Source organism: Salvelinus sp. IW2-2015, linkage group LG7 (genome assembly GCF_002910315.2).
Source record: "Salvelinus sp. IW2-2015 linkage group LG7, ASM291031v2, whole genome shotgun sequence".
NCBI lineage: Eukaryota > Metazoa > Chordata > Actinopteri > Salmoniformes > Salmonidae > Salvelinus > Salvelinus sp. IW2-2015.
The window spans coordinates 23,815,971-23,885,390 of record NC_036847.1 but is presented as its reverse complement, the minus strand read 5'-3'; the positions used below and the strand labels follow the sequence as shown (position 1 = coordinate 23,885,390).

The 69,420-nt window shown below is 42.0% G+C and overlaps 7 protein-coding genes and 1 long non-coding RNA gene across 21 annotated transcripts in view; 5 read left to right on the top strand and 3 right to left on the bottom strand.

Moving 5' to 3' along the window:
* Nucleotides 1-11,338, top strand: part of LOC111966642 (protein-serine O-palmitoleoyltransferase porcupine-like) — a 15,066-nt gene extending 3,728 nt beyond the window's left edge. For 3 of the 5 annotated variants that reach the window (XM_023991485.2, XM_023991484.2, XM_070444551.1), the window contains 11 exons: nt 1,373-1,554; nt 1,663-1,793; nt 2,021-2,041; nt 2,305-2,319; nt 4,521-4,646; nt 6,549-6,649; nt 6,878-6,954; nt 7,034-7,097; nt 7,362-7,447; nt 10,221-10,334; nt 10,476-11,338. In XM_023991485.2, the coding sequence (XP_023847253.1) occupies nt 1,373-1,554; nt 1,663-1,793; nt 2,021-2,041; nt 2,305-2,319; nt 4,521-4,646; nt 6,549-6,649; nt 6,878-6,954; nt 7,034-7,097; nt 7,362-7,447; nt 10,221-10,334; nt 10,476-10,577 (1,019 nt within the window). In that variant the 3' untranslated portion in view covers nt 10,578-11,338. The remainder of the gene's footprint in view (nt 1-1,372; nt 1,555-1,662; nt 1,794-2,020; nt 2,042-2,304; nt 2,320-4,520; nt 4,647-6,548; nt 6,650-6,877; nt 6,955-7,033; nt 7,098-7,361; nt 7,448-10,220; nt 10,335-10,475) is intronic. The other 2 variants (XM_070444552.1, XM_070444553.1) reach the window with 2 other exon arrangements.
* Nucleotides 11,339-12,504: 1,166 nt separating this feature from the next.
* On the bottom strand, nt 12,505-14,065 carry LOC111966643 (uncharacterized). Its single transcript, XR_002877669.2, has 4 exons — nt 13,963-14,065; nt 13,356-13,387; nt 13,204-13,273; nt 12,505-12,940 (listed from the first exon to the last, which is right to left on the bottom strand). It is a non-coding gene; the product is annotated as an uncharacterized lncRNA (long non-coding RNA).
* A 715-nt stretch (nt 14,066-14,780) lies between these two features.
* Nucleotides 14,781-20,312, top strand: wdr13 (WD repeat domain 13). Of its 3 annotated transcripts, none has more exons than XM_023991482.2 (10): nt 14,781-14,866; nt 15,326-15,420; nt 15,768-15,999; nt 16,345-16,454; nt 16,620-16,750; nt 16,848-17,155; nt 17,369-17,549; nt 17,693-17,834; nt 18,876-18,994; nt 19,751-20,312. In XM_023991482.2, the coding sequence occupies exons 2-10, from the start codon at nt 15,380-15,382 to the stop codon at nt 19,933-19,935; spliced, it is 1,449 nt and encodes a 482-aa protein (XP_023847250.1). In that variant the 5' UTR covers nt 14,781-14,866; nt 15,326-15,379; the 3' UTR covers nt 19,936-20,312. The 3 variants fall into 3 exon arrangements, with proteins under 3 accessions (XP_023847250.1, XP_023847247.1, XP_023847251.1); XM_023991479.2 differs by lacking the exon at nt 14,781-14,866 and adding an exon at nt 14,874-15,015; XM_023991483.2 differs by lacking the exons at nt 14,781-14,866; nt 15,326-15,420; nt 15,768-15,999 and adding an exon at nt 15,530-15,566.
* A 766-nt stretch (nt 20,313-21,078) lies between these two features.
* Nucleotides 21,079-28,093, top strand: LOC111966640 (histone-lysine N-methyltransferase SUV39H1). 5 transcript variants are annotated; one of them, XM_023991478.2, is made up of 7 exons: nt 21,079-21,145; nt 21,566-21,753; nt 22,126-22,458; nt 24,147-24,473; nt 24,671-24,817; nt 24,961-25,090; nt 27,039-28,093. In XM_023991478.2, the coding sequence occupies exons 1-7, from the start codon at nt 21,127-21,129 to the stop codon at nt 27,053-27,055; spliced, it is 1,161 nt and encodes a 386-aa protein (XP_023847246.1). In that variant the 5' UTR covers nt 21,079-21,126; the 3' UTR covers nt 27,056-28,093. The 5 variants fall into 5 exon arrangements, with proteins under 5 accessions (XP_023847246.1, XP_023847243.1, XP_023847242.1 ...); XM_023991475.2 differs by lacking the exon at nt 27,039-28,093 and adding an exon at nt 25,328-26,999 and having other exon boundaries at nt 21,566-21,718; XM_023991474.2 differs by lacking the exon at nt 27,039-28,093 and adding an exon at nt 25,328-26,999.
* On the bottom strand, nt 27,823-32,440 carry LOC111966639 (probable G-protein coupled receptor 173). 2 transcript variants are annotated; one of them, XM_023991472.2, is made up of 2 exons: nt 31,683-32,440; nt 27,823-31,417 (listed from the first exon to the last, which is right to left on the bottom strand). In XM_023991472.2, the coding sequence occupies exon 2, from the start codon at nt 30,172-30,174 to the stop codon at nt 28,966-28,968; it is 1,209 nt and encodes a 402-aa protein (XP_023847240.1). In that variant the 5' UTR covers nt 30,175-31,417; nt 31,683-32,440; the 3' UTR covers nt 27,823-28,965. The 2 variants fall into 2 exon arrangements, with proteins under 2 accessions (XP_023847240.1, XP_023847241.1); XM_023991473.2 differs by having other exon boundaries at nt 27,823-30,392.
* A 3,086-nt stretch (nt 32,441-35,526) lies between these two features.
* Nucleotides 35,527-53,611, bottom strand: si:ch211-167b20.8 (serine-rich adhesin for platelets). The gene is made up of 4 exons (XM_023991470.2): nt 52,475-53,611; nt 46,315-46,361; nt 45,979-46,064; nt 35,527-37,938 (listed from the first exon to the last, which is right to left on the bottom strand). Exons 1-4 carry the CDS (start codon nt 53,320-53,322, stop codon nt 36,103-36,105), a joined length of 2,817 nt encoding a protein of 938 aa, XP_023847238.1. The 5' UTR covers nt 53,323-53,611; the 3' UTR covers nt 35,527-36,102.
* A 2,622-nt stretch (nt 53,612-56,233) lies between these two features.
* Nucleotides 56,234-60,070, top strand: LOC111966636 (protein SET). 3 transcript variants are annotated; one of them, XM_023991467.2, is made up of 8 exons: nt 56,234-57,651; nt 57,755-57,832; nt 57,932-58,043; nt 58,214-58,368; nt 58,571-58,647; nt 58,876-59,039; nt 59,209-59,259; nt 59,741-60,070. In XM_023991467.2, exons 1-8 carry the CDS (start codon nt 56,677-56,679, stop codon nt 59,905-59,907), a joined length of 1,779 nt encoding a protein of 592 aa, XP_023847235.1. In that variant the 5' UTR covers nt 56,234-56,676; the 3' UTR covers nt 59,908-60,070. The 3 variants fall into 3 exon arrangements, with proteins under 3 accessions (XP_023847235.1, XP_023847236.1, XP_023847237.1); XM_023991468.2 differs by lacking the exon at nt 59,209-59,259; XM_023991469.2 differs by lacking the exon at nt 59,741-60,070 and having other exon boundaries at nt 59,176-59,260.
* A 6,265-nt stretch (nt 60,071-66,335) lies between these two features.
* LOC111966634 (semaphorin-3F-like) overlaps nt 66,336-69,420 on the top strand; it is a 29,769-nt gene continuing 26,684 nt past the window's right edge. The window contains exons 1-2 of the mRNA XM_023991464.2: nt 66,336-66,716; nt 67,957-68,078. Coding sequence (XP_023847232.1) covers nt 67,976-68,078 — 103 coding nt within the window. The 5' untranslated portion in view covers nt 66,336-66,716; nt 67,957-67,975. The remainder of the gene's footprint in view (nt 66,717-67,956; nt 68,079-69,420) is intronic.

Here is a 69,420-nt window from a genome sequence, read left to right as displayed (position 1 = left end):
AGGGCATTGAATGGCCACTCCAATACCTTGACTTTGTTGTCCTTAAGCCATTTTGCCTCAACTTTGGAAGTATGCTTGGGGTCATTGTCCATTTGGAAGACCCATTTGCGACCAAGCTTTAACTTCCTGACTGATGTTTTGAGATGTTGCTTCAATATATCCACATAATTTTCCTTCCTCCTGATGCCATCTATTTTGTGAAGTGCCCCAGTCCCTCCTGCAGCAAAGCACCCCCACAACATGATGCTGCCACCCCTGTGCTTCACAGGAGGGATGGTGTTCTTCGGCTTGCAAGCATCCCCCTTTTTCCTCCAAACATAACGATGGTCATTATGGCCAAACAATTCTATTATATCAGACCAGAGGACATTTCTCCAAAAAGTATGATCTTTGTCCCCATGTGCAGTTGCAAATCGTGGTCTGGCTTTTTTTATGGCGGTTTTGTAGCAGTGGCTTCTTCCTTGCTGAGCGGCCTTTCAGGTTATGTCGATATAGGACTTGTTTTACTGTGGATATAGATACTTTTGTACCTGTTTCCTGCAGCATCTTCACAAGGTCCTTTGCTGTTGTTCTGGGATTGATTTGCACTTTCGCACCAAAGTACGTTCATCTCTAGGAGACAGAACGTGTCTCCTTCCTGAGCGGTATGACGGCTGCGTGGTTCCATGGTGTTTATACTTGCGTACTATTGTTTGTACAGATGAACGTGGTACCTTCAGGCGTTTGGAAATTGCTACAACCAGACTTGTAGATGTCTACAATTTTTTTTCTGAGGTCTTGGCTGATTTCTTTAGATTTTCTCATGATGTCAATCAGAGGCACTGCGTTTGAAGGTAGGATTTGAAATACATCCACAGGTACATCTCCAATTGACTCAGGCTAATTGACATCATTTATCAGAAGCTTCTAAAGCCATGACACAATTTTCTGGAATTTTCCAAGCTGTTTAAAGGCACAGTCAATTTAGTGTATGTAAACTTCTGACCCACTGGAATTGTGATACAGTGAAATAATATGTCTGTAAACAATTGTTGGAAAAATGACTTCTGTCATGCACAAAGTAGATGTTCTAACCGACTTGCCAAAACTATTGTTTGTTAACAAGAAATTTGTGGAGTGGTTGAAACACTATTTAAAACTAGTTTATGTAAACTTCCGACTTCAACTGTGTTTTTTCATAGTTTTTATGTCTTCACTATTGTTCTACAATGTATAAAATAGTAAAAATAAAGAAAAACCCTTGAATTAGTAGGTGTGTCTAAACTTGACTGGTACTGTGTATCCCCCAAAACCCTGTGAAAGATTCATTAACAGGTTACAACTATGTATATGTGATGAATATTTCAAGTCTCACTGAGTTCTGTGTCTGCAGGTTCCCAGATGGTGGTTGCCATGAAGGCCATCTCTCTAGCCTTTGACCTGGATCGAGGCGTGGTGGCTAATGTGCCTTCTCCTGTGGAGTTCATGGGCTATATCTACTTTGTTGGGACTATCATATTTGGGCCCTGGATCAGCTTTAACAGCTACAGAGAGGCTATAGAGGGCCGCAAACTGGTAAGTTCAGTGTTAAGTCCTGTCTAGAGCAGAGGGATACGGAAGGAGATAGATGAAGGATATTGAGAGAGAGGGATGGTATTTAGATGTTCTCCTCGTCTTCCTCAGAGTTTCTCCTGGATATGGAAAGTGTGTGTCAGCTGGGTGAAGAGCCAGCTGTGTCTGATCACCTCTAACTGTGTTGCTCCCTACCTCTTCCCTTACTTCATCCCCATCTACGGAGACAAGCTGCTACGCAAGTAAGTGGATGACCTAACCTCTTATTGCTGTTGTAATGATTTACTGTAGGTCATAGAAAGCATCCACAGACATTGATGTTTGATCGATCAAAAACAAGTGGAACGTAAATGTTTTTTGTAGGAAAGATGTTTGAGTAATGTTTTTCTGTAGTGTAATGCGCACTCTTATTTGTTTCTTTTTCTCCCTTTAAATAAATGTTCTTACTTTGCCTTGGCTCTGTCCCCAGCAAAACAAAACGGAAGATCAGGTAATTATTTATCAGATTTTATGACAATACAATATCCTCCATCTGTCTCTGTAATTTATTTTATGTTGCATGTCCATTTCTAACTCACCAGCTCTTCCACCTTCCTGACACCTGCACGTCTGTATCCCCATCATTCCTACAACCGCGTCTCTCTGTCCTGTCCACTCATGCCATGAGACTTAAGAGTGAGTGTGTATCAGTTAAATGTATAAAATAAATGGTGATAACTGATTAACATTTTCCTTCAATTGTTTGCTGCGCAGAGGTTCTGTGGCAAGGTATGTTTAATGCCATTTATATTACAATGGAAAATTGTATTGTTAGGTCCAATGCAGTAGTTTTAATCTCAATATTAAATAATTTCTGCTTAACAATTAAGTACCTTACTATGATTGTTTTCAATTAAATGTTCAAAAAGAAACTTAGCAAAGAGCATTTTCTCAAGCAAGAAAAAAATAATAAAAACTTAAGTTGGAAAAGTGCAGTGTGAAGGTGCGACAGTGGGAAAGAAGTGCTCGTATGCACCTCTGCTCACATCAATTGCGTTTGGTTGGGGAATCTGGTGGGAGAACAAGTAAACATTTGGGGAGGGGAAAACTGAAAACTAGCTGTTATTGGCAGAAAGGTTGGGAACACTCTTTCTTATTAGTCTATTTACCACATCACCAGGCAGGCCAAAACTACATCCCACCAAAACAGGCTGAAATTTCAGGCAGTCTTTTCAAACAGCTCTTACACTAATAGGGCATGATTTAAATATTTAAAACAATTTCACAGTATTATTCCAACCTCATAGTGTGGAAATATACACTGCTCAAAAAAATAAAGGGAACACTAAAATAACACATCCTAGATCTGAATGAATGAAATATTCTTATTAAATATGTTTTTCTTTACATAGTTGAATGTGCTGACAATAAAATCACACAAAAATTATCAATGGAAATCAAATGTATCAACCCATGGAGGTCTGGATTTGGAGTCACACTCAAAATTAAAGTGGAAAACCACACTACAGGCTGATCCAACTTTTGATGTAATGTCCTTAAAACAAGTCAAAATGAGGCTCAGTAGTGTGTGTGGCCTCCACGTGCCTGTATGACCTCCCTACAACGCCTGGGCATGCTCCTGATGAGGTGGCGGATGGTCTCCTGAGGGATCTCCTCCCAGACCTGGACTAAAGCATCCGCCAACTCCTGGACAGTCTGTGGTGCAACGTGGCGTTGGTGGATGGAGCGAGACATGATGTCCCAGATGTGCTCAATTGGATTCAGGTCTGGGGAACGGGCGGGCCAGTCCATAGCATCAATGCCTTCCTCTTGCAGGAACTGCTGACACACTCCAGCCACATGAGGTCTAGCATTGTCTTGCATTAGGAGGAACCCAGGGCCAACCGCACCAGCATATGGTCTCACAAGGGGTCTGAAGATCTCATCTCGGTACCTAATAGCAGTCAGGCTACCTCTGGCGAGCACATGGAGGGCTGTGCGGCCCCCAAAGAAATGCCACCCCACACCATGACTGACCCACCGCCAAACCGGTCATGCTGGAGGATGTTGCAGGCAGCAGAACGTTTTCCACGGCGTCTCCAGACTCTGTAACGTCTGTCACGTGCTCAGTGTGAACCTGCTTTCATCTGTGAAGAGCACAGGGCGCCAGTGGCGAATTTGCCAATCTTGGTGTTCTCTGGCAAATGCCAAACGTCCTGCACGGTGTTGGGCTGTAAGCACAACCCCCACCTCTGGACGTCGGGCCCTCATACCACCCTCATGGAGTCTGTTTCTGACCGTTTGAGCAGACACATGCACATTTGTGGCCTGCTGGAGGTCATTTTGCAGGGCTCTGGCAGTGCACCTCCTGCTCCTCCTTGCACAAAGGCGGAGGTAGCGGTCCTGCTGCTGGGTTGTTGCCCTCCTACGGCCTCCTCCACGTCTCCTGATGTACTGGCCTGTCTCCTGGTAGCGCCTCCATGCTCTGGACACTACGCTGACAGACACAGCAAACCTTCTTGCCACAGCTCGCATTGATGTGTAATCCTGGATGAGCTGCACTACCTGAGCCACTTGTGTGGGTTGTAGACTCCGTCTCATGCTACCACTAGAGTGAAAGCACCGCCAGCATTCAAAAGTGACCAAAACATCAGCCAGGAAGCATAGGAACTGAGAAGTGGTCTGTGGTCACCACCTGCAGAACCACTCCTTTATTGGGGGTATCTTGCTAATTGCCTATAATTTCCACCTGTTGTCTATTCCATTTGCACAACAGCATGTGAAATTTATTGTCAATCAGTGTTGCTTCCTAAGTGGACAGTTTGATTTCACAGAAGTGTGATTGACTTGGAGTTACATTGTGTTGTTTAAGTGTTCCCTTTATTTTTTTGAGCAGTGTATATACAGCACAGGAAAATAATGTAAGTGGGATTTGAGGCTTTTATTTTGACAGGTGTCTTCTAATCTAACCTTCTTCCATTGACCTCTAGGTGGCTCCTGGCCTATGAGAATGCACTCTCATTCCACTTCAGCAACTACTTTGTGGGTTACCTGAGTGAGACCACCACCACTCTGGCTGGAGCAGGCTTTACTGAGGAGAAAGACAACCTCAAATGGTCAGGGCATTAAAGCGTCATGGTGACTAAGCTTGGCATAGACTTGCCATAAGTTACAGTGCATTCGGAAAGTATTCAGACCCTTTGACTTTTTCCACATTTTGTTACGTTAGTCTTATTCTCAAAAGGATCAAATAGTTTTTTCCCCTCATTAATCTACACACAATGCCCCATAATGACTGTTAGGTTCTAATTCTCAGAGAAAAAACTCAACGGACACTATGAAAGATTAACCAAGTTTATTCTTCCCAGAGGATTAATACAGCTACATTAGACAAACACATTTTCACACAAGCACTGATATTTAACACTTCCGCCTAGGCTGAGTCTCCTCCTACACATCTATACAAACATTGTATCTTTTCTGCTAGCCAGGACACTAAGTGATACGGGCCATAAACTTTTATTTCTCCCTTAACGTGGCCTGATCTCACCCCCCCCACTCAATATTTCAATAGGATACCTGATATAATGTAAACGTTATACATTACCCTCTCCCTCAGTGACATGAATAAGTATATTTCATATTCTCAGAACCCAACGTGACTAAGCAAAAACAGGTTTAGATTTTTTTTGCACATGTATATATCGAAGAGAAAAAAAAGTATTCAGACCCTTTACTCAGTACTTTTTTGAAGCACTGTTGGCTGCAATTACAGCCTTAAGTCTTGGGTACGACGCTACAAGCTTGGCACACCTGTATTTGGGGAGTTTCTCCCATTCTTCTCTGCAGATCCTCTCAAGCTCTCAGGTTGGATGGGGAGCGTCGCTGCACAGATATTTTCAGGTCTCTCCAGAGATGTTCGATCAGGTTCAAGTCCGGGCTCTGGCTGGGCTACTCAAGGACATTCAGAGACTTGTCCCGTAGCCACTCCATTGTCTTGGCTGTGTGCTTAGGGTCGTTGTCCTGTATGAAGGTGAACGTCGCCCCAGTGTGAGGTCCTGAGCGCTCAGGAGCAGGTTTTCATCAAAGATCTCTCTGTACGTTACTCCGTTCATCTTTCGCTCAATCCTGACTAGTCTCCCGGTCCCTGCGGGCTGAAAACATCCCCACAGCATGATGCTGCCACCCATGCTTCACCGTAGCGATGGTGCCAGGTTTCCTCTAGATGTGACGCATGGCTTTCAGGCCAAAGACTTCAATCTTGGTTTCATCAGACGTGAGTCTTGTTTCTCACTGTCAGAGTCCTTTAGGTGCCTATTGGCAAACTCCAAGCGGGCTGTCATGTACCTTTTTACTGAGGAGTAGCTTCTGTCTGGCCACTCTACCGTAAAGGCCTGATTGGTGGAGTGCTGCAGAGATGGTTGTCCTTCTGGAAGGTTCTCCCATCTCCCCAGAGCAACTCTGGAGCTCTGTCAAAGTGACCATCGGGTTCTTGGTCACCTCCCTGACCATGGCCCTTCTCCCCCGATTGCTCAGTTTGGCCGGGTGGCCAGCTCTAGGAAGAATCTTGGTGGTTCCAAACTTCTTCCCTTTAAGAATGATGGAGGCCACTGTGTTCTTGGGGACCTTCAATGCTGCAGAAATGTTTTGGTACCCTTCCCCACATCTGTGCCTCGACACAATCCTATCTTAGAGCTCTACGGACAATTCCATCAACCTCGTGGCTTGGTTTTTGCTCTGACATGCACTGTCAACTATGGGACCTTATATAGACAGGGGTGTGTGCCTTTCCAAATCATATACAATCAATTTCAAGTTGTAGAAACATCTGAAGGATGATCAATGGAAACAAGATGCACCTGAGCTCAGTTTTGAGTCTCAGAGCAAAAGGACTGAATACTTGTGTAAATTAGGATCTGTTTTTCCCGAATGCACTGTAAATATCTTATTTGGCCCCCTCCTAGTTCTCTTTCCCCCTTCAAACAGCCCAACTGAAATGCATGTGTTTTATTCTCCAGGGATATGACGGTTGCTAGGCCCCTGCATGTGGAGTTTCCCAGGTCTATGGTGGAGGTGGCCACCTCATGGAATCTGCCCATGTCCAGATGGCTCAACACCTGTAAGCTTTCTGTGAAATGGGACAAATTTACATCATTGTTACTCTGCCTATAAAGACCTTACTTTGAACCAAATACACAAGATTAATACAACTGTTATTATTATTTTTTTACTTTTCAGTTGCCTCTACAATTTAAATGTAAAGCAGTGAAAATCCCAACTCAATTACTCCATTTGAACCAGAATACAAACTTGATTCCCATTAAACTGTTTCTGTCTGATCACCCAGATGTTTTTACCAGTGCTCGCAACCTTGGAACCTTTTCAGCCATCCTAGTAACATACACAGCCAGTGCACTTCTACATGTGAGTATGCACAAGCAGGTGTGGGTGTGAGTGCAGGTGTGTAAGAGATTTTCTTACCATTGTCTCCTTTGGCCTTTAGGGTCTCAGCTTCCACCTGGGTGCAGTGCTACTGTCTCTCGGGTTCATCACGTATATTGAGCATGGTAAGTCCATAAAAGAAATAGCCTGCTATTCAAAAGTAACCCTTTGCTAATTTTATTTAAGCTCCACGTTACCTTTCAGTGAAAACACTATTTACATCTGGAGAATAACTTTAGGTGACATATAGAGTTTGTTTATTACTAATGAAAAATCAATTAACTTGGCTTTGTGGCACAAAGCACGGCAAATGCTGAGTAGGTATGAATCATTGTGAATTATATTTGATCTGCCTGAGACTAATTTTATTGGATTTTCCTCTGTTCCAGTTTTGCGGAAGAGATTGGCAGCCATTTTTAATGCGTGTATTCTGTCAAAGAAATGCCAGCCAAACTGTTCTCACACGAACAATAAGGTATGGTTTAAATATTTTATTTGTGTGATATTTATGCATAACGGAATTTTCATATGTAAAGTCTAAAAGATTTGTCAATATTGTCCCCATGCAAGTGGTCCATACAACGTTTCACAATATCTCTTATACTTAAAGGAAAAATCTACCCAAATCCATTCAGTACTATAATTTACAGTGTTAAATAACACTAATATGTGAGAACAATATTWTTTTGTGAACAAATGTTTCATTTTGACGTTATAAGGTTGGTAGAAACATGGAAAATCGTTGTGGAAATCTGTTGTAGCTCAAGTCGACTACAAAATCCACAATGCAATGCTCTAATGGCTGGCTAGCTAGCAAACGTAGCAACACACAATAATACCAAAGACAATATTAGCATGTAACCTGGCTAGTTAGCTGTTAAATTGGCTAAACAAACTGCACTATCAATTTAGGCGTCTACAATGTCACCATATTCAACCTGCAGATCGATGTGCCTCACAGAGTGGACTCTAACATTCGCAACGGCAGATATACTTTTGAGGAGACGTTGCCCATGCTACGTCAATGGGCCGTGCGGTGCATTCTGGGACAAGGAGTTCTCTCCTGCAAGGAGTAAATAGGAGTATTGGGCGCCAGTTCAAAACCCAACATTAGCACGAATTCCATCAACAAGAAGTAACACATTACAAATATTTCCCGAGATGTGAGATGATTCACTTGCTATCCGTGATATCGCGTAACTTTGGGATCGTGACATTATGTACTTTCGAGGAAAATCCGCACCTTTCTCAACATATACACTGACTTTGAGAAGGGATTGCATGACGATTAGCTTAGCAACCGCCTGATGCAGCATGAAAACGTGAACAGACTGTCAACCAATCGCGCTGGGTGGGGTGTTATACATTYCTTCATTCATCGGATTCCTACCTCCTTTCTATAATATCTCTGGCAATGGCACCATGTAATACACCCTGAACTAAATAGGAAAAATGTGCTAGACCCTACATTAAATTACATATTTCTCGAGGTAGGAATATCGCAAAAATATGATCAATGGTTCATTCAAAAGAAGACATCCTCCTGACATCGGCCAGTATTGAAATATGACATATATGATAGATGTTTTCGCAATCTAAAAGTTGTATTCCTATTAATTAACTTCTTACGGCTGAAATCCCGTTAACGGGATCGATATGACAACAACCAGTGGAAGTGCAGGGCCCCAAATTCAAACGACAGAAATCTCATAATTACAATTCCTCAAACATACAAGTATTATACACCATTTTAAAGATGAACTTGTTGTTAATCCCACCACAGTGTCCGATTTTCAAAGGCTTTACGACGAAAGCATACCATGCGATTATGTTAGGTCAGCACCTAGTCACAGAAAAACACAGCCATTTTTCCAGCCAAAGAGAGGAGTCACAAAAAGCAGAAATAGAGAAAATGAATCACTAACCTTTGTTCTTCATCAGATGACACTCATAGGACTTCATGTTACACAATACATGTATGTTTTGTTCTATAAAGTTCATATTTATATCCAAAAATCGCAGTTTACATTGGCGCGTTATGTTCAGTAATGTTTTGCTTCCAAAACATCCTGTGATTTTGCAGAGAGCCACATCAATTTACAGAAATACTCATAATAAACATTGATAAAAGATACAAGTGTTATGCATGGAAMTTTAGATAAACTTCTCCTTAATGCAACCGCTGTGTCAGATTTCAAAAAAGCTTTACGGAAAAAGCACACCATGCAATAATCTGAGTACAGCGCTCAGAGACCAAAACAAGCCATACAGATACCCGCCATGTTGTGGAGTCAACAGAAGTCAGAAATAGCATTATAAATATTCAATGACCTTTGATGATCTTCATCAGAATGCACTCCCAGGAATCCCAGTTCCACAATAAATGTTTGTTTTGTTCGATAAAGTCCATAATTTATGTCCAAATACCTCCTTTTTGTTTGCGCGTTTAGTTCACAAATCCAAATTCACGAGGCGCAGGCCAGACAAAAAGTAAAAMAATTCCATTACAGTTCGTAGAAACATGTCAAACGATGTATAGAATCAATCTTTAGGATGTTTTTATCATAAATCTTCAATAATGTTTAAACCGGAGAATTCCTTTGTCTTTAGAAAGGAACGCAGCTACCACGGGCGCGCGCCTGACTGAGCTCATGGCATTCTGCCAGACCTCTTCCTCAATCAGCTCTTATTCTCTCCTCCACAGTAGAAGCCTGAAACAAGGTTCTAAAGACTGTTGACATCTAGTGGAAGCCTTAGGAAGTGCAATATGACCACATAGACACTATATTGGATAGGCAAAGACTTGAAAACCTACAAACCTCAGATTTCCCACTTCCTGGTTGGATTTTTTCTCAGGTTTTTGCCTGCCATATGAGTTCTGTTATACTCACAGACATCATTCAAACACTTTTAGAAACTTCAGAGTGTTTTCTATCCAAATCTACTARTAATTTGCATATCTTAGCTTCTGGGCCTGAGGAGCAGGCAGTTTACTCTGGGCACCTTATTCATCCAAGCTACTCAATACTGCCCCCAGCCATAAGAAGTTAACTTCCAGTATAGTGAGAGCGACTCTATCACGGTGCAGCTGGATTTCTGCCTGCTTGAACGCCAATAAAAATGACCCAGGGAACTCAAAGATGCACAAAAACATAACATTCAAAATGGGTGAACCTTTCCTTTAATCGATGCCAAAAAATCACCAATAACAATGTTTGCAATCTCTTCTGCTCCTCCCATCCACACAGGTCCTGTGGGTGTACATCATTAACGTAGCCTTCAGCACCCTGGCTGTCTTCCACCTGGCATACCTGGGCTCTCTGTTCAACTCCAGTGTTGACTACATGGATGATGATGAGGAGGTAACTATTTACTGAATGGTGTCAGTCTCTAAGATGTTCAAATACATACATGACTCTGAGTCATCGTCAGATCTTTTAGAACGAAGCATTATGGTTGAGTTAGGCATTTCAAACCCATGTCTACGTTCTCTCCCTTTACAGAGTGACGTGGCCAACCACACCATTCAGAAGTGGTCGGAGCTGAGCTGGGCCAGCCACTGGGTGACATTTGGCTGCTGGGTGCTCTACCGCATCATCCTCTAAATGTGTGTCTGTGTGAGAGTGAGAGAGCGAGCTGGGGATAGAGACGGTGAGAGAAATGACTCACCCCTATGTACAGTATATGAACTATTTTACTCAAGACCAACATGCAATGCTCAGGACACCGCCTAAGAGATTGGGCTATCTACTTACTGTAACCTGCTGGTGATAAACTATTTTTGATACTCTTCAAATAATGCCCCACTCTTCCTTAATCGCATAATTTTGTTTTTAATCACATTTTGTTTGAGCTGCTGCATTTGTCCCTTGTGGAAAGACTGATCAGTATCTGCTGTCTGACATCTCACTGTGATTCTCAATCAATACCCATCCTGTCAGCATGGCAGTGGTCATTCATTCACTCTTTTATGGACTGCTAAAAACCCGTTCACTAGTTTTCAGAAGTGATTCCAGAATATGCCATTTAAGTGTTGTTTTCCTGTTCCTCTATTAGACTGCTATATATTTTTCTATTACAACCTAATTAGTTATTACATCTGTAGAGTATGTAAAACCCAGGTTTGAGATTAGGAAAGTGTCTTTCTGTTTGTATGACAGCACAACAAAAAAATTATAAGGCAGCAACTTTCCTTTGTGGATTTTAGTAGAAATAATATAAGTTTTTCATGTTTTTTTTATTTATGGAAATAATCATGTCAATTGGTGCCAAATTTTAGCCAGTTTTTCCATTGTCCTGTTAATAACTATGTAACTGTGATATATTTTACAAATTATTGTAGTTGTCAAGAAAGAATACGAAAGTCTTTACGTGGTCAGTCAGAGTTCTTCGTGTTGCTGTAAAGCGGATTATGAAAATACATAATACATGCATCGAAAACAGGAAGTTAAGATGACGTTTGAAGTTGCATCAGTAACTAAAGGCTTTGGTCATTTTCTATATCCTGCTCTTTTWAAAAAAAACATGTTTTTAAGGAAATTAATTATTTCTAATGGAATGCATACTGCACATAAACTGAATCGTACTGCTGCTGGTTATCCCACACATCCCATTCCTTACCAACAGATTCTACAGTACCTGTTATGTTTACGTAGATCTGTCCACGAGAGATGACATATACCATCATTTAGTAGGCTTTCCCTTAGAATACAAGGTTCAACTCATTTGCCATGCAATGCACAAGAAAATATTTTTATAGCTAAACCAAGATAGACCACAGCCTGTTTCCAATGTGAACAAATGAGTCATAGTGGGCAGAACAAGCAAGGAGGTAGGCAGAGCCAAGCGTGAGCTAGCGAAATCCTATTGGCCTGTTCTAGCATGCATCTGCACATTTTTGGTTAGGGAATGCGTACTCTGAAGTGTGCGTGTGCAATAACTCAATTCGCCTTTGCACACCTAAACAAAGCCATTTTTTAAAATTTTACTTTGATAAACGGGAAAGTCTACAAAACTTAGTCCACTTTGTTCATAACTGATTTATAGTTTTGGGAGCAGAACTGTATTGAGATCAAATGTTTAATTTGCAGAATGGCCATCTCCTCCCACTGCTGGCCACTGGGCTTCCTCTCACTACCATATTTGGTAGTGAGTGGAAACGCCAAACGGATGCTTTACCTTTACATCTGGTGAAATATCTGTCTCATTGTTCTATCTGTGGCACAAGTGCACAGCCTTAGCACACCACCTTTCACCACTGTCCTAGTGAAATATTAATCCCAAGGGTTTGTTTTGTCAAACTTTTACCTACAGTATATGTGTGAAGCTACTGAGGGAGATATGTGATACTTTTTAATACATTTTGTATCAAACCTGAATCGCTATTTATCTTTGGTTCAAGTTTATGTGAAGTACTATTCACTGTTAAAGGAAGTTACCTTGAGTAAAGAATTTCTGCCAAGCAGACATCTTCTTACGTAGCATTCAATAACATATCTTGTGTGAACATGTAACAACAATAAACTGCTGGACTGTTTTAGGAAATAATAGTTTATTTGCTTATTTACAAGAATGGTTTGGACTGTTACAGTTGATCAAAATAAGGAACTTTGGGTGGGAAGAGAGGGAACGATTGGGTAGATGGTTTCAGTTTCTGGGGAAGCTCAGAGCATTGGCTGGGTTTGACCTTGTGACCATCCTTTTCCAAGCTTCCTACAATCCAGAGCAGACTGAGGGGTGGGAAGAAAGGGCATACACAGTGGATCATCATGGAAATGTGGGTCACTTTCTGCCCTTGTGAGAAGAGGTGAGCGTAGTTGTGTAGCGATGGCCTGTCTGCAGGTCCAAGGGCGGTTCTTCAGCCTTGTCTACCCTGAGGACCCCCATGCTTGTGATGGCAGGATCCCAGCAGAGTCTCCAGAGCCATCTTTAATACCTGGAAATTATTGCTTCTCTCCCTTCGGCTGTCCTAAGAGGGGACGGAACACAGAAAGATACCTTCAATGCAGACACACAACATGCAAAGTAGACAAGAGACCTTGCTTCTCACATACTGTAGCATTGCGTGGGAAGAAATAGCCAACTGTAATTGACTTAGTCCAGCTCTCAATCATTTGGAGAGCAAGGACTGGATTGAGTTGACTTAAACCTAGAAAATGACAACTCGTATACATGAGGCTGTTTAAGACCATCATCCTCCTACCCTCAATCCTAGATTACTCTAATGCTTACCTCCTTGCTTTTTGTTATCATCTCCTTTCTGATCAGCTTTCTTCGGTAGCTCCTTAGGACTCTGAGGTTGCTGAGGAGATTCATTGGGGGGAAATAACTTAGACAAACTTGAATGTTTTAATCTACAATGAATGAGAAGTTCTTGTTCTTACCTTGGGAGCTGATTTCTTGTCAGATTTGTTGCCTACAAACAATGGAATGTTTTATTAGTCTTTAAAAATAACTCCCCATGATCCAGGAAAAGGGATGGTGCATTTTATTTTCCACCTTAATTGGATGGGCTCGTGGTAATGGCATTAAATACAGTTTAAATACATTAAACAGTTTCCCCTCAGCCTCCACTAATGTTCATATAGTAAATATATAGTCAACTAGAGGAGACTGGGCACAAATAACAAACTATTTTACCTTTATTTAACTAGGCAAGTCAGTTAAGAACAAATTCTTAGGGTGCACAACCCTATGGGCTTCCCAATCACAGCCAGATGTGATGCAGCCTGGATTTGAACCAGCACTAAGATACAGTGTCTTAGACCACTGTGCCACTAGGGAGCCCAACTAGATGGATAGTCCCAAATTCAGCTTTTAGCTAAATATAACTTTAAAAACACTGTATAGCATAGGCATAAATTCACTACATTACACACTACCTTGAGAAAAGCATTTATATATGAGAATATTTTTTATATATAAAAAATAGGCTATAATAAAATAAATATAGGCTAACCAAATCATAAAATGTTACTTTACAAATAATACCTTTTGTTCCTGGCATTTTGGCTGCGCTCCAAAGTCTGTGTCTTTTACAAAACTCAGTGCTTATGTGGCGTCCAACTCGCTCATTTATGGCTCCGGCTCCTGAATGGTCCCGTCACCAGGGCCCTTTCGGGAAAAAGTGCGGCGAACAAGCAAAGAGCCCCGTCAGCTGCGCGAGAGGGACACAGTCCTTCTGGCCTTTGCTGAGCACAGGCGAAACGTCTGAACGTGCGACCCAAACTCATAATCCCATCATTGTATGGACAATGCGCTGTAGATCTCATTGTTCTCAAGTTCAAGAACAAGAAAGAGTTTTCATCATAGACTATATATGTGTGTGTGTATACGGGCGTGCATGTGCGCGTGCGTGAATTGTGTAAAGTATGAGTTTGCATAATCTCTCTTGCCTATCTTGCAAGACGTTTTCAAAGCTGATGATTGCCTTGATATATTGTTTTATTTCCAAATGTGATTTCTAAAAGTTTCTAAATGTTGCAACTACATTCAAACCAGGCAGTTGATGTCCTCAACCATGTTTCGTTAAATTATTAATATGAGTGGACATTGGCTAGGCTGTTTCCAACTGGACCAACAGAGCGTCATTACATTGCAACATTTCATTGTCGTTGTTTATCATTATCAGGGACAGTGTATTTCTTTAGGAATASGCCATAGTTGCCATAGTTTCCTGGCTCATCAAAGACTGTAGAAACTCTGCGTACATCTTTGGTGTACGTACATATTATTTGATTTGTAAATCATATTGATTAGGTTTGCACATAAAGCTGCATCAAACATATGTCGGACAAGTCAGCGTAGCTGCGCACGTGGGCGGGATCAATAGTGTCACATGATTTGACAGTTCGACCATTGACATCGATGGCAAAAAGCTAAGGAAGGAAGGAAGGTGAGCTGTTGCTGACGTTTTCTTCGACGTCTTTATTTACACACGTAATGGAAAATGACGTGGTTTGAATTGCATTTAGAGAATTAAACAAAATCAGTTTAAGTAATATTTGAGGGCTGGGCGTCCAATTATCAGACATGGCTAGCAAGGTAGCGAGCTAACGCCGTTTGCTTTCTCACTGTCAAAGCTAGCAGGCTCCATCTCTGATGATGGCGTCTGTTGCTAGCTAGCTGACTATGACTTAGTAACTAGCTACCCTCTGAACACATTACACTGCCCAATGCAGGCTTTCTTTGCCACTGTCTTTGAGACATTAATCTCTTGATTAATGTCGATATAGCTGGCAGTGTTCTGTATCAGCCAATAACTCGACTGTCTGGACTCTGGAGGCTAAAATTATTAGCCATCGCGTAGCCTACTCGTCTACCATTAATAGTTATGTTGTTTATGTGTTTATAGATAGCTGACATCTGCCCTGGCCGTGGCTTCCCCTCTACCTTGACTGTTTGTGGAATGGCTGCAGTTTGGCAGCAGGTGTTGGCAGTGGACGCAAGGTAAGTCTCATTCAATAAACTGGTGGCATGGCATTGCCTGATGGCCTCACAGTATTGATACAAATACGTTTACTGATACACATCTTGCATTGATTGCTGTCTAGGGCTAGCCTGGATAAACCAGACTGACCGCTGCTGAAACAATGGTGAGTGCAGAAGTCAGTCTGGTTAAACCAGGCTAGCCAAGCACCTTGATTGTATTTTAACTGCTGTTTGTATTAGTGAAAAGTGATACTTGGATAATGAATGACTCCATGTTATATTGAGCCTATACAGCAGTCTGCCGTGCAGGCAAAAAAATCTAAGGAACTGTTTGTCTCTCTCACTTCCCCCGATCCCTTCCACAGGTACAATGCATACCGCACGCCTACGTTCCCACAGTTCCGCACGCAATACATCCGGCGGCGCAGCCAGCTACTCAGGGAAAACGCCAAGTGTGGCTTTGAGCCGGGGCTGCGCAGGCATTACCTGAGGCTGCGCAGCCAGCTGCTGGCCCTGCGCTACGGGCCCCTGTCTGAGCAGAGCAGCTTCAGGGCCAGCAGTGTGCGCAGCTCCCGCACCACACTGGACCGCATGGAGGTTAGACTCAGACTGAGAGCAAGGAGCAGAGGGAAAGAGAGAGACAGACAGACAAAGACAATAGGCTACTGTCAATACACATTAGGTCAGTTGAGATGGTTGGAGGGAGGCAGACAGATGGTGTAACTGACACTAATAAGGATGCGTAGTAGGCACACTAAACTGACCACTTTAGTTGGGAGGAATAGATCGATTTCAAAGAGAGGTGGTGAGTTCATATAGGCCTACTTTTGTCTCTGGCTAAGATCATTTGTTTTTTATATGGACTGCAAGTCCCTCACTTACACTCACTACTTATGGTTTTCTATCTCCCTATTTCTCCTCTCCTTCCCTCTTTCTTGACAGGATTTTGAGGAGGACCCCCGTGCTCAGGGGGCTCGTGGTCACCGTCGATCTGTGAGCAGAGGCTCCTACCAGCTACAGGCCCAGATGAACAGGGCAGTCTATGATGAGAGGTAACCCCAGCAACCCCTCACTCAACCCTACTGACCCCATTCATATTTTTGTCTCTGCTTTTGAAACACTGCATTGTTTTTTATCTTTATTAGCACAGAATTTCCTTGAGTGATGGTCCGATTTGTAATAAATTATTCTCCCTGATTGGAAATGTGGGTGTGGAGGACCCCAGGTGCCTTGGTTCCAACCTCTGTGGCAGAAGCTAGCCGTGCCATGGCTGGGGACACCACTCTGAGCGAGAACTATGCTTTTGCCGGCATGCACCACATATTCGACCAACATGTGGACTCTGCAGGTGAGTGGAAAGTACAGTATGTGATGGCAAGATCAGTGCAAGGAGTGAGTATTTCTGTGTCTTATTCTCATGTTTTGTTGGGTTCCCTCCTTTCTAGTTCCACGGCTGCAGTTTGCTAACGATGACAAGCACCTCCTAGCCTGCTGCTCATTGGACGGCACCCTGTCCATCATGATCCTGTCCCCGTCCCCGCCCAGTGTGAAGGTCGTTCTGAAGGGTCATGCAGGTCCCGTCACCGACTTTGCTTGGTCCCTTAGCAATGATGTCATCGTGTCGACATCAAAGGATGGAACACTGCGTATTTGGAACACGGAGGATGGGAGGTGTATCCGTGAGGTCAGAGACCCAGAAGCTAGCGAACTGCTTTGCTGCACCTTCCAGCCTATGAATAACAACCTCACAGTGGTGAGTCATAGTAGAAGCTCAGACAAAGTTACTAACTCATACCCACACAATATCCACACTAGCATATCACTTAGAATACATGGCCAAGGSCAATACATTGCTTTATTCTAAGTGGTATGCTACCTGTCCCTACAGTGACCAAACTCTCTTCCTTACGGCTTTCCTGACCTTTACCAATGCTTACCCTGACTTCTGTTCTGTCCTGCCCTGCAGGTAGGGAACAGTAAGCACCTCCTGCAGGTGGTGAACATCTCCACTGGGAAGAAGGTGAAGGGGGGTTCCAGTAAGCTGACGGGACGGGTACTCTCTATGTCCTTTGATGCCCCTGGGAGGATCCTGTGGGCCGGGGACGACAGGGGAAGCGTCTTCTCCTTCCTGTTTGACATGGCCACAGGTATACTGAGGAAAAACATGCCTACTTCTTATGAATATTTCATAATAATGAATTGTATTAAAGAAACCCAAAGTGCTAGGCCAGAAGTATGGGACAGACAAGTGTTGTGTGTGTGTGTGACAACTCTGAATTTCAACTCACAGGGAAGCTGACCAAAGCCAAGCGGCTTGTGGTGAGTGAGGGCAGCCCAATCTGCAGCATATCTGCCCGCTCCTGGATCAGCAGAGAAGCTCGAGACCCCTCCCTGCTGATCAACGCCTGTGTCAACAAACTGCTACTCTACAGGTTTGTCAGAGAGAGCCAGAGAGCTACTCCTGCTCCATTAGCTCCATAATGCTCAAAATGCTTATACATATACTGAACAAAAATATGTAAATGCCACATGCAACAATTTCAACGATTTTACTGAGTAACAGTTCATATAAGGAAATCAGTCAATTGAAATGATTTCATTAGGTCCCAATTTATGGATTTCACATGAATGGGCAGGGGCACAGCCATGGATGGGCCTGAGAGGGCATAGGCCCACCCACTTGGGAGCCAGGCCCACCCACTGGGGAGCAAGGCCCAGACAATCACAATGAGTTTTCTCCACAAAAGGGCTTTATTACAGACATAAATAATCCTCAGTTTCATCAGCAGTCCGGGTAGCTGATCAGACGATCCCGCAGGTGAAAAAGACGGATGTGGAGGTCCTGGGCAGGTGTGGTTACACGTGTTGTGAGGCTGGTTGGATGTACTGCAAAATTCTCTAAAACAAAGTTGGAGACGCTTATGGTATTGAAATTAACATTAAATTCTCTGGCAACAGCTCTGTTGGACATTACTGCGGTCAGCATGCCAATTGCATGCTCCCTCAACTTGAGACACCTGTGGCTTTGTGTTGTGACAAAACTGCACATTTTAGAGTGGCCTTTTATTGTCACCCAGCACAAGGTGCACTTGTGTAATGATCATGCTGTTTAATCAGCTTCTTGATATGCCACATCTGTCAGGTGGATGGATTATCTTGGCAGAAATGCTCACTAACAGGGATGTAAACACATTTCTGCAYAAAATTTGAGAGTAATAAGCTTTCTGTGCGTATGGAACATGTCTGGGATATTTGATTTCAGTTCATAAAACATGTGACCAACAATTTACATGTTGCGTTTATATTTTTGTTCAGTATAGCTTGATTAACTACTGTGTCGTGCCCTGGAATGTGTGTATGTTATATCATTCATGTACTGTGTGCTGTTGATTGAGCAAGGAAAGCATGATCCACTCTGCACATTGCATGCTGAGTTGAGATTGACTGGTTCTCTGTTCCTCTCATCTTTATAGAGTGGTGGATAATGAAGGCACTCTGCAGCTTAAGAGGAGCTTCCCCATCAAGCATGGCTCCCAGCCCCTTCACAGCATCTTCTGCCCTCTCATGTCCTTCAGACAGGGTGCCTGTGTTGGTATGAGCCCTACAGCCTTACTCTGACTTTCACTCTATCTGCTATAAATGGGATAAATAAAAGTGCACCACACTTAAGAACATTGATTGTGTACTGGTTGCCAGTACATCAACTCACTGAAGCATAGTGTAGTTACTGTATGTACCCATCTTCACTCAGTTATAGCAGGTCATAACAATCAGTTATAACCAATGTTCCCTCTAATGTTTTTTGGCATGAGTAAATTTCAGTGATTGGGAGTCCGATAGGGAGACGCACAATTGGCCCAGTGTTACTGCTGGACTGCTTTTTGTAGCGCTGAGTGGAAATAGGAAGAACATATAATTTTAGGGCTTATAAAAGTGTTGAATACAAACTTCAACATGAACTCACACACAAAAACAGCAGCTCTTTGCTGTATTTGTTGACCGTATCTCACTAATCATGGCTTTTTAACGTTTTGAAATCTCACAGTATCAACTTTGCTGTAGCTTTATTTTATGCCTGCTACATTACTGCAGACATGATAATCTGAAACATCCGATTGGCCAGCGGTAGGCCTATAGTGCACTTGATTTGCTCTCTGGGTCCGCCTGGAAGGCAGAGTTTGTACCTTCAGACACATGACATGGTTCAAAATGGCAAGTTTGCCTACCCTATGTGCAGTTTAGAGGGAACTTTGGTTATAACAGATTGGTTTTCACAAGTATTCTCTGTCTTGTCCTTCTTCCCTATTTTTCTCTTCCTTTTCCACCCCTTTTCTCCACTCTATCCCAGTGACTGGCAGTGAGGATGCCTGTGTCTACTTTTTCGATGTGGAGCGCAACACTAAGGCCATAGTCAACAAGCTGCAGGGTCACGGTGGCCCAGTGCTGGATGTCAGCTTCAACTGTGACGAGAGCTTACTGGCTTCTGCAGACTCCACTGGCATGGTCATCATCTGGAGGCGGGAGCAGAAGTGACCAACCACCAAAAGCTTCTTTCCATGCACTACAACAACAAAAAAGCAACTACCACTGACTTTGAACCATCCAATCACTAGAATGCTAAATACAAGGGGCAGGGAAGGGGTATCTGTGTTTTTAAGGCTGGGATTTAGTGGTTACTGTGAGTGCGGTCCCCGCGAATGCAGAAATATAGCCAACAAAGTGCGATCCAATTGAATCCCTGCCTAGGTTTTCAACGTAAAAGGGAGCACTGCTCCTCACTGAGGATCCTGAGAGGTTTGCATGTGTAAAGAGTAGGACCTGTAATAGCGCTAACTACTTATTGTAAAGCATTAATATAGCAAAATGGAATATACAGTAGTATTAAATGACAGCCTTGTTCCTCTAAAGTTGCCCATTTTCCTTCAATCATTCCCATGTTTATTGTTCTACTGTGATGTGCATGGCATTGTATCAATAACCCATCATATAAATCAGTACTGACATATTCGAATAACTACTGTGTGTATATATATAAAAAAAAAAATACTTGATGGGAACTCAAAGAACACATTGTTGTGCGTTTGTGAGAATTTGTGTGTTTATGGTGGTGTCATTTTAAAGTCATGGTTGCAAAGAACTATAATATATTTATAATATGCACATACTGAATAAAGTAGCCACTGTACATCTCACAGAGTTTAGTGTTAGTGTTACAATAGAGCTATCCAGCATGTAGTTGATAAAAAAGGAAATGAGTTACCTCTGGATCATTCAACCATTACAATGGGGGAAACAATAGGGTTTTGGGATGAATGGCGAAAATAAGGTGTGAGGTTAACACAGGTTGAGGAGCTCTTACACGTTTTGTTCTATTAGATATCAGTTAACGTGACCATTATGAAGCCTTTGTGCTTTTTCTGATTACATAAATGCTTCAAAATTCACAAAAAAATAAGCCTGTTTTTACCACAGACCTTATTTTCCGCGTTTATCCTAAAACCCTACAAAAACTAAATTTTCCTATAGGCTTTGTCCAAAGAACCATGGCAGAGTTAGTGCCTACAAAAAAGACGCCATTACTATTGCTCTGTCGCAAAGTGTAAATGTTTTGTTTTTCCACACGTGCGCTAGAAGTCTATTGGTCATTTGGGCTGCCTGTCATTCTATAATCGGATCCAACCATTGGCTAGCTAGACTTCCTGGGATTTTGGCGGTGGAGTAAACATGGCGGAAGATTTAAAAGGTAAGGTCACATTCTAGAGAAAACGTTGGATTTTGCATACTTTCCTTCGGTAACTATAGCGGTTCTATGACAATCACGTTTTTTTTAAATACCATATATCGCGGAGTTGATTAGCGAAGTGATGATGCACCACAGTTTATGAGATATTTGTCGAATTTAACCAGCTACTGTAGCTATTTCGCAATCAATGGTCGTAGCTATGCCATGCTGATTGTTTGATTTTCATTGATAAACAATAGTGACTATATCTACTATCACATTTTAAATAGTTAGCAACCTAGCTACTTAACGTTATGCACATACAGAATGTTGAACATGTTGATAACTAAATGGAGTTATGATAGTTGTTGATCGAAGCGACCACAGTTGTGTTCTTTGTGTAACATTAGTTAACGTTAACTGGCTTGTCACTCACTGCAGGGTGCCAAGTTGTATGTAAAGTGACAACGTACCAGTTGCAGACACTCTGTCGTCATGAAGGGATTGTGTGCTTGGAGCTGGGGGTCAACAGGAAACAAATGCACAACTTCGAAGTGGAGTACCTGTTTGACTACAAGAGGACACTTGTTCCTGGTAGGAAGACAGCCAATGCCACAGGAGTACCAAAGGTTAGAACAAGTTCTAGCTAAACTTTGGATTGATTTTGGGAGCTAGATATTCAATTGATCCAGCTTGCAGTGCTATACTCGGACGGACATCACAGGCAACATGAACTTGTTCTTTTCAGTTCTTAACTGATGTGGTGCTGTCACTGAAAGCATCCATCTGTACTTGAGAGAGAGAGAACTGCTCCCCTGCTCCAACCTCCAACCTGTATGTGTATGTGTGTCTTTCGGAGGGGTTGGGATAAAGCCGGAAGTCACATTTCTGTTGGCCTTGTGTACAATTGGATGTCTAAAGTGATCTTTGGCGAGATCTACCTTGTCACATGGGTGCCAGAGTTCAGTATGACTCCTTTCAACTGCTGTTTTTCTTCCTAGGAGCGAGAGTTCTACTTGGTTAAATGGAAGGGTTACCCAGATCACATGAACACCTGGGAGCCGAGGAAAAACCTGCGGTGTGTGGAGCTCCTACGTCAGTTCTGGGACGATGTCTTCCTGGAGCTGCAGAGACAGAAAAAGACTGTAGTCCCCAACCGGTTTGAAACAGAGCTGTCCTCTTACCTGGAGCAGAGGGCCAGGCATAGGCAGAGCCTGCAGAGGTGGGAGGCCCAGATCAACAGTGTCGGAGGCCTCACCAAACGCATCCTGGTCCGCAACCGTGTGGACCTGGAGGGCCCTCCGAATAACTTCACCTACATCAACAACTACAAGGTGTGCAAAGGCTTGTATATCACCAGTACTTTGTATCAATGACATGTTTCAACTGTAGTGATGTCGCCCTCTTTATCCCTGCGGTATTATGCATCAGCAATACAGTACAAATATAAAAATGTACGCTACCGGTCAAAAGTTTTAGAACACCTACTCATTCAAGGGTTTTAATTTATTTTTACTATTTTCTACATTGTAGAATACTATGTAGAATAACATAGAAAAACTATGCAATAACACATATGGAATCATGTAGTAACCAAAAAAGTGTTTATATTTGAGATTCTTTAAATAGCCCCCATTTGCCTTGATGACAGCTTTGCACACTCTTGGCATTCTCTCAACCAGCTTCATGAGGTAGTCACGTGGAATGGATTTCAATTAACAGGTGTGCTTTCTTAAAAGTTAATTTGTGGATTTTCTTTCCTTCTTAATGCTTTTGAGCCAATCAGTTGTGTTGTGACAAGGTAGGGGGTGTATACAGAAGATAGCCCTATTTGGTAAAAGACCAAGTCCATATTATGGCAAGAACAGCTCAAATAAGCAAAGAGAAACGACAGTCCATCATTACTTTAAGACATGAAGGTCAGTCAATCCGGAAAATGTCAAGAACTTTGAAAGTTTCTTCATGTGCAGTCGCARAAAMCATCAAGCACTGTGATGAAACTGGCTCTCATGAGGATCGCCACAGGAACAGAAGACCCAGAGTTACCTCTGCTGCAGAGGATAAGTTCATTAGTTACCAGCCTCAGAAATTGCAGCCCAAATAAATGCTTCACAGATTTCAAGTAACAGACACATCCAACATCAACTGTTCAGAGGAGACAGTGTGAATCAGGCCTTCATGGTCAAATTGCTGCAAAGAAACCACTACTAAAGGACACCAATAAGAAGAAGAGACTTGCTTGGGMCAACAAACATGAGCAATGGACATTAGACTGGTGGAAATGTTGTTCTTTGGTCTGGAGTCCAAATTTGAGATTTTTGGTTCCAACTGACGTGTCTTTGTGAGACGCGGTGTGGGTGAACGGATGATCTCCGCATGTGTAGTTCCCACCGTGAAGCATGGAGGTGTGATTGTGTGGGGGTGCTTTGCTGGTGACACTGTCTGTGATTTATTTAGAATTCAAGGCCCTCTAACCAGCATGGCTACCACAGCATTCTGCAGCGATATGCAATCCCATCTGGTTTGCACTTAGTCCCACTATCATTTGTTTTTCAACAGGACAATGACCCAACACACCTCCAGGCTGTGTAAGGGCTATTTGACCAAGAAGGAAAGTGATGGCGTGCTGTATCAGATGACCCGACCTCCACAATCCCCCGTCCTGAACCTAATTGAGATGGTTTGAGATTAGTTGGACCGCGGAGTGAAGGAAAATCAGCCAACAAGTGCTCAGCATATGTGGGAACTCCTTCAAGACTGTTGGAAATGCATTCCAGGTGAAGCTTTTTGAGAGAATGCCAAGAGTGTGCAAAGCTGTCATCAAGGCGAAGAATCTAAAATATATTTAGATTTTTACACTTTTTGGTTACTACATGATTCCATATGTGTTATTTCATAGTTTAAATGTCTTCACTATTATTCTATAATGTAGAAAATAGTTTTAAATAAAAACCCTTGAATGAGTAGGTGTTGTAAAACTTTTGCCCGATAGTGTATATAGAAATCAAAGCTTTTCTCCTAGGTGGGTGAGGGCATTTCGATGACGACAATGGCAGTGGGGTGCGAGTGCACCAACTGTTTGGAGAACCCTGTGGGTGGTTGCTGCCCAGGAGTATTGGGACATGGCTTTGCCTACAACGAGTGTGGGCAGGTGAAGGTTAAGCCTGGGGAGCCCATCTATGAGTGCAACAATATGTGTCACTGTGGACCAGACTGCCCCAACAGAGTGGTACAGAGAGGGATCCAGCATACCCTCTGCATCTTCAAAACAGACAACGGGCGGGGGTGGGGAGTACGGACCTCTGAGCGTGTCAGAAGGCATTCCTTCGTCATGGAGTATGTTGGAGAGGTAAAAAATAACTTTGATTATAGAGACCACATATTTGGTGCTCGGTTTCTATTATCACCAGCAGCTGTAACATTTGACAAGCGAACATCAACATACTAACTCGTGCATTTCCTCTCATGCAGGACTTGGTGTTTCCTGGCTGTGTTATAGTGTATGGTGGTTCTCTCTTGTGATTGGCTGTGCTGTGTTCCATCCAGATCATCACTACAGAGGAGGCAGAGAGGCGGGGTCAGGTCTATGACAGACAGGGAGCAACGTACCTGTTTGACCTGGACTATGTGGAGGATGAGTACACCATTGATGCTGCTCACTATGGAAATGTATCCCACTTTGTCAACCACAGTGTGAGTAGTTCAAGTTCCATTTATTGCCGTTTGTAGGCACAAGTACATAGGCTACATTGGAATTTCTCTGTGATAAGGCAATGTTTGAGTGTCCTAAAATAAAATAAAAAATGGGCTTCACCTTTCCTACCTCTATCCCACAGTGCAACCCTAACCTGCAGGTGTATAACGTATTCATAGACAACCTGGATGAGCGACTGCCACGCCTGGCTTTCTTCTCAAACCGTGGGATCAGCGCTGGGGAGGAGCTCACCTTCGACTACAATATGCAGAGTAGGTTTCATCTGATATATCTCCACAGATCCTAAGATCACTGAAATTAATGATATGGAAATACAGTAAAGAACTGCATTTTCGAGAGGTTACAAAATGGAGTAGGAATTCATATGCCTGATATAGAGCAGATGGAAAGGACAGGGTAAGACTAAGGACCACCCATTTAGGTCATAGAGCAACCTGTTTCAAGATAACACAATCTATCGTTTGGTCTGTTTTCCGTTCTCTTTCTAGTTGATCCAATAGATGTGGAGAGTACAAAGATGGACTCCAATTTCAGCATGACTAGATCACCAAAAAAGGCTTCTCTCGTGACTGGATCACCCAAGAAGGTTCACATGACTGGATCACCCAAAAAGGATCCTCTCATGATTGGATCACCCAAAAAGGATCCTCTCATGATTGGATCACCCAAAAAGGATCCTCTCATGATTGGATCACCCAAAAAGGATCCTCTCATGGCTGGATCACCAAAAAAGCGAGCGCGCATGGAGTGCAAGTGTGGGACAGACAATTGCAGGGGGTACTTGTTTTAGGGGTACTTGTTTTAGGGTTGCAGCAAGGACAAATTCATACATTTTACTTTTCCAGGATTGTCATCATGACAATTCAACTTTATTTCTGTCATTTTAAATGTATACTATGGTGTCTGTGAATATTTTGCCCTATATGATCATAAACTATTCATTAGTGTTTGGGGCATCATGTTTTTTTATTTGTTTCTTACATGTTTTTTAGTTTTTTTAGTTATTTGGTTTTAGTATACGACACTCAAATCCAATTTTTTTGCTATCCGATCTCATTGAATGTACACTACCGTTCAAAAGTTTGTGGTCACTTAGAAATGTTCTTGTTTTTTAAATAAAATCACTTTTTTGTCCATTAAATAACATCAAATTGATCAGAAATACAGTGTAGACATTGTTAATGCTGTAAATGACTATTGTAGCTGGAAACGGCAGATTAAAAAAAATCTACAGAGGCCCATTATCAGCAACCATCACTCCTGTGTTCCAATGACACGTTGTGTTCGCTAATCCAAGTTTATCATTTTAAAAGGCTAATTGATCATTAGAAAACCCTTTTGCAATTATGTTAGCACAGCTGAAAACGGTTGGGCTGAATAAAGAAGCCATAAAACTGGCCTTTAGACTAGTTTTATTGGACAAAATGTGCAATTCTTTCAAAAACAAGGACATTTCTAAGTGACTCCAAACTTTTGAACGGTAGTGTGTATATAGCAATGCATACATGCTGAATAACTACTCTTCCTTTTCATGTAATCATGTGTTGTACAACACTGGCATATGTGAAAGTTAAAAAGGTGTGTTCTACGGCTTCTTAGGAACAGGAGCCATTGATAGAGTTTGGAAAGTGCTTTGTTGTGCCTGGGTTGCAATAGGCTGGCAAGGCATCAATTACACGCTGTAGGCCYGTCACTCACTGTATGAGGCCTCAGTCATTGGTGGATGGAGCTACTGCCCCTCATTGAGGTTGCAATATGTTACAACGGCCTTATTCCAATTCTCTACCCTTCTCCGGAAGTGTACACTAGTACGCTCCCCCTCATGGTGTCAGTAATATGGAGAAAACTCCCTCCAGCCATGCTTAGATCAATCCAATGTTTTTAAATGCAAGAGGGGGAGTGAATGAGTGCACACTTCTGGATAAGTGTAGAGAATCAGAATACAGCCATAGACTGATGGAATTGTCAGAACTCTTCCCAGTGTGAGTTCCAGTCATGTAATTTGACCAGACATTCCATAAACGATGTCATTCAGTTGCCAAAGCTACACTGTATATTGAGCATGCTACTCATCTTGGTCCAGATCTTTCTGTAAATAAAATTCCTTTTTATTTTTAAGAGTAAAACTAGCTAAATTAATATTTTATTATACCCACTGAATGTTGATCTCAAGTTGTTTTTCTTTCTTTGATTGCTAAGGATATGGGTCCTATTGAAACTTGAAGTCAGCACTCAGAAGCCAGATCAAAATGCATCAAAAGTAGACTTTATTGGTGAGTGGAAAAACAACTGCCACTTCAAATGCTGTACAAGAGAATATATTACAAAAGAATGCCAGGCCCCCAATCTTCAACCCCAGTTCACTTCTCAGTTTGTTTTTTCATGTCCAAACATGATTTTTAAACTTCAATCTGGGAACCATGAAAAATGACACTGTTGATGTTGGAATGTTATTTTGTTCTCTGCATTTAGAAATGCGGTCTCCTTGAACAAGGGAATGTTCAGACATTTAATAAGGATCCGCCCCTTTCCCCCCCCCCCCCACAATTTTTGCCTAAAATGACATACCCAAATCTAACTGCCTGTAGCTCAGGAACTGAAGCAAGGATATGCATATTCTTGATATTTTTTGAAAGGAAACACTTTGAAGTTTGTGGAAATGTGAAATTAATGTAGGAGACTATAACACATTAGATCGGGTAAAAGATAATACAAAGAAAAAAACATGCTTTTTTTGTATTTTGTTTGTACCATTTTTTTTAAATGCGAGAGACAGGCCTTAATGTATTATTCCAGCCCATCTGCAATTTAGATTTTGGCCACTAGACGGCAGCAGTGTATGTGCAAAGTTTTAGACTGATCCAATGAACCATTGCATTTATTTTTGACATTTTGTATCGAGACTGCCCAAATGTGCCTAATTGGTTTATTAATACATTTTCAAGTTCATAACTGTGCACTCTCCTCAAACAATAGCATGGTATTCTTTCACTGTAATAGCTACTGTAAATTGGACAGTGCAGTTAGATTAACAAGAATTCAAACTTTCTGCCAATATCAGATATGTCTATGTCCTGGGAAATAATCTTGTTACTTACAACCTTATGCTAATTGCATTAGCCTACATTAGCTCAACCGTCCCACGGGGGACCCGCCGATCCTGTAGAGGTTTAAAGAAATAATTAACACTGAATTTCAAACATTCCCAAATGGTAAAATAAACTACAAAATCATATGGATCTTGTTACAATGCACATGAGATTCTTTCCAGTCTAGACTGCAGTTGATCATAACCTACACTGAGTGTACAAAACATTATATCATGGAAAGAGCAGGTTTTCCTAGACTGACCAGGTGAATCCAGGTGAAAGCTATGATCCCTTATTCATATCACTTGTTAAATCCTCTTCAATTAATGTAGATGAAGTGGAGGAGACAGGTTAAAGAAGGATTTTGAAGCCTTGAGACAATTGAGACCTCAATTGTGTATGTGTGCCATTCAGAGAGGARGAAAAAGAATGAAGTGCATTTGAACGGGGTATGGTAGTAAGTGCCAGGCGCACCAGTTTGTGTGTGTCAAGAACTGCAACGCTGCTGTTTTTTTAATGGTCAACAGATTCCCGTGTGTATCAAGAATGGTCCACCACCCAAAGGACATCCAGCCAACTTGACACAACTGTGGAAAGCATTGGCCAGCATACCGGTGGAACACTTTCGACACCTTGCAGTCCATGCCCTGACAAATTGAAGCTGTTCTGAGGGTAATATGGGGGAGTGCAACTCAATTTTAGGAAAGAGTTCCTAATGTTTTGTACACAGTATATCCTGCTATTTATGGTGCCGTTGCAATCCCCTCTATTGAACTAAAGAAAATCAGTTTTAACATGTTAATGAGATAATCTACTGAGAATGTTCATTACTAAGTATTACTACAAACCTGCTTCTCATACTGCACGTGTCCACACACACATCATCTGCACATTACATATGAAACAAAGTCATAATACATTTGCAAAAATAGTAGCGTCTGATAAACATTCTCTTTACAAAAAAAGGGCAGATGGCATTTCTGTATGATATAAACAAAACACCCCAATCCCACCCCATCACATGATATAGTAGTGCATCATGTGATGGTGAACACAAACAGCTCATGGCGGTGCAGCTGTTGGTGTTGTCTAGTCCTGCTGTAGGTGGGCAGGTGGGCCCTCAGCACTTTCCTCAAGTCCTCATTGAGCAGGAGGCAGAAGATAGGGTTGACTCCTGCTTGGGCGAAGCTCATCCACACTGTGATGGAGAGGTACCTGTGAGGGATGGAGCAGGACTTGACAAACACCCTCCAGAAACAGGCCACTATGTAAGGAGCCCAGAGTACCAGGAAGAGCAGGGTGATGATGTAGAACATCCTGCCTAGCCTCCTCTCAGATCTGACCTCCTCCATGCCAAGCAGGCGCCGGTGCTGCTGGTTGTGCAAAGTCTGCCTGATGCCCAGCAGGGTGGGGGGCATTGGGCCTCGGCCAAAGCCTGCGATCCAGTTGGCTGCTGCCTGACCCGTGGCACCCGGGCCGTGGAAGGTCCAGTTCTGGCTGATGGCCGGCATTAGCTGGACAGGCTTCATCTTGCGGTGCTTGTATTCAAACAGCAGGAGTTTGGTGTAGAAACCGTGAGTGGCCAGGACCACGACGGCCAGCATGAGCATGAAGCCCAGAGTGTCATTGGTCTTAAGGTAGCGATGCTCGAAAATGCACTGGTCCTCGTCTTGAATGAACTTGTACGTCCCCACGTCAAAGACAGGCGGAGACGCCATGGCAATGGCCAAAGTCCAGACCATGCAGATGATGGCAGCGCAAGTCCAGACAGTCATGCGTTTGGTGTAGAAGCGGTGGTGGGCGATGGCCAGGTAGCGGGTCACAGCCACACAGAACAGCATGAAGGCAGCGTGAAAACAGAAGAGCACAGCTAGGAAGGCCACCAGCTTGCAGCTGAAGGTGCTGTAGGTCCATGCCGAGCTGTTGTGGACAGACACCAGGACGAAGGGGAAGCAGGCAGCAGAACGGATGACATCAGCTAGGCAAAGGTCCAGCAGGAAGAAATAGGGGGCCTTGTGAAGGGCCCGTTCTCGGAGGACCAGCAGAGACACCAGCAGGTTGCCTGCTAGGCTGACACAGAGGATCAGGCCCAGGAACACCAACTTGACATAGGTGGACACGGCCGCAGCTGAGATTCCTTCACTGCTGCTGCTGGTGCTGCTAATGCTACTGGCCCTCTGTGAGGCCAACACTGCCAGCAGGCTCCCTGGGCCATCAATGCCAAAGATCTGGGTCTGGTTAGACATGCCTTCAACTCTATGATTCTAGGGGTAGGGGTACTAGGGTGATTCTACCCCCTCTCTCTCTCTCTCTCTCTCTCGGACCGACGCCACTCTTCCGCCTTTGGCACGGCAGCCCTCCTATCGTCCGTCCTGGGGTTTTCTCCCTTTGTCCCGCCTCTTACAGGGATATGTGAGGATCCATTCTACATAACAGGCTCATTTGACTCCATTACATTTAGCACCTGTGAACAAAGAAACAGAAGACAGTGCATTGACACTAACTCCAGGAGGACATAGCTAACATATTTATACATTTACCAGAGAGCAATCATCTGTAAAACAGGCAGCCTTGGCTCATACCTTTGTCAGACCGATTCGGATCCAAAAAAACAACAAAGATAACTAAAACATGGCTTCCAGAAACGTGTGTTGGGCAACAGTGAGGATATCTCCACCTTCCTGTCTTTCTATTGCTGGGATCAAATCAATAGTTCTCCAGCATGCCAGCTCCTTGGCTCTCTCAATAATTACCTTGCCCGTTGCTAAGATACAACAGCTCACATACTTTGTTCAGGATTGTAGGTGTTTGAGTGCATGCATGGGGGTGTATAGGGGATGGAGCAGAGAACAATCAATCAGGTACAATAAGACAGACAGCAATAGAGCAACTAATTCACATTCTAAATGTGAAAATAGTGTTTGTGCCAAAAAAGGGTACTCAAAATTGGTAGTCTGTGATTAAAAAGACACTGTAAAATGGAAATAAAGTTACCATTTGGGCCTACAGCTGAACAAAGGAGTTGGGAAGCAGATGTGGGTCTATGAGTAGATCTGAGAGTGATTGATTAACCTGTTGACTTCATAGAATATTAACGATTCCCTAATATTTGAATACATAGGCCATGAACAATGTATTCCTAAACGTAATAACAATATAGCAAGAAAATGTTTACATTGCATGCAGGGCATTGAAGAGGAAACGAGATTATTTTCTGCACATTAGAATACCATAACCCAAACATGTTGTAACTTAATTGTAGAAGCCGCAGGTACAATAAAGAAATCTAACTAACTGACCTTCGGGAATTCATTGTTGTGCCCAGCACTCAAACATTTAGCACCATGGACAGCGCCACACCAGCGCGAACTAAAACAAAGGATTGATTGCAGATTTATCAGCACCACTGCCACTGAACAGCGCCGCGCCCAGGCAACTCATATAACGATAAGGACGCACCTGTTGTTGGAGCTGGGTCTGCAGGGAGGCCTAAATAAAAGGAAGATTATTGCAATACTGCTTTCATCCCAAATAAGAATGTGGATTTATGCAATCTTAATCATAGGCCTTGCTACTAATGACTAGCTTTGATAAGAAACATATTTCTGCATGAACTCAAATCACTTTATCAATGCGTTTACTTTTTATATGTTTTAAGTAATGCCCTGTGAGCATCCAGCATGGGAAAGAGATATATACAGGTGGATCATCATGTTCCATTTGGTAATTTGATTCATATACAGAAATAACTTACCTTCGATTTCTGGGATTTGTAAAGATGCGGGAAACCTCAGTCAGAGAGGCGGCACTGACACAGATATTAACACATTCTTCAGTCAATATTGAAACCACCACACTCAAGATAGGCTATGTCTGTCCTCTGAGCGATGATACAATTCGGCCACAGGTAGCCTAATATTCACTGAGCCGCTTAAACATAAGTTTCACACAGACAAAGGTGTGTCCAATTTTCGTGTCCATCATTTCATGTACTTTGCACGATCCTCGGATGTATTGTCACGTCGGAGGTAAATRTAGAGTCTAAAGACAATTTAGGAGAGGTTACAGCACGTAGGCGGCTAGCTTCTATGTAGCCTGCAATACAATCTATCTTCCTCTATATCGTCAGATCTAAGATTTTCATAGCGGTGAAATATCGAGTTTCCCTTGACGAACGTCTTGACGCTCCTTGTTTATGCATTTCCATCCATCCGTCTTCAAAATAACCTCGATGAATSTCTATTTTCATTATTTAGAAGTGAACGCTGTGCATTTATTAACCCCGTCATTTGTAGCCAGTCTGTTTTTGTTGTCAGGTGAAGGTCCACATTGCATTTGTCTGCCTAATTCTAGCGGACCGCATTTGATTTGGCATATAGAAAATGATAATTATTGGAATTCCTATCGCATTACGGTCAAACAAAAAAATGTAGAGTATTTAAATTAATGTATTTAAAGTAATCCCAATTAATTAAATGGCTGCTTGTGTGGATGCTGCTCGCCTATTCGCGGAGTTCGTCGGTTCTATTGGTAGGGGAGAGAGAGAGAGAGCGATAGAGTCAGAGAGAGAGACAGAGAGAGACAGAGAGCGTCAGAGTCATAACTAAATATATGAAATACAAAGCGATAAATTCAACATCATATAAACACCTGAAAAATATGATTAATGCATGTTTGGTATTTCTTGGGTGGGGGGCTAATCCCTATCAAATCATGATTTTCCCTTGWACGGTGCCTTCGGAAAGTATACAGACCCATTGACTTTTTCCACATTTTGTTATGTTACAGCCTTATTCTAAAATTGATTAAATAAAACAATATCCTTCGTAATCTACACACAATTCAGCATAATGACATTGCGAAAACATTTTTTTKGAAATTTTTGCAAATGTATTACAAACAAAAAACAGAAATACCTTATTTTCATAAGAATTCAGACCTTTTGCTATGAGGCTCGAAATTGAGCTCATGTGCATCTTGTTTCCATTGATCATCCTTGAGATGTTTCTACAACTTGATTGGAGTACACCTGTGGTAAATTCAATTGATTGTACATGATTTGGAAAGGCTTACACCTGTCTATATAAGGTCCCACAGTGACAGTGCATGTTAGAGCAAAAACCAAGTCATGAGGTCAAAGGAATTGTCTGTAGAGCTCAGAGACAGGATTGTGTTGAGGCACAGATCTGGGGAAGGCTACCAAAACATTTCTGCAGCCCGGCAAACTGAGAAATCAGGGGAGAAAGGCCTTGGTCAGGGAGGGGACCAAGAACCCGATGGTCACTCTGACAGAGCTCTAGAGTTCCTCTGTGGAGATGGGAGAACCTTCCAGAAGGACAACCATCTCTGCAGCACTCCACCAATTAGGCGTTTATGGTAGAGTGGCCAGATGGAAGACACTTTTTGGAGTTTTGCCAAAAGGCATCTAAAGACTCTCAGACTATGAGAAACAAGATTATCTGGTCTGATGAAACCAAGATTGAACTCTTTGGCCTGAATGCCAAGCGTCACGTCTGGAGGAAACCTGGCACCATCCCTACGGTGAAGCATGGGTGGCAGCATCATGCTGTGGGGATGTTTTTCAGCAGCAGGGACAGGGAGACTGGTCAGGATCGAGAAAAAGATGAATGGAGCAAAGTACAGAGAGATTCTTGATGAAAACCTGCTCCAGAGCGCTCAGGACCTCAGACTGGGCCGAAGGTTCATCTTCCAACAGGACAACGACCCTAAACACACAACTAAGACAGTGTAGGAGTGGCTTCAGTATAAGTCTCTGAATGTCCTTGAGTAGCCCAGCCAGAGCCCGGACTTGAACCCGAACATCTCTGGAGAGATCTGAAAATAGCTGTGCAGCAACACTCCCCATCCAACCTAACAGAGCTTGAGAGGATCTGCAGAGAAGAATGGGAGAAACTCCCCAAATACAGGTGTGCCAAGCTTGTGGCATCATACCTAAGAAGACTCCCTGGCTGTATTCGCTGCCAAAGGTGCTTCAACAAAGTACTGAGTAAAGGGTCTGAATACTTATGTAAATATAATATTTCAGTTTTTTATATTTTATAAATGTGCAAACATGTCTAAAAAACWGTTTTTTCTTTGTCATTATGGGGTATTGTGTGTAGATTGATGAGGGGGGAAAAAATATTTAATACATTTTAGAATAAGGCTTTAATGTAACATAAATGTGGAAATAGTCAAGGGGTCTGAATACTTTTCGAAGGCACTGTATGTGTGAAAGATCAAACATCAGGACTTCGGAGTGGAAATACATTGTGACCATAATCAATACTGAACAACCTATGTGTCATAGAAACTGTTACAAGGCCCAACAGTGATTATAAAACACCTCTATAAGAGTTTCTTTATTACAATTAAAATATCTTAAAGGTTAGATATTTTATAGCTATACAAAAATACTGTATGTTAACAAGCCAAAAAGGGACAAGACTGCCATCACTTTTGTCTGTGTAGTCAACAACAACATTCGCTGGGGGGCTACCCTGGCAAATTATCGACCTTTAAAGACTGATCTCAGTTTATAATGGCGGCTCTGGCCTCTGTAGCATGACACCGTGACTTCACTGCAATGCATGACCTTTTCAGTAATATCAGCAGCTCATGTTGCCTAGGGATATTTCCATTTGATCCAGGCCTGAGACACTTTGTGATCACCCTCTGTTTTAGCTGACCAATCAGCTAGAGCAGGGTACCCCAACTGAATTTTGCCCGCTGGTGATTTTATTTTGTTCCCCAATTATTCTGAGCAAAACATTATATTAATATATTTTTCTTGTGAATTTTCACTGTTGGACACAAAACACTGTAAAAACACCAGGAAATCCAAGTGATTTTAATTTAGGAAATCTATTCCAAAGTATTCCCACGCATGTGATCATATACAAATGTAAGCAAGGTTTGAAATGATTATGAATTAGTCCAATTTTATATCTATTTGGGCTTCAATTGCGGTCAACTTGCAGTCTACAAATGATTTGTAATTATGTTTCGGCCCCTTGACCATCTGTTCAAGAAAAATCAGCCCACGGCTGAATCTAGATCATGATCCCTGAGCTAGAGGCTGATAAAACATACGTTTGTTAAACTATAGTCTTATACTATATCAAAAAGTGTCTTTAACGTTGGTCACATAACTTTATGCGTGGTAGATTTTTATCAGTTAGTAATTTGTCTTGTGACTGTGGATGAAAATGGCTTACCTCAAAATGAGTACAGGTGTGATTTTGTGTGTCAGTATTTAGAATCATATTAATTAGAACAGAGCGAAAGAAAGAAAGAAAGAAAGAAGAAAAGAAAGAGACAAGATAGAAATAAAGACCAGCACATAGTTTATTCATCTGATTTTATGGGAACCATAACACACCATACCCAGACATACACACTGCAAACACATAAATCACTTCAAACATCCTTTCAGGTATCATCACAGTGAACAGTTGTTAAAACTCAGTCAGTCTAATTTCTGTCTATCTAGATTTGTAGCTAGATAAATTGTGAAACTGTGTAGGCTTTAACTTGCATGAACTACCATCTGATAGCAGCAACAGTAGACCACTGTAAAAGGATTACCACAGCACACCACTATTCTAAAATGTGAGGACTGGCAATTCTCAGAGCACAAATGACAACATTTTGCATTAGGCAGTCATATGAACATACTTTATCTTGTAGCTACTGTCCTTACCCAAGGAACCTGTGTTTACCTTACTATCTACAATCTTCACCAGTTTCAGTCTCCCAGCCCAATCTAGAACATACATACATTCTGATTCCAAACAGCCGACAGTCACACTTCTCAACAATTCTTTGGATTTCCATGTTTTATACACAAAATCATACGCAAACCCTTTAAGAACATAATTAGGCCTTAGTATTGCATGGCTATGTTTTAACAAACTCAAACAGTTTTTTGACTATCTAACTCTTGGCATGGAACACTGGAAATCCAATTAACTTCTCGCTACTTTTAACGAACAAGATCCCTTCTCTTATGAAAACAAACAAAAATATACACACTTCCACAGGCACACATTTAAAATAAAACACCGAGAACCAATTGTGCTCATAATACAAGATTGTTTGGTAACATGAAAAGGCACTTAAAATGGGGTTAAGTCACTTCACACGTTTTAAAAGGAGGAACCCCTCAAAACACCTCAGAAACAGAGGGAGACAAGGAATAGTCCCATGAAGAGGAAGGTGCTGGGTTCATGAAGCCCGACGACGAGACCAATGGCCACACTCAGGAACACGATGGATGGGATCAGTGTCCTGTCCAGGGTCGGTTCAGCCTGGGGGCTTAGGGGCTTGGTGATATGAGCCTCTGATGATCTGCTTGGTAGACCTGTTTCTGAGGAAACCTGGAAAGTCTCCTCTTCGTCAGCCGTAGTAGCGTCTTCCTCATTTGAACTGCTAGTACCATCTTGGGTCATGGTCATGGATGACTCTGAGATGTTCTCTGTGACTGCAAAAGATACGGTTTTGCGCTGAACTCCCAGAGGTGTCTGGCTCTCCAACCCAGGAGAGGTGTGTTCCCTAGCAGTGATGTCATCCTGCTGCTTAGAGCTGCCTGAGTCCTCAGAGAGCACAGCTGCCAGCTCGCTCAGGCCGGCTGCCACCCCTCGCTTGAAGCGCTGGTGAGACACAGGGGGGGACGTCTGTGAGGCGTCATTGGGCGGCTCAGCAGTGTGGCTGGCCAGACTCAGGGTCATTCTGTCCTCTCCTGTGGGCCCAAGGTGTGTCACGGTCACCATGGGAGGGTGCCACGGACAGGTGGCTACTACATCTACAACTACACCTACTTCGCCACCTGCCTGGAAGCTCTCTAGCTTGGGCCCAACAGCCTCTAGCATCAGGACTCCATCTTCTCTGGCCATGCCGTCATCCATTGATGTCAGCTGCTTATCACCAGACTCTTCAGGGAGAGATGGGGAGGCCTCAGAGGAAACCTTTATCTGGGATTCGCTACCCTCCTCAGCTCTGCTGAGCTTACAGAGGGTGGAATCTGAGGGATGTTCTAGGCGACTTGAGGAGCTGGTGCTTGGCTCCTGAATTCTGAAGGACTTCTCGTTTTCCTCCTCTGCATCTTTCTCTGCTTCCTGCCTCGGATCCTCCTCCACCTTTGACCCCTGCTCCGGCACCTCGTTCTCCACCTCCTCAACATCCTCCTCCTCCTCCACCAACTTCCCCACCACTACATTTGGTGTTGCAGAAAGCACACTCTGATATAAAACATCTTCCAGTGAAGAAGGCATGTTGGCTTGGATCTCCGTGTGAGGTGGGTCAAGTTCGGAGTGTGGTTCTGTGTGTTTCAGAGTGAAGGCTCCTCCCTCATCCTCCTCTTTTTCCTCCTCATCAACATCTGAGGCTTCAGCCATGCTGCTGTGGAGAGGTGTTGGAGATGAGCTCAGAGGTGTGGAAGAACTACTCTCTTTGGGCTTTTCCTGGGATGTTCCTCCTCCCTTTTCCTCATTCTTGTCAACTGATGCTTCAGCAATGCTGACATTAGGTGGTGTTAGAATGTGCAGGTGTGTAGAGGGACTACTATCCTTCTCTTTCTCACCATCTAAGACTTCATCCATATTGCTGGGGAGAGGTGAAGGAACATGCATAGGTGTGGGGTGACTACTATCTTTGGGCTCCACCTGGAAGGTTCCTCCCTTTTCCTCCTTCTTGCCATTTGATGCTTCAGCAATGCTGATGTGGAGTGGTGGTGGAACATGTTCTTCTAATTCAGAGTCCAGTTTGGGTATTTCACAATCCAGTTTTAGTAATTCACAGTCCAGTTCCTGTGAAGGCTCTGATTCAGTTGTCAGTTGGTTGGCTTCAGATGCTACAGGTTTGGATAGTACTTCATTGGCTTGTGTTGTGGATGTGGAAAACACATGAGGTGATTGTTTACCCAGGGATACAGTGGCACTGGACAGTGTTCCATCTGCTAATGGAAGGTCTAGGTTGGCTGGGAGAGGAGAACTGGGTATGTCATCGGCAGTCTGTAGGAATAACACAAAAATAAAGAAATAACAGTGACCATGGGAGCTTTTGGGTAGAATGGTTCCAGATCTGTTTGTTCTGTACAGCCAACTCCTAAGGTTGTTGTTTGACATGACAAAGAATCTATGAGTTGGCTATACAGCACAAATACTGTAGATCTGGTACCAGGCTAGCTTTGAGGCACAGGGACTAGTTACAAATTGTGTTGCACACTAATATCACCACAGAGGAAAAGCAACTCAATGCATACTGAAAGTTTGGAATCCATGCTGATGTTATAAAACATTGTAGAGGACATATCATAAAAGGTCAAATGTATGTTTACATGACCCATGCATTTATGTAGGAGACAAAATACACTGACAGCAATCAACAACCAAAATAATTATCTATCAATCTAAAATCCAAAATAATTGTGTTTATCTGTTCATCCAAAATAAATGGCACCAAATGAACAATTACACTTACCCTCAATGGAAGACTGTGCAACTCTCTCCCCCCCAAAACTACTAATGATCTTAAATACATTAAAATATGGCAATTGTTCATTAGGAGGACAGTGGATGATAAGGATGAAACATTACATATATGGCTTCTAAAGAAACACGCACACACATATACAGACTGTATAGATAAAACCATATGGACGTCATATGTTTTAGATTGAGTAAACACTTACATAACACTTGTTGAAACATCCATACCAAGACGATGGATCATTTGTTAATTCAAATTACTAAGGCATGATACCCTTAGATTTATATTCTTTAGAAGAATATCAGTAAATGTATTGTATGTAGGCTACGTTGGAGGCTGCTGAGGGGAGGACGGACATTGGAACAGAGTCTTTTGGCTGGAATGGAGTGAATGGAATGATATCAAACACATTAAAACAATGTGTTTGATACCATTCCATCAATACCATTCCAGCCATTATTATCAGCTGTCATCCACTCAGCAGCCTCCACTGGTAGGCTATTGTTATACTACAATAGAATGGCTACTGCTACAGAAAGATCGTCTGTCATGACTGAGCCATTTGTGTTATTGAGAAATAGGTGGCTAATGATGAAACACTCAAACTCTGATGCAAAATCATGCACACATGGTGAATAAGAACTAGGGTTGAAAAATTTCCCGGTATTTTACAAATGTTCCATCCCGAGAATAAATCACTTTTCTCCCAGGTACCCTGGTATTTCCCACCAAATCCGGAAGTGTCATTAAAAGCATTATAAAGCATATATAGTTGCAGTCGGAAGTTTAAATACACTTACGTTGGAGTCATTAAGACTCGTTTTTCAACCACTCCACACATTTCTTGTTAACAAACTAGGACATCTACTTTGTGCATGACACAAGTCATTTTTCCAACAATTGTTTACAGACAGATTATTTCACTTATAATTCAATGTATCACAATTCCAGTGGTTCAGAAGTTTACATACACTAAGTTGACTGCGCCTTTAAACAGCTTGGAAAATTCCAGAAAATTATGTCATGGCTTTTGAAGCTTCTGATAGGCTAATTGACATCATTTGAGTCAATTGGAGGTGTACCTGTGGATGTATTTCACCTTCAAACTTCAAACACCTTCAAACTCAGTGCCTCTTTGTTTGACATCATGGGAAAATCAAAAGAAATCAGCCAAGACCTCAGAAAAACGTTCATCTGTACAAACAATAGTACACAAGTATAAACACCATGGGACCATGCAGCCGTCATACCGCTCAGGAAGGAGACGCGTTCTGTCACCTAGAGATGAACATACTTTGGTGCGAAAAGTGCAAATATGTGGCTTCATGGGGATGGAAAATGATGTGGATATATTGAAGCAACATCTCAAGACATCAGTCAGGAAGTTAAAGCTTGGTCGCAAATGGGTCTTCCAAATGGACAATGACCCCAATCATACTTCCAAAGTTGTGGCAAAATGGCTCAAGGACAACAAAGTCAAGGTATTGGAGTGGCCTTCACAAAGCCCTGACCTCAAACCTATAGAACATTTGTGGGCAGAACTGAAAAAGCATGTGCGAGCAAGGAGGGCTACAAACCTGACTCAGTTACACCAGCTCTGTCAGAAGGAATGGGCCAAAATTCACCCAACTTTTTGTGGGAAGCTTGTGGAAGGCTACCCAAAACGTTTGACCCAAGTTAAACAATTTAAAGGAAATGCTACCAAATACTAATTGAGTGTATGTAAACTTCTGACCCACTGGGAATGTGATGAAAGAAATAAAAGCTGAAATAAATAATTTTCTCTACTATTATTCTGACATTTCACATTCTTAAAATAAAGTGGTGATCCTAACTGACCTAAGACAGGGCATTTTTACTAGGATTAAATGTCAGGAATTGCGAAAAACGTATTTGAATGTATTTGGCTAAGGTGTATGTCAACTTCCGACTTCAACTGTAAATATGCTTGGATTTGATTAGAGCTTTCATCAGCATTGAAAATTCAAACCTGATGCTACCTGACCCTGATGAGCCATATATTAAATACATTTAATGAGCCTGACATTAACGACATTTAATGAGCCCGAGCCCAAAATATCCCAAATGATTGTGCCATTACCCAATACATATATGATATTGGCTACTGCACATTACGCGGGACAGAAAAACATAAAAGCCCATAGATGTAGCTAGCTATATGCGCTCTTGGGTAAATAAATTAAACTAGCTTCAGTAGGCTAGTCCTTTTTGAGTGTGAACTGCATTACTGTACTCTATTATACTGTATTATATGGACTGGAATTACGAACATCGTTCAAACCATGATAAAGCAGAAGACAACATGTGATTCTGGGGGAGCACATTTGGCCTACAAAGTTAGAAGTATAGACTAGAGAATTACATTTTAATTTAGAAATATAATAGGGCTTATTTGTATAATTAGTTATATATACCTTTCATAGCATTCCCGCTAATGTTATTAGCCTACCTCCTTTTTCTCTCTCTATTGTTGCTTCATTCCTTCCTCGCTTTCAACAGTTACATTTAATACATTTCGTTGTCCTTATTTTCATCATTCTAATGACATCCTTGAATAATATAGGACTAGAATTAGATGCAGAAGGCTTTCACTTCTCTTCACGAAGATTAAATGGTTATGGGTCTGAATAAATAATTGCTATAGCCTTCCGCCATCACACGTTCGCTCTTCTTTCAAACTACCCGTTCTATTGGCTGCTGTATTTAACGTTCAGCAAAAAAGAGCTTGCGTCCCTCTTGGAATAGTCTATTGGTATAAGAAATGCAAAAAAAAATGTAGTGGCAAGAAACAGTATGTGAACCCATTGGAATTACCTGGACTTCTGCATAAATTGGTCAATAAATTTCATCTTCATCTAAATCACAACAATAGACAAACACAGTCTGCTTAAACTAATAACACACAAACAATTATACGTTTCCATGTCTTTATTGAACACACCGTGTAAACATTCACAATGCAGGGTGGGAAAAGTATGTGAACCCTTGGTTTTAATAACTGGTTGACCCTACAATAACCTCAACCAAACGTTTTCTGTAGTTGCAGATCAGACCTGCACAACAGCCAGGAGGAATTTTGGAACATTCCTCGTTACAAAACTATTTCAGTTCAGCAATATTCTTGGGATGTCTGGTGTCAACCGCTCTCTTGAGGTCATGCCACAGCATCTCAATCGGGTTGAGTTCAGGACTCTGACTGGGCCACTCCAGAAGGCGTATTTTCTTCTGTTGAAGTCATTCTGTTGTTGATTTACTTCTGTGTTTTGGGTTGTTGTCCTGTTGCATCACCCAACTTCTGTTGAGCTTCAATTAGCAGACAGAAATCCTTGCATTCTCCTGCAAAATGTCTTGATAAACTTGGGAATTCATTTTTCCGTCGATTATAGCAAGCTGTCCAGGCCCTGCGGCAGCAAAGCAGCTCCAAACCATGATGCTCCCTCCACCATACTTTACAATTGGGATGAGATTTTGATGTTGGTGTGCTGTGCGTTTTTTCTCCACACATAGTGTTGTGTGTTCCTTCCAAACAACTCAGCTGTAGTTTCATCTGTCCACAGAATATTTTGCCATTAGAGCTGTGGAACATCCATATGCTCTTTTGCGAACTTCAGATGTGCAGCAATGTTTTTTTTGGACAGCAGTGGCTTCTTTCGTGGTGTCCTCCCATGAACACCATTCTTGTTTAGTGTTTTACGAATCGTAGACTCGTCAACAGAGATGTTAGGATGTTCCAGAGATTTCTTAAAGTCTTTAGCTGACACTAGGATTCTTCTTAACCTCATTGAGCATTCTGCGCTGTGCTCTTGCAGTCATCTTTGCAKGACGGCCACTCCAAGGGAGAGTAGCAACAGTGCTGAACTTTCTCCATTTATAGACAATTTGTCTTACCGCGGACTGATGAACATCAAGGCTTTTAGAGATACTTTGGTAACCCTTTCCAGCTTTATGCAAGTCAACAATTTTTAATCTGGAATCTTCTGAGATCTCTTTTGTTGAGGCATGGTTCACATCAGGCAATGCTTCTTGTGAATAGCAAACTCACATTTTGTGAGTGTTTTTTATAGGGCAGGGCACCTCTAACCAACATCTCCAATCTAGTCTCAATGATTGTACTCCAGGTTGGCTGACTCCTGACTCCAATTAGCTTATGGAGAAGTCATTAGCCTAGGGGTTTACATACTTTTTCCAACCTACACTGTGAATGTTTAAACTATGTATTCAATATAGACAAGAAAAATACAATAATTTGTCTTATTGTGTCTTATTAGTTTAAGCAGACTGTGTTTGTCTGTTGTTGTGACTTAGATGAAGATCAGATCAAATTTGATGACCAATTTATGCAGAAATCCAGGTAATTCCAAAGGGTTCACATACTGTTTCGTGCCACTGTATGTCCAACAAGCTATTCTAGTCTAGCTTTTCCTGCATTGGACTCCAAGAGCTAAGGAGCGTTTTTTTAAGGAAACGCCAGCGAGGCACAGGTGCTTGCATATTGCGCAAGAGACAGAGGCTATAAGTTAGAYGCTTCTCATGAATAACCCATCATTATTTAGCTAAATATAATGCAAATACTGCATTGAATGTATTACCTAAAAGAGGTAGGCTAGGACATCTATATATAGGGTATATATCAATGTAGAACATAATTATCTATTTGGATGCAATATGAATGGAGTTGATGGAGAGCGAGAAAGACTGCGAGAGACTGCTCCCTCGTGCACTGATTTAAAGCAACAATATTCAAGTGAAAGGCTGTTTTAAATTCTGGAGCTGCAATTAAAAACATAATCATCTTTACAATTAAAAAACAATGCCAGATGGAGATGGGTAAATTAGACACGCATTCTGTCTTTATATTACTGTAAAATAGGCTATACTGCAGCAAATGTAGGCCTACCTAACACAATAAATAAAGTTACCATGATGAGCTGACCCTAAGCGTTGATTCATCATGCAGAGGCCGTAGCCAGATTTAGGCATTGCATATCATTTAACAGTTTAACAGTTTCACGCCATGCTGTTGCTATAAATACATTCTTATCATTTTTCTGTAATACCAACATGTTTCAAGCAGACAACCATAGTCCCTGTGCCCAAGAACACTAAGGTAACCTGCCTAAATGACTACCGACCAGTAGCACATCTGTAGCCATGAAACGCTTTGAAAGGCTGGTCATGGCTCACATCAACACCATTGTCCCAGAAACCCTAGACCCACTCCAATTTGCATACCGCACCAACAGATCCACAGATGATGCAACCTCTATTGCACTCCACACTGCCCTTTCCCACCTGGACAAAAGGAACACCTATGTGAGAATGCTATTCATTGACTACAGCTCAGCATTCAACACCATAGTGCCCTCAAAGCTCATCACTAAGCTAAGGACTAAACACCTCCCTCTGCAACTGGATCCTGGACTTCCTGACGGGCCCGCCCCCAGGTGGTAAGGGTAGGTAACAACACATCTGCCACGCTGATCCTCAACACGGGGGCCCCTCAGGGGTACGTGCTCAGTCCCCTCCTGTACTCTCTGTTCACTCATGACTGCACGGCCAGGCACGACTCCAACACCATCATTAAGTTTGCTGATGACACAACAGTGGTAGGCCTGATCACTGACAACAATAGGGAGGAGGTGAGAGACCTGACTGTGTGTTGCAAGGACAACAACCTCTCCCTCAACGTGATCAAGACAAAAGAGATGATTGTGGACTACTGGAAAAGGAGGACTGAGCACGCCCCCATTCACATCGATGGGGCTGTARTGGAACAGGTTGAGAGCTTCAAGTTCCTTGGCGTCTACATCACCAACAAACTAACATGGTCCAAGCACACCAAGACAGTCGTGAAGAGGGCATGACAAAGCCTATTCCCCCTCAGGAAACTAAAAAGATTTGGCATCGGTCCTCAGATCCTCAAAAGGTTTTACAGCTGCACCATCGAGAGCATCCGGACGGGTTGCATCACTGCCTGGTATGGCAACTGCTCGGCCTCCGACCGCAAGGCACTACAGAGGGTAGTGCGTACGGCCCAGTACATCACCGGGGCCAAGCTTCCTGCCATCCAGGACCTCTACACCAGGCGGTGTCAGAGGAAGGCCCTAAGAATTGTCAGAGACTCCAGCCACCCTAGTCATAAACTGTTCTCTCTGCTACAGCACGGCAAGCACTACCGGAGCGCCACGTCTAGGTCCAAGAGGCTCCTAAATAGCTTCTACCCCCAAGCCATAAGACTCCTGAACAGCTAATCTAATGGCTACCCAGACTGCATTGTTGGTTAAGGGCTTGTAAGTAAGCATTTCACTGTAAGATCTACACCTGTTGTATTCGGCGCATGTGACAAATACAATTTGATTTGATTATAATTTATCGGTTTCTCACAGTTATTTATCCTGGGAAAAGGGAGTGGTTTTGAGTGGTAAATTCCGGTAAATCTTGGTAACCGGGTTACCACTATTCAACCCTAATAAGAACTGAAAGACAAATGATACAAGTAGTAAAAACAGCTCATGCAGTTTGTGGCCATCAGCGTGCACGTTACCTAAATTGTGGCTGAAGCTTCAATGAGCTGTGAAATGAATTGTCATTGGAGAAAAAAATATTAGTTTGAAATTTATTGCACTTTATTAGTCAATTCACCCATATTTAGGAACAGAACATATTTGCCACTACTTGTTGTTGCATGCAAAATTAAGAACAATTCTAATATAATTATTTTATGCCCTAATGAACGAAAAATGTGCAGTTTCGCTGAAAATCATGCATTGATGTCAATGGGAGATTTATGTGAAAGTTTTAGCTGGAAGTACAGCTCTCAAGTTAGGATTCAGCCATAATTGAATAAAATAACATAGGTCTAGTTATTTAAGCTGAGACTTTCAACTGTAACACGAACCAACACACTCTGGGATTCAATAATGAGATAGAATGCATAGAAATTACAGTGAAGTTTATGATTTCAGCCGATCTCCTGAGGGGAAGGCATTAACTACAGATTCATACATCTATGGCTGTGCTAGCTATGTGCCACATTCATTCATATCCATATTGCCATTCTATTCAATTAGCTGATGAAATAGGCATGCACATATTTATGACCATTCTTACAAATAATTTCTGCAGTTCTGTTATACTGTATCTACCGGTTTACACTTCATATTAAGTTGCTGTAACTGTACGGTAACCCTGACATTATACTAGTATCAACATTGTACTAACATGTTATCACAACAATGCCTCTGATGGTGTGTGCCCCACTAAATCCTCATCCTGACGATGACAAACTGTTCCAAACACGTATGAGGCCTAAGATGTGCATATCCAATGGAACTTTTCCAGGTGCTGAATTGACTGAACAGTTCAAGAAAACTGAATTCCTTTAACTGTACACAAAGTGCTCTACACTTTTACAACCCAAGAGTGTGTCATCCCTAAATGTACCAAGATGAAATGTACAACATAGAGAATGTAGTATAAATATATGAATACAAGTTCAAAGATAACTGGTAAGAAATACTGATGAGTTATTCCACCGTTACCTCTAAGTCAAGCTCTGGTTGAAGAATGACTGGACACTGAGGACTGGGCATCAACATGTCTGGCACTGGCTTAGTCACCGGTTCATCTTCAAAAACAAAGGTCAACAGTTAATCACACTACCCATTATTCTAAATGTACACTTTCATGTAAAACTCTGTACGTACATTGTATGTATTGGACTGGCCTGAGAGGTAACAGTATGATTGAAACAGTGAATATAGCGAGAGTCAAAATAAGGATAGAAAAATGTCTCCTTACTCTCTCTCTTTTGTTTCATCCTTTTACAACTTTGTAATAACTCTGTGTGATACTCATATGCAGCAGTCCTGCTTTACCTTCACCCTTCTCTGGGAACTGTGCAAAGTAGTCAGAATCCTCCATACTGAAAGCAAAGACATAACATGACTGTTAACCAATGGCACTGCAATGAAGACACTCATGATCCTATTGTAAAGATAAATGTAAATATACATTTGATCAGCATGATCTTATGTTACTCTTTTTTAGAACACAAGACATACAGTGCATTCGGAAAGTGTTCAGACCCCTTCCCTTAATCAACATTTTGATAAGTTACAGACTTATTTTTCCTCATCAATCTACACACAATGCCCCATAATGACAAAGTTAAAACTGTATTTTAGAACTTTTTGCAAATGTGTCAACAATAAAAAACAGAATACCTTATTTAGATAAGTATTCAGACCCTCAGGTGCACCCTGTTTCCATTGATCATCCTTGAGATGTTTCTACAACCTGATTGGAGTCCACCTGTAGTAGATTCAATTGATTGGACATTATTTGGAAAGGMACACACCTGTCTATATAAGGTCCCACAGTTGACAGTGCATGTCAGAGCAAAAACCAAGCCATGAGGTCGGAATTGTCCGTAGAGCTCCGAGACAGGATTGTATCAAGTCACAGATCTGGGGAGGCTACCAAAAAATGTCTGCAGCATTGAAGGTCCCCAAGAACACAGTGGCCTTCATAATTCATAAATGGAAGAAGTTTAGAAGAAGGGCCCGTTGGTCACTCTGACAGAGTTCCTCTGTGGAGATGGGAGAACATTCCAGAAGGACAACCATCTCTGCATCACTCCCAACAATCAGAACTTTACAGTAGAGTGGCCAGACGGAAGTCACTCCTAAGTAAAAGGCATATGACAGCCCGCTTGGTTTGCCAAAATTTACTCTCAGACCATGAGAAACAAGATTCTCTGGTCTGATGAAACTAAGATTGAACTCTTTGGCCTGAAGGCCAAGCGTCACGTCTGGAGGAAACCTGGCACCATCCCATCATTCCGTGGGGATGTTTTTCAGTGGCAGGGACTGGGAGACTAGTCAGGATTGAGGGAAAGATGAACGGAGCAAAGTACAGAGAAATCCTTGATGAAAACCTGCTCCAGAGTGCTCAGGACCTCAAATTGGGGCGAAGGTTCATCTTCCAACAGGACAACGCATGAGTGGCTTTGGGACAAGTCCCTGAATGTCCTTGAGTGGGCCAGCCAGAGCCTGAACTTGAACCCGATCGAACATCTCTGGAGAGACCTGAAAATAGCTGTACAGCAACGCTCCCCTTCCAACCTGACAGAGCTTGAGAGGATCTGCAGAGAAGAATGGGAGAAACTCCCACAATACAGGTGTGCCAAGCTTGTAGCGTCACACCCAAGAAGATTCGAGGCTGTAATCGTTGCCAATGGTGCTTCAACAAAGTACTGAGTAAAGGGTCTGAATACTTACGTAAATGTGAAATTTGCAAAAATTTGTAAAAATGTATAAAAAAATGTTTTTGCTTTGTCATCATGGGGTATTGTATGTAGATTGATGAGGGAAAAAACRATTTAATCAATATAAGAATAAGGCTGAAACGTAACAAAATGTGGAAGAATGTCTTAATATTTTCCGAATGCACTGTAGGCCTACAGAAAGCATGACTCTCACAGAGCCTTACTCTCACATCTCACACATTAGTGGAGTGGAGTGTTGGTCACTACTTGTTGAGTAATAGCCTACAAGATGCAAGCCAAGATAATCTTATACTATAGCACAAGACATATACCTCATGATCACTCTTGGAAATGCGAGTGGATACGCCTTCCTCCTGATCTTCGTGTTTTCCCTTTACCTACCATTCACTTGTCAAACTCTGAAGAGTTTGAACAGGGGTGTTAATTAAGACCTAGACAACCAGGTGAGGGGAGTTCCTTACTAATTAGGGACTTTAATTGTTCAATCAAGTACAAAGATGAAGTGAAAACGCACAGACACTTGGCCCTCCGTGGAATGAGTTTGACATGAGTTAGAGGATCGCGGCTAGAAGGGATGCAGTTAATGTCAACGTGACGTCAAAAGTTGCTTGTTCGAGTCGCATCTGGGAGAATTTTCACATTTTAGTTAACCCTAACTAACTATTTTCTTAATCTTAACCTAATTATCCAAACCTGCTGCGTAAGTTCTCCTAACCTGCTACGAAAAGTCACTTTTTTTTACCCCTTTTTCTCCCCAATTTCRTGRTATCCAATTGGTAGTTACAATCTCGTCTCATCGCTGCAACTGCCGTACGGACTCGGGAGAGGCGAAGGTCGAGAGCCGTGCATCCTCCTAAACACAACCCAACCAAGCCACACAGCTTCTTGACACAATGCCCACTTAACCTGGAAGCCAGCCGCACCAATGTGTCGGAGGAAACACTGTACACCTTGCGACTGTGTTAGCGTGCACTGCGCCCGGCCCACCACAGGAGTCGCTAGTGCGCGATGGGACAAGGACATCCCTGCCGGACAAACCCTACCCTTAACCCGGACGACATTGGGCCAATTGTGCGCCATCCCATGGGTTTCCTGGTCGCGGCCGGCTGCGACAGAGCCTGGACTCTTACCCAGAATCTCTAGTGGCACAGCTAGCACTGCGATGGAGTGCCTTAGACCACTGCGCTACTCGGGAGGCCCCCGAAAAGTCACTTCTGAAATTAGCTTCATCCCATTTAGTCAAAATCAATTTAGAGACATTGGCAGAAAACCTTATATTAGCAAGGGTCTCCAGTGTCAGGGGGTAGTGAAATAAGATATTGCATATAACAAATTGTGACAAAACAACTGGCAGAGGCAGTGGAAAATAACAGCCACAAGTGTATTGGTAACTGATGCTGTGGCCTAATGACCTTGATAAAGCAAGCTATTTTGGAGATTCTCTTTATGACTAGCGTCCTGTCCAGGGGGTGTACTTGTATATCAAGCTGCCTAAAGCTACAGAAATAAGAGATAGAATCCTGCCCTATAGCCGTTGCTCAGACAAGGCTACTTACTTACTTCCCTAACCACATAGGATGGCAGATTTCACTCAAAAGGTTTCAGTTTAGTTAACTACAGAACCCATTTATTAATAGGTGGGGTTTTCCATGCCCCCCACCAACCACCCTTTTTCACTGCCCCACTTCTTTGTCCCACCTTTTCTCCTCTCAAGGCTGCATACAGTAGTAATGAAGACCCACGTGACTGGATCCATCTATATCCTATATCTCAGGAATCCACAGTCTTTTTAAGGGTTTTCAGGGGGAGGTGACTCCCAAACCCCCTGACTACTCACACGCAGGATCACAAGTTTCATCATGCGTTCCATGCTTGTGAGTGTGAGATGCCAAACAATAACTCAGTAGCCTATGTTCCCATCCTTCTCAATGGCGAACCGCCATTGCAGACAGATGCCAAGTGTTGAGAGGCAGTGGAAAACTACAGAAATCTAGATACACTGTTTTTATATTATGCCTTGGGGTTTAATGATGGGGTGATGTTTTTCATTGATCACATGGTGGCAGTTGATGCATACACTGTGATGCACAATTGACTGCCAAATACAAGTGCGACAACCATAATTTTAAGAATAGAGGTGTGAATTAGACAATTGGTCATTTATGAGAGAAGGACACTTCCTATCTATCCATCTAGCCTATCTATCAGCCTACACTGAAAATGAAATGATCCTGTCAATGAAAAGGAGAGCCCTGCAGACGATCAGATTGCTTTGGAGGAATAAGGCCAAAAGGAGCAATAAGGGGAGGAGTCAGGTGGAGCCTCAGAGATGACCTATTCCATTGAAACCGGATTGGGCTGATGTCAACTGTGGTTTTCCATTGAAAGGTCAGGGGTAAGTGTCAGAGAACGGCGGGGCTGAAAGTGACACCTGCCTTGTACAAGCTATTTCGATCCCCCTCACAGCTCATACACCCCTGGATTGCTGGCATTCTGAGAGGGTGTGTGTGCATGTGTCTGCCATCTCCGCCCCCCTTCAATGTACTGGAGACTGGATCACAAAATATAACCTGGTTGAAATATTATGAGATTGTCCCACATAAACCACTGATGCAAACCAAATCTGATTTTGCGTAACTGCACTGGTTGGGTAGGCCAATTATATGGCAACGTGAGTCACTGTCTGCAACCAACCACTCTGTTAAAATTAAGTGCTTTGTAACCCCAAAACTAGTGGCAACTGAGCAGCCACTCACTCAAAGGAGAACAAACCTTAAAGGGATACTTCAGGATTCTGGCAATTAAGTCCTTTATCTACTTCCCCACAGTCAGATGAGCTTGTGGATACCATTTTTGTCTCTGCGTGCAGTGTTAGTGCAATTGTAAACTAGCATTAGCGCAATGACTGGAAGTCTATGGTAACTGCTAGCATGCTAGTACATACATAGACTTCCAGTCAATGCGTCTAATGCTAGTTAGCATTGGCTCACAAAACTACCTCTGTAGTATTGTAGATGAAGGGTTTTATTGACAAAATCCCGAAGTATCCCTTTACCTTTCCAGGTGTATTGAGACACATCATCCTGAGATGTTTTGAAACATGACATGGGGTGTGTTGTAACTCCACTTAATCAAGTGTTGTGCAACACCTTGCCAGGACAGGGAGCACTACCAGAAAAGGTTGAAAACACTATGTTGGTATTTCAAGTTCTGTTTAGTGCAGAATTAGATCCCTTCTCTTTTGGTGCCATTTCCTCTCTCTAAAGCTTCAAAACAATATTATGATGTTTCACATCCTGTCTAGTGCAGAATTAGATACCTTCTTCAGGAGCATTTTAACTGATGAATGTTATCTGATCATTTGCCAGTTTATCCCATTTTGGCAGGCACTGCTGAGCACAGTGCTCAATCCACCAGCAGTAGCTGGAGGTTTTAAAGYAAGGATTGCAGGATACTGTACTTGCTTCGACCATTAAAAGTTGGAAATGTGGGAATGGGATGTGTCATTATTGATCGTCATTTTGCCTGATGGTTTTGATATCAGTTAATCATGATCCATTACACCTCATGACACAAAAAGCTGCTTAATACTAATATATAAGTATACTTTTCTTTCTTCAAACGTGCATACAACATTGTGTAAAATAATCATAAAGTTCCCAAAAAATATATTACCCACAATCCAAGATTTGGCAAGATAGGAAGTGCAAGGAGATTAAAACCAGACGTCTAATTAGTTCAATCACTAATGTTCTCTATCTTCGTTTATCCTCATAAATAAATCTACTTACATTTTGAGAAAGATATTAAGTTGGATGATTTACTTATTTTAATTGGTAAAATGAAATTAAGAAATCATTAAAATTAGTTGAATTAATTATTATTAAAGACATGCTCCGGAACATTGGCGATAAATAAATATTATTTTAACCTCCCGCTTTGGGCTGGATGTGTCAATGTGTAGTTCATACATGCACAATCTCTGAGCAGAATCACTGTTTACCTCAATTAGTTTGAAAGCTATGTTTTTTCTGGAAGCTGTTCTGCACCATTTTTCCTCACGTGTGCCAGACACCTAGCAATTCAAGTTCTAGCCAATGAGCTTCAGCCGCTCGCCATTTCAGTGACAGCTAGCAAGATGCATACACAGCAGAGTGAGCGAGAGAGCAATGACGTGGTGCACATATCTGTTCATATGTGACGTAGTACGCAATTCTCGGGGCCACTTTTGGCTCGTGAGCAGTACTTTCAGACCTACTGGCTAAAAAGAATACAAAAGTACTGGAGAATCTCTTTACGTACACGCTGGTGGGTTTACATTCAAAGACCCTCCAAACAACAGCTCTCAGGATAGATGCACTACTTTTCATGGTTTCATCACACAATCATGGTGTTTTGAGTCTTTCTATTTTTACAGTGCACTAGAACAAGTGTTCCTGGAAGAAGTGGTCCTGAGACCTTTCACCCTGACTTCCTCACAACCCTTTAGACAACTTTCATCACTGTAGTAGCATCACAGTAGTCCCTCAAAACTATTATCAAATGTGATTAATGTGAAAGTGTAATAGCAGATTGTATTATCATCTTATTATAGGCTTGCTATTATCTTCCATTCCTTTCCATGTTTGCATTCCTTAGGCTTATGCTATAGGCCTACTGTACATAGACTACAGTAAGTAGGCCTAGGACTATTTTGTTTGACGTCAACAGATTGATAGGATGCTTGGATGATGATCAAGGGAATTTACCTGTAACTGCTTTCAGTTTTCAGGATACTTGTAAGGTCTAGCATATCAAAAGGGCTAGCTTGTGCTGCATCGTCTTCGTAGGACACGAGAAGAGTTACCGCGTAATTCATGTGCGAGTTGTTCGCCCAGTAATCGCCATCTGGAGTTTCGTAACGGACAACAAACTCAATGCGAGCCCCATGGTGAAGATACGGTGGGCAGAAGGAGAGCTTGAAGGAAAATTTATCAGTCTCACCGTCGCCCTGGACATAATCTGCTGGACAATCAAAGTAGGTGCTCCAGCTGTCCATAGTTGATCTAATGCACACCGTTTTGTTAAATGAAATATTAAGCACTCGAATAAACACGATAAATGCCAAGGGCTCGTCTTCAATAGGTGACACACTCTCCACCTCTACTTTATTAATGTGCACTGCTTTCGTCAGGGCAGCCGCAGTGGGAATGGTCCACTCCGGGTTTATGCGGTAGGTCGGTTCACGGATTTTCGGTCGGTATTTTGCCTCCTCTTCTTCCCACCTGGCATCATCCTCATCATCCGAATCAAATTGGACGAATTCCCTAACGTCGGTTAGGTCTCTACCTGTTGTATCGGCAAACGACACTCTCCTGCTGGGAATTGCATCCTTGATTTTCAGATACTCTGCGGTCTCATCATAGATGGACCGTCCGCGTTTCCTTGGGATAGGAGAGCACCTGGGGATGAGACGCACGTTTGTCTCCTCGCTGTCTTCGTATTCTTCATCCGAATTACACTGTCCTTCGTCATAACGCCGTCCTTCTCCGGATGACCCCTCTTTCTTCACCTTGGTGAAAAGACCCTCCTGGGATGGTATGGTTAAAAAAGACATTTCCTCGGCTATTCACCCTTCGAGTCGCCTGTCAACAGCACTGGTCAGAGGATAGAATCCAATAGAATCCAGTGGTATGGGTTTGTACAGCTTTATCCCAGCGTTACGAACAGAACTGCCACTTATCCTGAGTTTCAGAACGTGTTGTACAGCATGACGGCAATGGAGTACTGAGGAGCATGTGCTAGTCTCTATAATACCAACTTTTGTGGCTCGTACAGGGTAGTCCTCCTTGTTTAGAAGACCTTAGCTGGAACTTTAGTTAGGTCTTATTCCCAGAGGAATAACCGTCTAATTTTAGCTGTGTATTGCCTTCTCCAAATTTGCTATTGAAGTTGGTACAACCCTGGACTGGCGACTCCACCCTCTGTTTCCGTTTGCCGAGACCATACACGCCCACCTCCAACATTACACTTTAGGCTACTACACTCTGTTTGGAAACATGCTTTTATATTCATAAATAATATTAGACGGAAATAAACCACGCCTAAACAATGCAAAATGATATTATGGTCAATCCTATGTTTTCTTCTGTATTGCTCTTATTATTGGGCTATGTAATATGCCATAACAAATTACAACAGTATTGTACATCAATGTTAGATTTGTTTTTAAGTTCCTTTACATTACCTGAAGGGTTTCCCTTCTGATCGAACCACAGGATGTTTTTTGTTGTTGTATTGTGATATTTCAGTCTTTTACTCTCTGTGAATGGAATATTCCCATGATGTCACATCATGTTCTTTTTTATTATGTAACGTCACATTGTGTCACAATGGGCTACAGTGTATTTAAAGGGCTCTTGGAATGCCTATCAGAATGTGATGCTTCATCAAATCGTCATATTTGCCATTACATCGTTGTATTTAAACATACGACAATAAGCACATAACCTACTGTAGGCTATAGGTTACAATATAATATTTAGTGAATTTTAATTTGATAATTCTACAGGAATTTTAATTTKATCATTCTTTTGTTGCTGAGAATTTTCTTGAAATGCAGATGAGCTTTGTGATTGACATAAATTCACTGAAAACCCATGCTAACACATGGTTATAACAGTATTGCACTTTTCATGTAGCTTACTTTTGGCCAGCTAATAGCCTAACCACCGATCAAGTAACATTATGGATTAAACGTTCAAATCCTTTTGCAGCAGGATTATTTTGCTGTGACAATATAGGTCCAATTAAGATTCCCTTCACCAGTACACCACCGCCACCAGCCTGTACAAGGCAGGAGGGGTCCATGGACTCATGCTGCTTACGCCAAATCCTGACTCTGCCATCAGCATGACACAACAAGAACCGAGATTCGACAGACTAGGCAATGTTTTTCCACTTCTCAATTGTCCAGTGTTGTTGATTGCGTTCCCACTGTAGCCGCTTCTTCTAGTCGTCTGCTGCAATAGCCCATTCAGGACAAGGATCGATGAGTTGTGAGTTCCAAGATGCCGTTCTGCACACCACTGTTGTACTGCGTCGTTATTTGTCTTGTGTTGGCCCACCTGTAAGCTTGCACGATTCTTGCCATTCTCCTTCGACCTCTCTCATCAACCAGCTGTTTTCGCCCACAGGACTGCTGCTGACTGGATGTGTTTTGTTTGTCAAACCATTCTCAGTAAACCGTCGACACTGTCGTGTGTGAAAGGCCAGGAGGGCTGCCATTTCTGAGATACTGGATCCAGCGCCTGACACTGACGATTTGCCCCTTCTAACATTCAATCGATTAGTAACTGAATGCCTCGATGCCTGTCTGCCTGCTTTGTAGAGCCATGGCCACATGACTCACTGTAGGAGCAAACCATTTTCGTGAATGGGATGGTGTACCTGATAAAAGCGCTGGTGAGTGTAGGTTGTATGACATGTTTAATCTAAATAATCATAGCTAGGCCTATATGGATAATCGAGCATATTGTAGACCTTCCTAGTAAAAAAGTATATACTGTCTTGTGCTCTGTTATTGATGGTAAATGAATGGTGTGGTTCTCATTCTCATACTCCATAGACTCCTTGTTTTGGATCATTACTCCATCTGATCCACTAGGTGGCATAAGTAATGCTGCCATTCACTTTTGTGTCTCTGTTGTGATCCAATAATAGTTGCCTGGCTATCCATCCACATTGCTGTGCCACCTGAGCAACTGAATGCAATTCAGGTTGAGTCGTCATGCAAAAATAATAGGCCTATTTCAAATTTTGTGCTGACTACATGAATGGAAAGCTAGTAGGTTGGCTATGCAATAATGTAATTAAAGAGAACATGATTGGTACAAGACTCTATCAACTTGGTCATATTCAATATTATCAGAGACCATAACTTGGACTGGAACAAAAACAGGGCCAAATTGCTCTATACCTGTGTTATAACACTCAAATTACTACAGTGATAACATTGTTGTCATGACATTAATGTAACTATACTCCTTTGTCAGGTGTCATGTGCAAGCATTTTGCATGATAAGGGGAAGCCGGTGTTCTAAATTGATGTTGAAATTGATATTGCTTTCCTTTCTCTGTCCTCGAAAATCAGTCTCTCATCTTTCGAGCAGGCAGCACAATCAACTGGACATTGTTTCTCCATATACTATATTTTAATAATCGGTAATAATCAGCTAGTTTCAATTGCTGGTAGGCCTACAATGAAGTGCAAAATTATTCCTAACCCAACGTATTTTTCAATTCACATATCAAAGTAAGGCTACATTATAGGCCAGAAAAAAATAATCCTATCAAAATGGATCGAGTGTCGGGGTACTGCATACAATGTCAGTGTACGTGTACGTGCGCGCCCCCTAGTACTGAAAATATGCAGCGCAGCTTCTGTTGGTAAAGCTGACTCACTCAAACATACCTCCTTTGTATGATTGGTGGATATGTTTCAGCGCGGCGTACTGTAACCAATCACCGGATTGTTTTCCTATCTCGTAACGTAATAAACATCKCGGCCGGAGAAATAGTGAGGGAAAGGAGAAATGTAAACAATTTCAGGACTCTGTGGAATTATAAACCAGGACTTTATTCAATATAATACTTTAAAAAAAATAATGCACAATTAGTGCTAAATTAATATCTTGCTTTTAAGAGAACGGGACCTAGTTGTAACACGAATAACACACGCAAGCTAGCTAGCTCGCGCTACAGTACTGTAGGCCTCTAGCTAAATTTACGCGGAAAAGGAACTTGCTGTTTATAGAAAATACGAGCTAGTAGCTAGCTAGTAATTTGTGCAGCGAACAAGGTAGCTAGTTGTATCTAGCTATTTAAACATTTCCACTAACGTTACCCTGTCGGCTAGTTAACTAATTTGTAGGCTATTGCGTTGGCTAGCGCAGCAGACTAATTGGCAGAAATGAGCGAAAAAACGAGGTACAGCAAAAAGTCTGCAGACTCCGCACCGAAGAAACGATGTCAGTCCGACGAGCAGGGTGGCCAGTCCCCTCTTCCAAGTAAGTTAGCCAAAGTGGACGGAGAGGTGTCCAGTGAATTACCATCGAATTCTCATGGAAACAAAAATGGGGAAGATGGCGATAAAGTAACAGCCATAGAAGAGAAGAATGGTGGAAATGAGGAGAGTGGACTAGATCTAAAAAAGGGACCCGGGGGGGGGATTTGTGCAGCTGTCACTGCCAATAACCCATCCAGCGCTGATGCACATGTCCGCGCCGCCAACAGTGCTCTTTTATCGGGTGCACCAGTCTCTAGCGATGCAAAGGAAGTAAAAACCCTGGGAAGTGCTGGTGCTGGAGATTGCCGACCCTCAACTTCACTGGACCAGTCTGATTCGGCCGCTATAGCAGCCGCCGAGGCACTTGCTAGTCTCACAGGAGCAGCTGCGGGTGAACAAACATCCTTTTCCTCCAAAAAAGTTGGACATTATGAGAGAATGGGACACAAAGGTAAGCGTGGTGACCAGGAGTCCTCAAAGGAACGATCAAAACCTGAAAGGGGTCTTCACACACAGGCAGCAGCGGCAGACAGCTCTACCTCACTGCGTGGAGTTGGCAGGGAGGATGCCGAGAACATGCCCGATGCGGACGAGGAAGACGACTCAATACCCGGATCTTCGTCCACACCGAGTTCCTCTTTCCCTTCAGATAATGATGATGATGACGGGGAGTGCGCTATAGTGTCAGTGAAGATGGCCCCGGAGATCCGACAGTCAGTGGCCCTTCTGGCGCAGGTACAGATGAGGCTGGACGCTCTGGAGAAGAAAGGTGCGCGGCTCCACCAGCGGCTAGAGCTGAAACTGAGCCGCCAGCGCCGTCCACACGTGGACCAGCGTAGCTCCATCATACAGGCCATCCCCGGCTTCTGGGTCACGGCAGTATCCTTTTTAATACTCCTACACACACACACACACACACGTATGTTGTTGATTGTGTGTTGGTATGTCACATTTATTTTTCCCTTGGCTCAAAGCTCAACAGTTATTGAACCACCCTCATCTCTCTGCTCACATCGACAAAACAGATGAAGGCGCTCTCAGTTACATGACCAACCTTGAAGTAAGTAAATAATCATAAATGTAATGATTCTTTAAAGTCTTCTGAATATATGTTCTATTGCTCCCCTGAAATGAAAATGTATTCTTGTCTCCTCCTTAGATTGAATCCTTCAAGACCAACAAGCTTGGTTACAGAATCGGGTTCCACTTCAAACGGAATCCTTACTTCCAGAACAACATCATCGTGAAGGAGCTCCACCTTGGAATGGCAGGTGAGTGACAGATCCAGTTGTCATAGCTATGTTGCTAGGATGCCACATTTTACATGTGCCAGGTGTCCCTACATATTTGACAGGTGTAGATGTAGAGGTGTAATCAGGTATCGGGTGTAAATGAGGCCAATAATGATGATATCCTTCCCCTGTTATATGTCCTCTCACAGGATCTCCAGTGTCTTTCTCCAACCCCATCCTGTGGCACCGCGGGCAGAACCTGACGCTTCACAGTGAGCCCAGGAGGTCGGGACGCGGCGTCTACCAGACTTTCTTCAGCTGGTTCAGCGACCACGCCAGTCCTGGCCGGGACGACATAGCACAGGTAACGGCATGCTCACTGCCAGGCATAGGTTGAGAGCTGGTGCACAGTCTAACATGCATGGAGTAATCCAGCAAAGACGCATTGCACAGATCCACTGGTGATCACACAACTTACTTTATTTTAGGCTCTGTATATAACGTTTACGGTTACTGCACTATTCCAACACACTCTTCTTCTCTCTTTGTTCCGTGTGAATCTATAGATTCTGAAAGATGACCTTTTCAGAAACCCTCTCAGATACTATTTGACTCCACTGTGGGAACCCAGGCAGAATGGCAGGTAAGCAGCCCAACAAAACCTATTGTCGTGGAACTTATTTCAATAAGGACTTTCCATCTTCATGATACTATTACCATTTTATAACCACTTTATTATGTGCTGTAATGTAGCCTAAACCACTGCCAAACACTTTTATAACCCATTATTAGAAAGCATTTTGTGTAAAAAAGAAAAAGAAATGAAAGGTCTTTTGATTGTTCTAACTATCACAACATCCGGTTCTAACAGCACCAGTGGGCCCAAGCCAGCTGACAACAGCAACAGGGAGGATTGTGTGGTGATCTCTGACTCGGATGATGATGATGAAGAAGAGCAGGCTAAGTCTGGACGAGGTCTTAGCAGGGAAGAGGAGAATGAAGATGAGGACGAGGAGCATGGGGGCCGAGATGCAGGTTAGTCAGTACTGTAAAAGAGCTTTAGAAGCCCATGATTCCAGTCCTTTAGGGCCACAGTGTCTGCTGGTTTACCTCTACTTCCTGAGAAATGTGTATACGTGTGTAGTAAGATGTCCTTGTATGAGTAATCCAGGTGAAACTGAATAGACAGCGAATATGTCCTCAGAATCAGATGAAAGCCCAGAGGAGGATGATGACGGAGAGGTTGCAATAGACGGTAAGACATTGTCCACGAACAGAAATGTTATTATGGAGGGTTGTTGGATCTGCTGCTCGGCTTTGCAGCTCAGTTTAGAACATGAAGTCATTGTTTGGATGAAAGTCTATTTATTTCAATGGTTCAGGAAGACTGTGATTTTGAAATGCCAACTCAGCAGCCTATTCTGCAAAAATTCAAGGACTGTTTTTACTTTAAATGCAAGAGCCGTTTTGTACAATCATTGGAAGTTATATTTTGGAAGATTATTGGATTAAGGGGTGCTTTGTCTATTTGTGTATCCATTTTGGTTACCTGATACTTCAATCCACCGCTTACTGTTTTCACCATTCACACACAATTGCACAACAGAATTATATTCCTACTCCTCCTTTCACCATAATCCAGTGTTAAACCCCCCTGTTTATATCTCATACTAATCACCCCATTGGCTCAGAGTGGGAAGCCCATTATAAAAGGTCTGATCATCTCCATTCCCCAGGCTCTGATGACAGCGACCAGGATGCCAGAGAGGATGAGGACTCATCGTACGGAGAGAAGGATGAAGAGGTGGACGTGGAAGACGTGGATGAATCACGAGGTCGCAAGGTCAGAGACCAAGATAAAGAGGAGGATGTTGAGGTGGACGAAGAAGAGGATGAGAGCTAAGATTGTTTGTTCTTTCCAATTTCCATTTTTTCTTATTATGCACAAAATATCAATTATTGTTAATACATTCTAAATGCTTGACTGCATTTTAAAATCAGGGTAAATAAAAAAAATCCAGGACACCATGTTTTGACTATATTTTACTGTAATCTTTGTTGGATTTTTTTCGTAAAGATTCTTTATTACTGGGGTCTCAAATTCGAAGGATTGTAACTTAATCATGCATTAGATCTTGACTCATTCATTCAGTTTACTCTTATTGTTAGAGCTACTCAACACAAAACAAAAATAATACCAGTACAATAATATTCTACGAGGTTTGAGACCCCTGATTGAATTTTGTTAATACTGCCAAGATTTGGTAGAATCTCTTGTTGCAAATGGTCCAATAAAACAATACTAGATATTTTACTGACAGGTATCAGTGATCACGTCTTCAACTCAATTTATCTTGGACTTTTCCTATTGTAAATCTGATCTTTGACGAGGTAAAAAGTAGATTTTCATAGAGGTTGTAATATTATTCCCAACACATCTCGGATGCACTTCCTACTGAACCAAATCTTGTTCTCAGGGATGACCTAGTCGTGAGTGTTTTCATGGAAGGAAACTTATAGATTTTTGAGACCATATACTACTATATAATTTCTCACACTCCTGCCATTGTTTGGGTGTATCTGTGTAAAATAAGTTTACTCTACAGTAGTTTGTGTTATTTTAATAAGGTAAATATAGGTAATGTCTCCTGTGTTTTCACGCCTTTCCTATCATAAACTTAGTGTGTAGCTGTGCACCCATATTAATTAATATTCACACATGTTTATGTTTTTCAATTCTTTAAGTATATTTTAATATTCATTGAGTTATTTGGGTGGAATCACACATTATTGTTATATTTTGAGCTTGTTGCATCCATGCATTCAAAAATGTTTGCTTTTTTGCTTTTGTGTAACTTAGAAACTGTTATCGTCACATTTTTGTGTTTTTTGATAAATAACTGTCTATCAAAGTAAGTTAAGTCAGAATGATGACATTTAACAGTTTGAAAGATTCTGTATAGAGCAAATATTTGCAGTGACTGTTGCCTCAAAGGCATTGACGAGTGTGATCCGACAAAGTAACAGAACTGTAGCCCAGGGCAGCTCTTAAACTACTGTAACAATGATAGCTAGTGGTTTTATGTTGTTTCTTTTCCACACAGACTGATGGCATTGGCATGTACATATTTAAACTTAACTTTGTGTGCAGAGTTTGGATCTGTTAAGCTTAAATCATTACCTGTAGCCATCTGGAATTTGACAAATAGGGTACATTAACAAAAAGTTATATTTTGTGTGCTGAATTATTTTATAGTATGCTATAGTTCTGAAGAAAACGTGTTTTGTTTTTTAAGATAAAATAATGTCTGCATTTTAAATCCGACTTAATTAAATAGCAAGTTATTTATTTTTGCTTACTGGTTTTTGTTGTCTGAGTTTTAGTAGTTAGGTAAATACAACCTTCTGTACTGAATATATTGCCAAACCAGAAGATGGCAGTATACAACTGCAAGGATACATGGTATCACAACTCTGAACTGCTTTTGTAACCCAAGTGATGTACAATTAAGAAAATAGAAAATAACAAATAGTATTCTAAGTCAGGAATATAGGCCTAATGTGTATCGAAGGTAACAGAATCCCTGCGTCCATTGATGAGTCAGCCAGATACTATGTATAATACTRTGAATATCAGTATGAAAGAGCTTTATACTGAAGATGACAACTGACTTTGACATTATGACAGTAAAGACATACTGTTGTTTGTAAATTATGTTTAAGTTGGCCTATTCTTATAGGAACAGGCAAAGGGCTTTGAAGACACCAACAATATCAGTGTATCATTTATGGAGGATGTCAACCAGTGTCACAGCTTTGACATGACACACATCAGAATGTGATATCACTTTTTATTCTGTGTTTATACAGGTAGCCCAATTCTGTTATTGCTTTCACTAATTGTTCTTTTGATCAATCAGTTCAGCTCTGAAAAAGATAAGATGTGAAAAGATCTGATGTGATTGGTCAAAATACCAATTAGTGGAAAAAATATTGGTATTGGGCTGCCTCAAACACAGTATTCGGATTCACGTTAGCTCTTGGCTCTGCAAATAGCCTCAGGCGGGGCATTTTTGGACAGGCCCGGACAAAGGAGCAGTGGCAATGTTGCAATGGTTCACTTAAACCCTTGATTCCAGTTTTAATGCACAGCTATAAATGTTCCACTAGCAAAAACCTGTCCTGTTAGCTCCAGAACACACTGAGGCATGCAGACTAGAAGGGCCACTTACTATTAATAAAAGCAATGGGGAGAAAATACAGCATACATACACCATCAAATGATAACACAATGACAAACCCAATATCTCTCTGCCTCATCTTCTTTCATCTCTCATCCCACTTCTATTCAGCCCAGGGGATTACTGTAGCACCTCATGGGCTTTAGTGCAAAACCACAAATGCTTTTATGTGTGAATTAATTGAGATGGTTTCCACAATATTGATTATGGCAAACAGACTCATAGATTGCTGAGAAAACAAGGTAATCCAGAGACTGGAGCTTGTTTGTGGTTGGAGCAGCACGTGTTAAGGCTTTGATTTATAACGGGTGGCAGACCGAAGACAACCCTCTGTTAGATTCCCACTGGTGTCAAGTCAATGTGACTGAACATCTCCCTGTTATGTAAGTTTTATGTCTAACTTCTCTGGTTTCATCAGGAATTTTACTGACTCCTCAGGCACTTACAGGATCCTTGTCTGAAGAGGACCCCAAAATTATGTATGACGGGATATGCTCATCCATGGTACATAAGTAATCTTTGCATTTTAGTACAACATGGTGAACCAAAAATGCCAGATACTTTAGAATGTGTATGCATGTGTTTGTGCGTGTGGCGTGTGTGTTTTCACCACCCGTCATAGTATGTACTATGCTTCATTTGTGGTAAGATATGGGAAGTTCAACTGAGCAAAAGAAAGTGTGGACAGGAAGAGCGAGGGAGTGAGATTGGAGAGCAAGAAGGCGCGTGGGAGACTGTGTGGTGGGAGATAGATGATTGGAGTGATTAGCCTCAGCCTGCCCTCCCAGGCCCTGACAGATATGCGCAGCAGATGGATGACTGTTATCTGAGAGATCACAGAAAGCATGATGACTGCTCTGCCCAGTCACAGAGAGATGCATGATCTCACACGCTCTCTCTCTCTCGCACACATACACAGACACATTTGCGCACACACACACACTTGCACACACATGCATGCATGTGCACACACAGGCTTAACACAAGCTTAACACACTCCTACAGTACATTATGCTGTGCACTCCACAGGCTGTTGTATACAGAGAGAAGCATCCTCTGTCTCCATTAGTTTGCCCTCACTGATTTATGTTAGAAGACAATGAGTTTACACAGGGTGAGCGGACAGAAATTACAATGCAGGCACTATTGTCTCCCCATAACAAAGAAACGCACCTGGGGATGGATGATTGGAGAGAGAGAAAGAGAGATGTTACCAGGAAAAATTTGGTTGATTTTCATTTTGATTGAAGTTGATGAAAAGAGAGCTGATTGAAATAGAATATGCTTATGTTTACCCACCGCTCAATATTCCTTGTCGCTGGTGTGAACAACATTGGAGAGTGAGAGTGGCTCAGTGCATGCAGTGAGTGCTATTCTCACTTCAACAGCTTGACTTCTCAAAGTGGATCTCCGTAAGGTATAAGACAAAGGTAAACATGGGAGGGGATTATGGCACCAGTAAGATGAAGTGGAGGTCTTAATGCATGTTGAAAAATAACAGTTCCCTTTGGACCCTTATTTCCCCAAAATCCTGCCATGGAGAACCCATCTTTAATGAGCCTTGGGAGCATTAGCATGCTTATCCATTCTGCTCCCACCAAGGTGACAGATTTAACTCCCAAGACAGATGCACTGTACTTTTACTCATCCCTAGAAGCATTTTTCACTATCCTTCATTTTTTCAACCCCTTGTTTCTTTCTTCTCTTTTTTTTTAAAGGAATTATTCTTAAACAGCGGTCTATTTTCCCAGCTGCATTTTATAGAGAGGGAGAGTGCCAGTCTTGTCTTCTGTGCAGATGGTGACTGGATAACTGGCTATGGCTTCGTGAACATGTGGCATACCACCGGCCATACACATGCAGACAGACAGAGCTTCAGAGGGAAGCTGCCGCCTTCCTTCACTGTAAAAACCTGCAATAACCTGGCTTCCAGTTCCAATACTGTACAAGTACTGACTGGAATGTATGAGCGCCACGTATGCACTGTTCCTGTCAAATATGTTTTCATAACTTCATTTAAGCATGAAGCTTATGCATGTCACTTACATCACCTCTTCCACTATCTTCTATTATCACTTGACTTTCTTTTTTTCTAAGCAAAAGCTCCTGTTGGTATGAGGACAGTCCTGAATGATAAAATGTGAATAAAATATCGTCCTTCAGAAAATAAATCAGATCTATTTCCAGACCATCCATCAGTATAATAATAGGTTTTATTTTCTCTCAGGTCTTTAGTTTTGTCCATGTTGTTTTGATTGATGTGTCTCTGCCTCTTCTCAAGGTCAGAGGTGCTGTCTGGGGCTCTGTGGGCTGTCTGTCTTACAAGGTTTTCAATTCCACAGTAATCACATGGCACATTACCTGAGGGTCAGATGGCGAGGTCCAGAGACACAGACAGACTACAGGCGTCCATGTCCATTGTATGTGTTATGTTTGCAGGTGTACTCTTCCTTTTGAAGGAGATGTCTACAAATGGAGACTGTCTAATGCACTTGAGATGTCGAATTGTTGTGCAGTATGGGTTTTATAAATGAATGCAGCATCTGCCCTTCCACTGTATTGTTTCTTTGACTCATATTGAAAAATTGTCCTTTCAAATCACAGCAATAAAAATATGATTTAAAAAAATACTCTTCCTGTGCACATACACAGATGTTAACAGAAGGCAAAAACGTAATTCCCACTATTAGGGTGGTGGCGGTGAACACTACATCTACACTATCTTACTCAGTGGGCATGGGGCCGATAACCCATTGAGAGGACCATATCAGTCACATTAGTAGTGCCCTGTAAAGCAGTGGGAGCCGGTCAGTGTGGTGTTGTCCATGGCTGCTCGGAGTACAGAGAACGTAGTACGAAAACCTGAGCTCAGCGCTGACTCATGACTCATTTCCTCAGCTGGAAAGTGAAGGATGCCTCCCACAGAGCAAGACAAAAAATAGCACAAMGACCTCACTGCTCACTCGCAACCTGGATGTACTGTAATCTGGACACACCAGTGTAGAGAACGTTTGGCCGAAGCCTAAACTAAAATAACCCAAAGTTCTCCATCTCCTGCTTTCCCAATGAGCCAGGCCAACCAGAACGATGGGTATGAGTGAGAGTGTAAATAAATTCAGCATCCAACTGCAGACCTAGGGAGGGAACGAGGGCAGATGGGAGGGAATATATTCCTGGAATGAAACACAGCCCTGTTCAGTACTGTACTGACGGGGAACCTGGCTGAGAAGTTACTTGGCACACTATTTGGCACAGGATCTGTCAATTTCTAAATGAAGTGTCGACTCTTTCCATCTGAAACACAACGATGTGCAAATCAAATGCACCTCTGAATGTGCAGTGCAGAGATGCCACTATCTAAAACGGTTAAATCCTAGCCGTAGGCTACTTATTTTAATACATCCCTGTGCCTTTTCATCTTCTGTGTGCCTGATGTGTCAGTCAGAGCTTTCCACAAAATCAATGGTGGAGAGAAGAGAATGGTGCTTAGTAATTTCAGGCTTTGAGCTGGTTTGAAAGAGTGAATGTCTTATTTAAATTGCCCCCTACTGGTTACTTTGTGACCGTTGTCGTGAGCCCAGGAGTCGGTCCGTCAGGAATCTGAGTAATCTTTAGGACTCTCCTGGCTCTCATGTGGAGCTGAACAGCACTGAAGATATCTTTCACGACACAGCATGGGGCCTCAATTTACTGTGACATCGGAATGACTACAGTATTCATGTAACCTACTGTATATGCACAACCAAGGTATAGAATACAATAGCCTAGTTGAAGTCTATGGGGGGGGGGGGGGGGGGAATAATAGACTGACATGGCCTTTTCATTTCTAAATCACTGTCATCATGTAATGACATTTTAGAATTAAATGTATTTTTATAATTTAGAATTGAAGTTAATTTCAATTCCCTGTTTACTTTAGCCTAATATACATTGGACAGACGTTTTTTCCCCTACCAACATCAAGTCGGTTAAAAGTGGGACAATTTGAGCTTTACCCTTGTACTGTAATGATGACAGAAGTGGAGGGAGGGAGCAGGAGGAGGAGGGAGAGGAGGGAGGGAGGAGGAGAGGGGGCAGCCCTCCAAACACCTGCAGTCACAGACCTTCACAGCACAGGACCCTCACGAGGAGAGGACATATGGACCTACATTAAGCTATTTACTTCTTTTCGGGTGGATGAGGGCTATGGGAGTAAGACAACATTTGTTAGAATGATCATTTTATAATTCTTGATCGGAAATCTATGTTATATTTTTCATGCTGTTTGGAAATAAATCGAGAGAGACGTTAGAAACGGTGTCTCTCTATGATATACAGAGGTATAATTTATTGGACGTTTAAACATTAAATACTTTTCCAAACGCATTTTCGTTGTTTTCGTGTGGGACTTTTCATCTAAGGAATGTAGCGATAACATCTTATTATGTGAGTTACGGGTCTCCTACACCAGCGGGAAAGAAAAAAAAAGAAGGTAGGCTACTTTGGCAAGTTTTCTCTAGACACTTTTTTTAACATCACAAGTATTTGTTTGTTTTTTTAGTCAGTGTGTTGAGGGACCAAAGTAATTACCAAGAACGAGGGGTAGCCTACATATATGGAGAGAGCGTCTACTCGCTGTCTTTTGATGTGAGTTCACAGGTAACTGCGATGTTATCAGGAGCCAGTGATCGTCATGGTCATGAAATGCATTCCTGCATAATATGCGCAGTCGACTGTTCATATTTTTTTTCCCTTCAAACATTTACAAGATTAAAACATTTACAAGATTAAAACATTTACAAGATTAAAACATTTACAAGAAAAAAAAGTGAGAAAGATTATTGTAAAATTATGTTCACAGGACACAATTTAAACCACAAATCAAACTTTTGGTCAGAGAGAAAATGGACCATGTCAAATATAATGTTAGGTTTATAATGTTAGAATAAGTGCTTTATAAACCACAGCTTAATAATTATGGCTGGGCACAAATTTCAGCACTCAGGGGAAAATATCTAATTTATTTATAGTCTATAAAGTTCTATTCATGAAGTTTTATGAAATGCTTCAAACAACTCAATTTAATTGACTCCCTTTTGTATTTTTTTTTATTCTAGCAGATGTAGAAATATTCTGTGGCCTACTTGATACATTTGGTTAGAAAAAATAACAGCATTTCAGGGCTCATCTGAAAAGTACACCTTTTGGGAGAGAATGTAATGGACATTAAGGATACAGTTTTTTGTATTCATAATTTACACAAGATGCTCTTCAGCAAAGTACAGATACTACATAATGAATGCTGACATAAAAGTAAAACAGTTACCTGACAACACCCCTAAACTGTCAGAAATGGTTTTCAGATATCCAACTGTTTCTTTTGCCAGCTATGTATTTTGAAATATGCATGAGGGGTGAAATTCAGTACTGGTAATGTACAGTATGTCACAGTATGGCTGTCTAGCTGTCTCCCATGCACTCTCTCAGACACTTACAGTCATTCACACATTGATAAAGAGCTCTCTCTTTCTCATTTCTTCTCTCTCTCTCTCTTTCTCTTTCTCAACACACACACACACCACACACACACACACACACACACACACACACACACACACACACACACACACACACACACACACACACACACACACACACACACACACACACACACACACACACACACACAAACACACACGCACACACACTAATGATGTGACGTTCTCTTTCAGATCTTTTTCTGCCATAGATATGGCCAAGACAGCAACTCGGACGGTACTCCTCCTGTTGAGTGTATGTGTTTGCATCTCAGGCCTCCAACAGTCTGCTCCAAGGGTACGGCTGTCCTTCAAAGGTGAGCTACCTGAACAGAACACGCTCACAGACCCACAGACACTGCTCATCTGTCAGCTGGGATGGCTTCCAGGCCATGTTGGTTCAGTTATTTCTTATTTGGCCTGTGGATTTCAGAAAGTCTTGTGGGTTACTGATTATTAAAGATTAGAAACATTTCCTTCATAATCTAAGAATTGTTATTCGTCTGCTAGACTAGCGGGTGAACACTGCTCGGTGAATAGAAGTTTAGGTATTGTGTTCGAAAGTTATTTCTGTAAGTGTAACCTGGATGAAGGCTTCCATCAAAATAATGCTGAAAGATTACAGTGATTACCACATGCTGTCGTCACTCCTCGGTTCACACACACACACACACACACACAGGCACACACACAGGCACACAGGCACACGCACACACACACACACACACACACACACACACACACACACACACACACACACACACACACACACACACACACACACACACACACACACACACACACACCAACACACCCATACACACACACACACACACACACACACACACACACACACACACCTTTCATTGCACCACAAGGGGTGACTCACCTGAAAGAACTGTAAATAATAATTATCTGCATGATTCAGGTGTATAGAATTTCTGTTCAGGTATACCACAACATCATGACGGACGTGTTGGGAGCAAGTTGAGTACCTTACAATCAGAATTATATGTCTGGCCTGAGAACTTGGACTGTCATGATCTCTATTAGTCAGCATGCGTTTTGGTGTAGAAGCTTATTATGCCATGAGAAAAATTAGAATTTGAGTAGTATCTTTAGAATAAAATGATTTAATGTTGACGTATGTGGCTCTAATATAGGGATGAGAAAATCATGTACATTGTGAACGTATTGCTGTAAAGCATAAAGGGTCCCACTTTAATACGAAGTACAACTTATAAAGGCTTTATATGGCATACATAAAGGCTTCATAAGCACTACATAATTGCTTCACAAATCATCTATAAGTGCATGTCATAATCTATAAATGGTGTATAAACATACATAGTGTGTTATGTTACATTTGACAATTCACCCTGAAGTGGGAATGGTTATGTCATCCTTTATACACCATTTAGAGCATGACATACGCTTATAGATAATCTGTGAAAAATGTATGTAGTGCTTATGAAGTGCTTATAGTGCTTATGAAGTGCTTATGAAGCGTTTATGTATAAAGAAGTCTGTACAGCACTGAGAGTATAAGCTGTTTGCTGAATGAGATTAGTGTTAAGGGTCAGATTAGCAAAACATTGTGTTTGTTTTCAGGCTATGAAATTAGCACCCTTAGTTCAAGTATGTATTAGTTTACTTGGT

Bases quoted from the DNA above. Each gene is read 5' to 3' on its own strand.
- wdr13 (XM_023991479.2), top strand. The intron at 16,000-16,344 runs GTTAGACTCAGA...CTTTCTTGACAG, and splicing joins CCACACTGGACCGCATGGAG to GATTTTGAGGAGGACCCCCG. The intron at 17,550-17,692 runs GTATACTGAGGA...TTCAACTCACAG, and splicing joins CCTGTTTGACATGGCCACAG to GGAAGCTGACCAAAGCCAAG.
- LOC111966640 (XM_023991474.2), top strand. The intron at 21,754-22,125 runs GTTAGAACAAGT...TTTTCTTCCTAG, and splicing joins ATGCCACAGGAGTACCAAAG to GAGCGAGAGTTCTACTTGGT. The intron at 22,459-24,146 runs GTGTGCAAAGGC...CTTTTCTCCTAG, and splicing joins CCTACATCAACAACTACAAG to GTGGGTGAGGGCATTTCGAT.
- LOC111966636 (XM_023991467.2), top strand. From the start codon at position 56,677: ATGAGCGAAAAAACGAGGTACAGCAAAAAGTCTGCAGACTCCGCACCG. The intron at 57,652-57,754 runs GTATCCTTTTTA...AAAGCTCAACAG, and splicing joins CCGGCTTCTGGGTCACGGCA to TTATTGAACCACCCTCATCT. The intron at 58,044-58,213 runs GTGAGTGACAGA...GTCCTCTCACAG, and splicing joins GCTCCACCTTGGAATGGCAG to GATCTCCAGTGTCTTTCTCC.
- si:ch211-167b20.8 (XM_023991470.2), bottom strand. From the start codon at position 53,322: ATGTCTTTTTTAACCATACCATCCCAGGAGGGTCTTTTCACCAAGGTG. The intron at 46,362-52,474 runs GTAAATTCCCTT...CTTTGCTTTCAG, and splicing joins AAAACTGAAAGCAGTTACAG to TATGGAGGATTCTGACTACT. The intron at 37,939-45,978 runs GTAACGGTGGAA...TTATTCCTACAG, and splicing joins AACCAGAGCTTGACTTAGAG to ACTGCCGATGACATACCCAG.
- LOC111966639 (XM_023991472.2), bottom strand. From the start codon at position 30,174: ATGTCTAACCAGACCCAGATCTTTGGCATTGATGGCCCAGGGAGCCTG.